The 72089-nt window shown below is 33.8% G+C and overlaps 1 protein-coding gene across 5 annotated transcripts; it reads right to left on the bottom strand.

Moving 5' to 3' along the window:
• Positions 1-18145: 18145 nt before the first annotated feature.
• LOC142972434 (G-protein coupled receptor dmsr-1-like) lies at positions 18146-71311 on the bottom strand. 5 transcript variants are annotated; one of them, XR_012959454.1, is made up of 7 exons: positions 71124-71309; positions 53555-53580; positions 50608-51430; positions 40995-41175; positions 31123-31289; positions 28718-28792; positions 18146-18768 (listed from the first exon to the last, which is right to left on the bottom strand). XR_012959454.1 is itself a non-coding variant. In XM_076113544.1 (7 exons), exons 3-7 carry the CDS (start codon positions 51367-51369, stop codon positions 18719-18721), a joined length of 1245 nt encoding a protein of 414 aa, XP_075969659.1. In that variant the 5' UTR covers positions 51370-51454; positions 53555-53580; positions 71124-71311; the 3' UTR covers positions 18146-18718. The 5 variants fall into 5 exon arrangements, 4 of the variants coding, with proteins under 4 accessions (XP_075969659.1, XP_075969658.1, XP_075969660.1 ...); XM_076113544.1 differs by having other exon boundaries at positions 31113-31289; positions 50608-51454; positions 71124-71311; XM_076113543.1 differs by having other exon boundaries at positions 31113-31289; positions 71124-71311.
• Positions 71312-72089: the final 778 nt, after the last annotated feature.

The following is a 72089-nucleotide window of genomic DNA, read 5'->3' as shown; positions in this document are numbered from 1 at the left end:
TTCATATTTCGTTGAAAGCGTTAAAAAGATTTTAATTCTAAGATTTAAATGCGGGAATGGTTCCCCAGAATTATTTCATTTTTCAATGGCTTGCAGCTGCATCTCCGTCCAGACGGTTTTATTAGAAGAGACTAATGGCATTTTTATTTACAGGTTTTCTATTTATCAAGACTTTAAAGAGTCTTAGAAAGCATAGAAATATTTCGCGGAAATCTTACGAGATTGAAATAGGTTTTAGAATGTGATTGGCTGGGAGACAAGCAGTAAATAAATGCATCTCGAATTACTTATTTAGAAAGGAAATTATATCAAATAGCAAGTAGACTGCAGAGTATGGGTTTAATGTAAACTTGACTAATGTCGTAAATAGTATCTTGAGGAACATCTGAAGCTTTTAAGCAGCAATATTAAAAAGTTATTTCACACAGGTCCCGAGTTCTTGAGTGCTAAGTTGTAAGTTTCGTACATGCAGAATTAGGCAGTAACTACAACATGTTCTAGTGCATAATATAGATTAGAGACACAACATACTCATTTGACTTTTATCTATTGTTTATACTAATTGCTGGAGACGATTACACTGGGAATGTCCGAATTATAATACATGGCCTAAACATGGTCATAGTAGTAAAATTATTATTTTATTAATACACAGCTTTAACAAGCGTGGGTCAAGTTTTCTTCTATGTGTTCCGCTTAAAACATAAGTAGGTACCGCAATATTACTTGAAGTAAAAGGCTAAGTTTTCATATTATTTCAGTCGTAATGTAGACAAACCATTATTTCAGGCGGCTACGAATTATGAAGCCCTTACAAACTTAGATCATATTTTAGAAACGTATAATACAACGAACGGGAAATAAGTATTTTCTTTTTTACTTAATGTTTCTTTGAATACAAAGGAAAGTTATTGCCTGTGTCCTACACACGCTTATTGTTTGATTTTTCTATAAAAGCGTGCATGACAAAAGAAAATGAATAAATTATTTTTCTGTAAACTCATCCAAGTTGAATAAAAAACCGATTCTTTGTAATTCTGCTGCGTAGTAGTTAAGCTTATTGGTTACATTTAAAATGTCGAATAAAATTAAATCAACCTTTAATTTGGTAATGGCAGCCTGTCACTTCATTTATGTTCGTAATTAAAATCTTGTCTTAGTCTTAACTAAATTAGGATTAAGTACTTGCTTGAACGAATATTTTCTATTTCTAAAGACTTGTTTTATTGATTGTCAATTATCGCACAAGCTTCGTTTTCATTGCACTTTTGTGGGAGATTTCGACAGTCTACTAAATAATTGGATTTTAGTTCTATCGATTGAATTCTAAGAAGGTATTTAAAAACGAATAACTTATTGCATGTCAAATTAACTTCGGACTAGAGGTTGCCATTCGCGATATTCTCAACATAATTATATAATTACAGTTGAATTTATTTTCGCAGAATGTTTTGTCTATTCATTATGGTTTTTATTTTTTAAAGATCAATGCAGTCCATATTTTGTATTTAGCTAGTATTAAGGACTTAAATAGAGTTAACAAGATAGCTACTCTTGGGCTTTATTTTTAATAATTTAGATGAAAAAGTTATCTTTTAATACAGTTTTTTAGAACATTCAATTTCAGACCCTTTTTAAAATACTTAAGTAAAGTAGTATCATATCTCAGCCTTCTCCAGAATAAGTTGCTTTAATAAAGTATATAGTAGTAGTATATTCATGCTGCATACAATTTTAGCGTGTCATGAGACTGTTTTGTATTATTACCTAATATCTATGATAAATAAAATATAATGATCCACTAACTACTGGCTAAATAATAATTACAACCACGTCGTTTTAAGTAGCAAAATTGGAAGTAAAAGTGTAAAAAAATCAACATTTAAAGATTACTAACGGAATGTGCCTAAATGTTCTAATTTTCTCCTCTTTAGTCAAGATGTTTGTAATTCTGTATCGCTAGACGTATTATTACGCGATTTCTCGTTTAATTAATGCCTGAGTCTGCTATAATAAATATTCCATTAATATACGCTCAGCAGTGTTTAAGTGAGAATACGTAGAATATGTGAATATAATAGGATTTACTTAGTCATTTGTAATATACGATAAATCTCTTAGACTTTGAGGTTTTTAGAACTAACAGCGACTAATTGAATAAGCTCTAACTTATTATTCTAACAGTTGGACATGGTTTATATTTCTCTGAAGTTTTCCAAAGTACTTAGTTTTAAAATGTATTTACAAGGAGCACTCCTTGGGTACGATGTTGTCGTCCTTACGGTGCCATAGGTTTCTCCATTTGAAAGCCTAGATTGTATTGTATTTATCTGAAAGAAAAAACCCCAAAGCGAACAGATTTCTCTAAATAGAGATTTAAGAAATTAATTCGCACATAAGCCTTAAAGATAGCATGTGCTCTCACGATGTATTTGTTAGTGAACGTGAAAGTACTTACATAAACTTCGCCGGTGTGTGTCGTGTATTACAAGTATCGTTCAAACATGTTTGTTGACACAGGAATGGGTAGATGTTTGGTCTCCAGCACGTTGATCTCTAAGCACCGCCGTACGTCACGTGCCCGCCTCTAAAGCTCACCCAAACTTATTTGTACCGAGTCTGCGAAATGGCAAGGGTTCATCCTAGTACAAGTTATTTTTGTTTGTAAGTGGCAAAGTATACCTTTTGAAGGTTAAGGTTTCTTTTACTCACTCAGCGACTTGAAGTGATTCTTGGTCTCATTACACAAAAATATTTCTCGATGTCGTAGTTCAATATTTCATATGAGTGTATCAAACACATCAAACGTCAAATTGACTATTCCAACACATTTATAAACCAATTAAATAAAGCTGACAAATTCCGGAAACTCCGCGCGCCCCTTAATTCTTTCCACGCCAAAGAGTTTGGGTTCAAGTACCACTCCACAATAATTGTTTTCTTTTGTCTAGAACATATTGCTGATTTAAATTCTGAGTCAGCGACACGAGTGCGTGCGTGCCATGCCAACCTTTTCCCACTCCAGGGATTTTGTTCAGTCCCAAATGCCTACATTGTGTATTTTATAAGCCGCGACTCCGATTTATGGCCCTAGCTAAAGCATATTCCAACCATTTAAATTAAAGCGTAATTCCACTTAAAACAATTAGGCTACGTAAGTATATAATTTCAACTTTAGTTATTGTAGAACATACATTGAACTCGTTGGAATTAGAAAAGATAATTAAAATGTTGTAACACTGAAGAATTATTAACAATATCATATTTATACAGGAACATTTCGCAATTACGTTATGTGGGCGGTTCTTGTGTTATTAGCATACAAAGAATGTGTATTTTTGGAGTTAAAATACGCAACTTTATTACAGGATACGTTCTTGCGCTACGGCGAATTTCGAATTTTCTCGTGAGTAAGTGAATTATAGCAATCAAAATACTGTGTTACGCGCATTCTTCGTGAATTGAATTATACATTTATAAGGAGTTGTGCTTCCCAAGATGGAAGTTGGATATATTTGGAGATTGTTTCTTGGAAATGATAGGCTTGTGCTGTGTGTCATAACAATTCCAAGCCACTTATGTTCCGCACGCCTCCCACTTTATATTTTATTGGCAGAGTCGAATTTATGCCTAATTCTGCAAAAAGGTATTATTTTTATAAACATTTCAAGTTTAACTATTTTCCTCTCTATTCAACCGTAAAAATCTAAGAGAGTTACAGCCAGATTACAGTACCTAACACAGCGTAGGTAAGTGCCAATCACGTGCGACATGAAAGCATTTAAATCACTTTAAAACAGTAAATAAGTTCACCTGTAGTTTCAAGTTAAATGTCGTTTTCTTGAGTAAAAGCTTTTACCGTCGGCGACGTTCGTAATCCGGAGGTGTTAGTGCGAGCCGACAGCCACGACATGCTGCTACCTCTTCTAGATATTATTACTGAAATAACCCCTTAGTTCAGCTTTTAAAGCCGTGTAATTTTAAGATTTAAGTGTAGTTTACATTTTTAAAGTAAAATCGTTTTGATTTTAAAAACCACTAGTCTTTTGGCCAAAGGGGAAAATGAATTAGAGAAAAATGACAAAAGCGACAATGTGGAAACATTATTCGTACCATTTTTAAATAACTTTAACAAGACAATACAAGCATACATCATTTGGAATTTCAGCAAATAAAAAAGAGCGGTGTAATACTTATGTAAGTGTTATATTAACACCAGCAACGGTTCAATCAGTCTGGTAACTTTTTCTGGGTCAACTTCTATTGAGGATGTTTTGCTATTAATTCCAAAATAACGTGAAAGATCCATAAATAAATGTCATATACAAGAACATGCTCACTCAGGGGTACGCGAGATGAATACCTTATGTGACAACATGCTTGCAACCCGTCGTATCATTCGTCACTTCATAGTTACTTACCCTTCACGCACGTGCGACTGTCTTTAAGAGTTTCGCACTCACATACGAAAATAAGACACCCCTATTGGGACTTCCTCAGCAATTCTCGTACATTGTGATTACAGCTATATTACTGTGAAAAATACGACTTAATTCCCTTATGTCTACTGTAATTTATACTTTTGTAAAGAGAACCGAAGGAAGTAATCTTCACATTCTGCATTCATAGCTTTTTATGACCTACTTTTTTAATGACATGAACATCGTACTTTGACGTCGGAACTTTTATCCTAGCTTTGATGTCAGCCATTTTTTAGTCATATAGCAGCATTGTATATTTCCCTAGTACAGTTTGTTAGTATGGCGCTCTCTCGAGCGGCCTCTGTAGTCTGTACTAAAACGAACTAAGCACGGACTTGGTCCGGAAATTGACGTTGCATGATAATGGATGTGGACCACTTAGTCGAGTCCTTTTTAGAGTTTCAGAACTGAATGGGGAGAGCTTCGAGCAATTAGTTTATTGCTTGTTGTTTTGTCCTTCTCAGAAGAGGATATAAAATTAGCTGAAGCGCGGCAGCGTCCCGTGTAAGCTTAAGTAAATTATGACTTTATGAATAAAAACTTTGTAAGGACATTTCTCTTTTTGCCTACACAGAATATTTGTTCTGAAAGATAATTTGAATCCCTAAAATAATTTTCTCTTTATTTTTGTGCTTTATTTCCAATTGCTATTAGTGCAGTCACATGACTGTGTAGGTACTGCAAAAATGTTGACAATTGATACATAATAATATGTTTATAAACTGTCAAAATCAGTGAACTTGCTAATACCATATATATAAATAGAAGACGAGGCACTTCACAAAGCTTATAATCGATAATTAGCAAGAGAATTCCCGCGGTGAGTGTTCACACCTGCGAAATGTTCTGCTAACTCTGAACCACACATTCCAGGAATGATATTGCTCACGTACATATTGACATCGTGCAGGAAATTACAGCTAATTTCCACGCGGTTCGTGCTTATCAGTTGATAGCATTAATAGATTAATATGAACAAGACGTGACGCATTACACTCTACATAATTTGCCGACATACTCTGCCAAGCGGACGAGTACCACGATGTAGTTTGATACGGAATGTGCTTAGGTATTCCGCCATCGAATAGATCGAAATATTGCAGACTTATTGGTCTATGTCAAAAATTTTCAATATTATTTTAAAGATTTTCAATAGTAAGTAGCTTAACAAATCGATGATCGATATTTTTAATATACAGCACGATAAAATGATATATTTTAGACCCTTCATTGTCTCCCTAGCGTTCAACTAGAACTTTAGTGAACTGGAAGAAACTTTATTTATTTGTATAACAAATTACTGTTCAGCTACTGCAAGAAGTTCGTGTTGCGGATGCACCCAATAAACACTGTTAGCAATTTCACTAACTAACTGGGGAAAACTATGTTGTGTACATTGTGTATTGTTTCTCTAACAACTCGTACCGCAGATAACATAACACTATAGAACTATAGCTACTATATTATATACTTGTGGGGGTAGTAGGGTTACCCCTTCTATATTGTACAAGTTATATGAAACGTGAATTAAATTGCTAGCTCTCGAATTAATCCGAACGTTAACACGTGTCACATTAATATTCCTATTATAATAAAAGCATTACAGTTTCACTTCGAGATAAGAGCCTGTACGCATTCTCAAATTCGAAAACTAGGTATTATTGCATGGAGGTACATGTCGATTTGAATTGTGGTTTGTAAATACGATCCGAGCTTTACATATTTATCTCAGATCGGGTAGCGATCGAATAGATTTATAATTTCGTATCAGAATCAGTGTATTTCAATGTTTGGTTCAACGTTGAGTTCTCGAAGAAACGGTTTAGTAATTTCAGCATGTTGTCTAGTTCAAATTCGTAGCTGTTATTCCTTAGTGAATAGGTAAGATGGAAAAAAAATAAGGTAGTATTCAAACGTTACGGTTCCTGGTACAGAGTGTGTACAAATCTTATGATAATTTATATGAATAAGGGATTGGGTACCCTAAACTTACCTCACGTGCGATATCGAAGAGGAGGCATTATTGAAGTAATTAACAACCCGAAACTCATAATAAGAAACAGATAACAAATTCGCGTATAAATGAATTAACATTACAATTACTCAGGCAAGTAGTGTGATCCTCTACTATTATCGACAAGCTTTTATGAAAATCTCATCAGCGCCCCTAGCGGGTGCCGCAGGAACTACTTTTGAAGTAAATTCTAAACGTCAAAACCACGTTACACGTTAATACGGACTGTAGAGAATCGCGCTACTGGTAATATCGAAATATAATAATTATTTATTAGCTTGGGTAAGGTTTCCGTTCCTAAATTGTGTTAATTTACATAGTAAATTGCTGTCAGATTCGAATATTTCCGTTTTGAGTAGGTACAAATAAAATCAAATTAATTAGCCGAAAGGTTAGGTGCCGGGTTAATAATAATATTAATACCACCGTGGCAGCATTACTTAATTTGAAATGATTAATACTAATTTAGCTGATACGGGTGCCGTGGGATACAATTTATTAGTTTTGCAGTGATTACTTTCATTTTTTATGCTTATAGCCTACGTTTTTATTTTAGACCCAAAAGTACAAACGGGGAACACAAAAATCAAAGCAAAAAGTTTCCTAATTATTGAAGGGATTCTATTGGTTCAGTTTTACGCAATTTCGTTATTGTAATAGGTTCGCAACAGCCAGAACTGTTTTGTGGTAGTCGTTACAAAAGCTAAATTCGGAACAAATATCTGCAGGCAATACAATGTTTGTTGGGAATCCTGCCGATATTTGATATTTCACGTTCCCGCTGTGCCGTTACGAAATACCTATAGCAAGAAATATCAAACAAAAGTTCATTTATTTGCGGCCAGGTAAAAGTATAACGAGAAAAGCGGTTATAGTCATAACAACATGAGTTTTTATTTTTTTTGGTTCAATTAAATTTTCTGTGGAGAGAGATGCTTTCTTTGCAGAATTAAAAGACAACATTGTACGTTGTATATTATGTACTTGAAAAAAATCTCATTTCGAGTTAGGTACTTCACAAGTTAAGCAATTACAGGCCTTTATATATCGTACTGAGGTTTAATAATTGGCTATTGTCAACTAGGTTAGATTAGAAGTCTTAATAGTATTAAGAACAATGAAGCTTTGTATTTCGTGGCTGGGATTAAACCGGATTAAACTGGATTAAACCAGTAGTGTAGTTACTATGCGTACTCGCCCGACCTAGTAACATTATACAATCTCAAAAGTTACAAAGTGATCATATTTTCAACGTCATTATAATATTTTAACTCTTAACTGAAGAAAGTTTCCCCTTTGAAACTGTGCTTTGTGTTCATGAAAGCTTGATGGTCATTTAAATTCCTCTTTATTATCAATTTTAAATATTCATTCACTGGGAAATTGATTGCGGTTGTTTTAAAATTAAACACTTTATAATTCAACTCATACCGTAATTATATGTATAAGAAAAGATTTATATTTGTGGAACAAAGTGTAAAGCATACTGTAAGTATTTTTCGAATACATTTCACTCAAAATCGAAGACTTACATTGTGGTTTAATATCATTTGTTTTCGATGAAAATCAAACAGTGGAATTTGATTTCACTTTCTCAATACATTTTTGATCAAGTTTTTAACTTAAAATAAGTATTTACTCAATTACATCAAGAAAAACTCTATTAACACTGGTTTTATACTTGAATGTCTGCATGTATGACTTGAAAACTATTTTATTATGCATTGTTTACTTTCATTAGAACAGACAAGACTCACTTAGAATATTATAATTAGTCATGAATAAGAAAACATTCTTGTGTTGAATCAAAGGCTGCCATATTTGCTGTGCGGAAATTGGACTTTTCAATCGCGTTTCGAAGTGCTTACTTATTCAATCTTTACTTTTTGGAGATTTTAAGTGTCAGTTAAGATCCTTTTTAGTTAAGTTGGTGAATAATGTAATCATGAATTCTATAAACATTTATGATTTCAAACTCTCGCGACTTGTACACATAGTATTATATGAAATAAACGTCGGGTGAACGAATAAGGTATTGTAACAGTTAATTTTCAATCGCGCTTAGGACCCGTTGCATTCATAACATTATGCGTAAAACATATTTGTCAGGCATGTTTATTAAGGATACAGTTATAATCAAATCAGTTTTCAAGATTCAGTATAAGTATTATGAAATACAGTTTCATCTTAGAACTCTTCACTTTAACTTCTCTAGTTAACTACGTAGTGTGTTTTCTCCAAGTTACTTCAACTCATTAGCAGATACAGACCGGTTCTATATAGCCTGTAGTGTACGTGCAAGCTAGATGTACTGATCTAATTTCATATGTACCGCATGCACATACGCTATGTGGAATTAAATCAGTACAAGCGTCTGACGTAACTTTGCGAGAGAGTGGTTGCTAAATGTTTGCATATTTTCTCATAAACTCTTTATGACAGCGCTTTAGCTCTGATATTTTTCATACAAATGACCGAATATTGTGAAATGAATTTAAAGAAGAACACCGATAATAAGGTTCGGTCGCTCGAGTTCTCGTCTGTGCTACGCGGTCAACTTCTTTTTGTTTTCGCTACACAAATATGCTACGCCATTGCATATCTGCTTGCTACGTATTCTTGTGACGCGTTTCCGTGTGTATTCTTACGCCCTCCAAGTCTTTTCGAGTTTCGCTTCTATAAGGCTTCTTGCTGTCTACTATGCAAAGAATTTTTTTTTCAGCTATATCTTATTTCAAACAGTGATGTCTACTTGATCAAGTTGAGTTTGATAAAATGATAACCGATTTATCATAAATCATAGTCTTATATTCGTAAATCTGCCTGAATACTTAGGTATATTAAATTATTAAGTACAGATTTTCTTTGTTCAGAATTTCAAGTTTAATCTGTGATTTACATTGTGTCGATTTCCATGAAAATCTAATTGGATAGCCGATGAATGCGAGTGTCCATTGAACAGTGTTTGCATGAATTATGTCTACGTAATTGTTTACGTGCTCATTAAATTGTTCACGAGTCCACCTGTTGTAAACTAAATTACAATAGAATATGATTATTGTTGAAAAACCGCATTCAATTTTATCCTAAAGACCAGCACATATACTTACTTTAATAAAACGATTTTCTTACTTTTCACGTTTCGACATTATGTAGTTAGAAATATAACTATAACATCATGTTAAAGTCTTTTGGCAAGTGGCATAAAAATAGTGACTTTAACATTTATCTATCTCACGTACCCCCGGTTTCTGAGGTATATTCCGCGGTAGTTTATCTATTCAATAGCGTTAAAATTCGTATAAAAAACGCAATTGAAAAGATAAACTACCGCTAAATGTACCTCAGAAACCGGGCAGTAGAGAGTTCCTTCTTCCCTAATGTTGTCAGCAGCACACCACCAGAGACCAAGTGCAACTACGGCTAAAACGTCGTGCAAATCTAGACAAACAATCCATGTCTATTTTTATCCCAAGTCTCTTAAATTATACATAGTGTGTTTACTCGTTTTAATGTTTCTAGTTGCGGCTCCCGGTGACAGATTCTATCCCAACAAATAGGAAGCTGTGACAGTTTGATCGATTACAAAAAGATGGTGCGACTTGCGAGCAAAGTAGTCTCAGGCGAGCCATAATAGAAAATGGACGAAGACTCACAAAGATTTGGCCAGTCATCGATGTTGATACGGTGCTATTTACGCTATTAGCCTTTTGAAATTATAAGTTATAAATATAATGGTAATTGTATGATATCTTACCAACCAATAAGTAAGGCACAAATTATTTGTGTAGGCAAAGGTGTATGAAATACACCCACGTTTTCCCATTATGAATGTTAGTCCAATGAAATAGAAGGCCAGCCTATTACCGGGCACGTTACAAAATTCCGGACTACTATCGAAAAATATGCTAATATAAAATATTTTCCCGACTCGGGAATCGAACTCAAGACCTCATGATGGCGAACCGCGCCATAGAGCCATTAATTTGCAATGATATTAAGTTTTTTCTTGTATAGTCTACGTCAATAGATCAATACCATTGTCTGTAAGTTGTTCAAGCTGTCTAATATTTGTTGCCATTTAACTCGAATAGGATCAACCTTTACGAAATACGGAGCCTAACTAAAATACCAAAATGAGATTAATTATTATGTTCATCTAGCTTAATAGTTCATTAATAGATAAATAATTACACAGCTGTAGACCACAATCGGAATGTAATCATCACCGAACTAATTACTTCGCACTAATAATATTGACCAATGTTAATAACCACATTGCCGCCAGACTTGGAATTAATTTCCGCCGATAAATCGAACTTCTTTGATAGAAATTAAAGCTGAAAAGTAGCAGATAAGTATCGAACAAAGGGGATGTAATGGCGGTTGATAAAAGCCAGAAACGTGTGTGGGAAATGTACCATGAGAGATAAAAACAGGAAAGTACACTTTTATTATTGTTACAACGATGTTTATATGAAAACTCCTAAATTGACTTTCCTAATGTTTCCGTTGGTGTACGTTAAAACGTGTGTTTTATTGTGGTTTTTGTAAATATGTTTCGTTCAAGGACTCGTTACTTTGCTCCCTGTGTAATGGGAAGGGACTGAGTGCAATATAAAAGTCCAATTTTTCCTCAACCAGTTTATTTTGATGAAGAGGTCCTGCATCGGTCCCTATGGAGTGCTTCACTTTGGCCTTGCGTGTAGCGTGTTTGATGGCTGCTATTTTAGTGCTCCTGCTATATCATTGATAGAACGAACTCAATATTTTTTCTTCATTGTATTTTTTTTTCATTGTAGTTAACAATTTGCGTTCCATCGCTGATAGAATAATGACATATTCTATTAGTCTTCACCTCAGGCTTACACAGTGAGTTATGAGATCAATACAGTTCCTTTATACTCTAACTCTCCCATTCATAAACACACTATAAACCTATTTTAGTTCAAAAACTACTACAATATGTTTTCTCTTTTTCATTTCGCTAAGGAGTGAAATAAACAAAACTCTTTATAAGCCTTTCATAACTTCATATATTTTTATGAATAAGAGGGTTAATATCTACCTTATGCATTTTTTGTAAAACATATTGTATCTGTAAATATTATTTTAAACGCTCATGAAACTGAGCCGAAGATAACTTTATTATTTTATTAAATGAAGTGGTTTATCTGCACGCCATTCCATTTATCATTCTTCTCGAAAACAAGACAATAAAGCATCAGCGTTATTTAAAACAACATAATTACAGTAATTTGTTAAAAGCTCGGCCAAAGTAAGTACTCGTATTTATTATATTTGTGCTTCAAAGCGAACTAAATGTACCGAAACTACATCTATACTAATATTATAAAGCTGAAGAGTTTGTTTGTTTGTTTGTTTGAACGCGCTAATCTCAGAAACTACTGGTCCGATTTGAAAAATTCTTTCAGTGTTAGATAGCCCATTTATCGAGGAAGGCTATAGGCTATATATCATCACGCTACGACCAATAGGAACAGAGTACCAGTGAAAAATGTTACAAAAACGGGGAAAATTATGATTCTCTTACGTGACGCAAGCGAAGTTGCGCGGGTCAGCTAGTCATTGATAAAGCTCTTTATAATAATCGCCGTGGATTATCTTTTAAAGATTTGTTTTAGACATTTTATTTTCTAAACTAAAGAATTAAAATCAGTGTAATTGATGAAAATATAATGCGAGAATATTATAAGCTTAATAAGCTTTAGTTATTAGTTGCTCGTAAATGCAATAGTATAAGTTTAAACGTAAACTTCTAAATGGTGATAAGATTTTATGTTATTGAGAACATACACCTTGCCATGTGTTTCTAAAAATCACCTTACAATTTAATATTGTTACTGCGGGCTGGACTTACAAAACTATCAAAATATGGTTATATTAAAAGCTTTTTTTTTCGATGAATAAGTTGCACGTTATATTATTGGCTTTACTTACTATCAAATTAAATCTATATGCATCACCTACATGAACGCGTAAATAAATTTCGTTAGTCGCGTCATAACCGACATTGAAAACCAATAAAACATTCGAATTGTAAATTATTGGTAAACATGATTCGGGTTATTTTATAGGTAGATAATAATTTATCCATTAGATTAACATAATCGGTGCAAATAAACATAACTGAACGATATAAAATAAATTAAAGTACATAAGTGATCATAAATCAATTAATTAAAAGGTTCTCATAACAGGTGGGTGTGTGAAATCCCTGAGTGTGACAGTAACTCAATATTAACAAAATTTATAACGTATAAAATATTTTAAAATGCCATTATATTTATAGCTTAATTTAATATAAAAAGTAAGAATAGCGTCATAGAATATGAAATTACGGTGGAGGATAAAATAATATTGCAGGAGCTGACTAATAAAATTACTTGCAAACTAAAATGTTTTAAACTTTATAAGTTAACGATTCACCACTTCTAAAGATGTCTATAACATAGCTTTTCAGATGGAATGTTGACAAGAGTTTTCATACATTTAGTGTTATTTAATTTAACTGAGACTTAAATAATAATTGTGAAACCGGTCCTAAGTCTGAATAAATGAATTAATATTATGTTGGATTAAATATTTTTTTAATGATGTACAATTTCTTATACCTAGTTGTGTTGTGTTTATAACATCATGAAAAATGACAAATATATTTTCTCATCATAAATAACTGAAATAAGGCATATTACATTTTGACAAAAAGTGTTCAAAATGTTTTCATACGATTTATCATAGTCTTTATTTGAACGTGGTACAAGATGTCTTATAATGATAAACGTCTGGCCTTCTACGTAATCCTTTATTTCGACTAAGTTATCGGACAAAATCAAGCTTTTGTAGAAGACTGCCATATATGCGTGTATGTACATTAATTTAAGTTGTAATAAATAGACAAGTAAATAAATAAAATAGAACAGAAATTATGTAGCCGTATTTAGTGTTTTAGTAGAAACGGACTAGTACAACTGAAGATTGAACTGAATTCAATTCAGCACTTCGGACATAGGATTTTTTGTTACAGAATTGTCTTTTCTAAATAAGAAATGCTCTAAGAGACTAAGGCGATAATACGTACCAATCTTACAGCGTAGGCAAGAAGGGTTTACGCACTCAGCAGCTGTGGCATTACATGAAAAAAACCTACATACTTTGCATGTAAATCTGTTTTCTGTCTAGCCAGATAGCAAAAAGCGACGAGGATACTTCCAGTGAAGTTGAGGTTTTCCCGAAGCTTAACTGAATAATGAGTAAGGTCACGGAAACTAAAAGGGAATATAAAAGGAGCTGCCTTTTTCCAGCGAGCTGAAAACCTAGAGTACCGGTGGCGAGCACGACTGAGAGATAAATGACTTCACTTTTTAAAGCCACATTTTTACCGTGAAATGAAAATGAATAGGTGCGGTTTGAAAAGTTTTTAAGCCGATATGTATATTGTGGGTAAGAGGGAAATTAGCTGGATACTATGGAGTGGATGTGGTCACGTCCAACGCACAATTAACCCCTTTTATACCCTTACTTACAACCCGTATATTTTTACGTATGGTACATATAACTACGAACCCAAAGCTCTTAAACATGGATATGAAAGTTTAGCTTTTTAGCTGTGTTTTTTCTTATCTAAATTAAACACCTGAGCTCCAAGAAAATGTGTACAAAACACTTCGATTTTATAGAATACAATCTATATTTTTAATCAATGGATGAGTCTAGTCGAGGGTAAATCCACAATGGACTTTAAATTAACTCTTACAAGTTGCTAAAAATAGCTTGATATGAGATTATTAGATGCTTTGTATGATAAGCACTCAGACTTAAGATTACACTAAGCTTAAAACAAATGAAGCTTAAGTAAATAATACTTTCACACCAAAATAAGTATTGTTTAGTACTTAATGCCTTTTATATTTTCCTCTCTTTTATATTTTCTTCTCTTTTATTTTAAGAATGTAGTTAGATACTCGTATTGTTGGTGTAGCGTGTCTGGTTGCTATATTATACTTTTTGAGAGTCTAAACAAGTTTATATAGCCTTCTTGAATGTTACGAATGACGAGTAAAATTTTTTTTTGAGCAACGCAAGAGGGATAGTTTAGGTCTTGAGTACACCACGCTAGCCAAGTGCGGGTAGAGGACGGCTATGTTCTAAAAAAATGTATTAAACAAATTTTACTTCATACTTCATTTTACCTCACGATGTTTTCCTTCACCTTTAGTTATATTTACATGTGACTACATAAATAGAGTGGTATTTATATTAATCCACAATTGTGGCAAAATTCAAAAAGCAAAGCCGGCTTTACCCAATCCGTAGGTGTGTGATTTGTCAATCCATGTTTTATCAATCCTAATTCCGCCTACACGGGATTAAAAGCCGGGATATTTGTCTGTTTTATTGGTATTTCGTGTTAGAGTTGTGAATACATTGGTTTTTGGTTATTTTGTTTACTCAATTCAACAGGAAAACCATCGTATTTTTTGTCTAACCAACCAAAATATAAAACTTTTCTGTACCCCATGCCCAGCGAAAATTATGTATCTAATCATTTCGAGCTACCTACATCAAAACATTTTTTTAACATTATTATTAACGATATTGCGGTAATATTCTTGTGTAGATCCAGGTGGTACACTGTATTCAATTGATCATTTTTCGTTTCATCTGTAAGCCGCCAAAAATACCGAATATAATATTTTTATTTTTAGCACAACTTCACGTTGAGGACCTTTCGTTGGAAAAGTGCTACTTATACACAACCTTCATATTATTTTAGGATGTAACGACGTATGTTCGATTGACATCGTTTCTAAATTAAACCGTTTCTAACCACTGTCTGGAGCTGCCAGCATAACGAATAAAAAAGTCAACAGAGGCCGACCGTTGTTGATTTTTGAGTCACCCCTAGAGAGTAGGTAATCCACTCGTCACGACAAACATTTACTCTTCGGTACCTGATAAAACATTTCGTGTATAGCTTTATATTATTAACTTTATAAGATAAAGAGTTATTAGGCCCGTAGGCTCTTACGAAACACAATTTAATATAATAACCTAAGCTTTTTAGATGATTACCTAGAGGCTTTTGTTACTTCATTAAGGAATCGTTTCTAATGGCTCGGTAGATAACTCGTGAATGTTCATCTTTTTGTTGCTTGGTAACTGGAATAATATATGAATGAGAATGTTTTAGGCGTAATATTTTATGTAAATCAACTCTGGCTTAACACTAATACACTTTCACGGCTATACTGCTTTACCGATTTATATTGAAGACAGTCTGACATCTATCCCGGAAAAAATGTTTGAGATACTCTTCCCAAAACCTTCCAGACGAGCATTATTGTGAAAAAAAGTTACTAAAAATATTATTTTTATACTTTGCAAAAATAATATTAGGTTGATATTTGATATCCGAAACAAACAATGTTTAAATGTCCATAAATTTATGTACAGCGTCATCAATTTCTTCCTCGCCCACATAAAAATACCGAAATTGTTTGGGATTATAAATAAATCTATAGAAAAAATTTATCCCAATATTTACTAGGCACGTGTAAAATTATCTAGAGCAATTTCTTATCATCTAACGTAATCGGTTACCCTATTATGTGCCTAACTTGGTCGAAAAATATGGCGCCCTAGTACTCCCTGTGAAAAAAGATTACACATCATTGAATTTCGTGTATTGGGATTGACAGAACAATTATGTTCGATGGTGAAGCGAGACTGATCAAAGTGAATTGAATCACTCAATCGCCTTTAGCGCGTTTATTGGCGAATGACAGACAAGTTGTCCGTATCCCCGACTTGTACATTCTCTTTGTCTTCTGAGTACCTCATACATAAGTAAGCTAATGGATTAGATACATTAGAGTACTCGAACACTTAGTTCGCTCGTGTTACTTATAGTGCTCTAAATAAATACGCGACAATTAAACGGATTACTTAACATTGCGGGAGTCATATAATTGATTACATACATTAAAACTTTGTCACGCGAGCTGTACATTTATGTTGTAGGTTTAATTTCAAATCTGTTGTCGAGCGAAATGTTTTTGATGATGGTAACACGTAATACCTGTGAATACTTTCACTGATTCTCCCGCAGAGATTACTATATTTTACTTTACATTCATTGAAATGTCCCTGTGTTAAGTTTATTAGCAAAGCATGATTGAGCTTCAAAATCACTATTTTCCGTCAATGAATGTTAATATATTTTTATAACATTATTGGTTTATTTGCAAACGTAGAGAATGCAATAACAAATTCTCGTTAGTCGTGTTTATTAATAAAGTATGAATTGTTATGCATTGTGGAACATTGGTTGTTATTGAAGTACAAACTTAAAATAGCAACCAAAACGATCGTTTCCAGAATTCTATTCTTGGCCAGTTAAGGAAAACCTCGAGTATTTGATATGAATAACAGCAATAGTATTTGTTTAACAGTTATTCAGAAACAGATAACAAGTGGTTTAAAAAGAGCCACTAACGCCGTAACCACACATCGTCTGTACTCAGGTACACTTTGATACTGAAGTGTTGGCAAATGGCTTTCTAGGATTTGAGAAAAAACTTGACGATTTCTGTTACGAACTAATAATAGGTACTCCACCACGGTTCTCATTATGGAACTATTTGATTTGAACTGTAAATGATTGCATGAAATCAGTCAGCTGAAAAGCCACACGCCTACATCAAAGTAACGAATAGACAATTGCATGTTAACATTTCCATCTGTTTCAAAGGTTTCCAAACATCGTTACGGGAACCTCCTCTTTCAATACGCAAACAAAAGTCTAGGATTACTAGTCAAGGGAGCTCGGATCCCAGTCAGTTTAGATACAAAGTCGTCTCAAATACAAACCGCTTCGGGCTCGATCTGGTAGCTGGATTCAATGAAGCCTTTTAAGCTTTCAATATTCTTTGACTGTATCGAATCACATGTTTGTTAGCTATTCGTGAATGCGAGGTTTTGTGTTTCACTTGTTGAGAATCATTTCTTTAAGTAGTTCGATATATTTGTAAAAATAAGTACAATCACAATGCCCCTACAGAAATTATAGCATTCAAAAGAAATGTTTGCACAGGGTCCGAAGCTCTACACTTAACAACTTATGTATGTAAATATTATACGGATAATCTAAACGATAGTACCGTAAACATTCTCACACATTACCACAATTTCATGTACTCAAAGGCTCCTTCTCCACAACAGTGTAATACCTTAACAGCTGTAAGCCGAAACTAAGGTACGGCTTCGCACTTTGACGAGTACAACTTAAATAGAAACTTCTAGATTGCCAGGCTCTTTGTGGAGTTTGTTCCAGGAATCTGAGCTGGGTCTGAGGGACCGCATGTCAACAGTTCAGGGTTTAATAACGTACATGTGTACGATCCCTTAATAGCTGCCAATTGCAAACGTTTACTGCTAATTGTCCTACGCTCGTAATTTGAGAGCTCCACTGAAACCTTGTTTGACGTAAGGGGGTAATAGCTGCTAGTTTACTTCGCTTACGATGTGACTCTTCCAGACATATCATATGCATACTTACCACTTATTGCTATTTGGTATTATGGTTCGGTATTGACTTTAAGGGTAATAAATAAGACAGCTGTTTCCAAATTAATACGTTTATAAACGAATATTCTTTATTGTGACAATAATGGTGCAAATAATTAATACTTAGGTGTTACATGAAACTTTGGTATCGCTTTGGTGTCTAACTTACGAACAATAGATTTACTCTTACTTGAGTAGATCAGTAACAGCAAGAAAAATGATAGATTACAAAATGATATAAAAATGCATTCTGATATCGATATAAATTCGTACAATATGCACAAGAACATATTTAGAGAAATACGATATAAATGCAAATGTTCACAATTTAATTAAATATTTACATTTATTAGAGTTATTCATCTCATTGGACCCTAAGTAAATCTATATTACACATACTAATTTACATTAATTATGCTCAAGTATATAAAGTACCTATGTACAGTTTTAGAAACGTATTACTTTATGATTTAGTTTTTGCGTCACGGCTCATAAGACGCAAAGACTACCATAAAATATAATAATAGTACTTATACTAATAGACTTAAAGTTAACTTTGGCTTACAATAGTTACATAACTAATAACGTTTGACTACAACGTATGAACATAATGTCTATATGATAACATTAAATGCTATGGATGTTTGTGAATTAGATTTTCCAAATGATAGAGAGCGATTGTACCTGCAACAAAAATGGATTTATTAGTACACGAATACATTTTAAGACTTGTTTATGAGTCAGTTAAAAATATAATACATTGAATCGATTGACACAATGAAGCTTTCGCGCTACGTAAAACAAAGTAAAACTGTGAAAATGCTAGACAGTGTGGTAAAATTCCTGGTTTCTTTTCATTTTTACAAGACGGACTGGCGACGATTAAAAAGTTTATGTCAAAAAAAAGGCAAAGGAAGAAATATTATTGCGTTAACATCATGCGGTAACCGCAGCGTTATTAGCAATGTTCAAACAACTAATCTCAAAAGTCTCTCTCATTCTATTTATTGCAAACTGTGAATGTTTTCATAAAAATAAGGCCACAGAAATAAATGGAATATTGGAATCGAATGTTGGTAAACCAAACTATATCCAGATGTTCAAAAATAACTAGGCAGTTCGGTTTAATCCGGCAACGACATTTTTATTGTCAACGATACGACGCGCCGGCCATATTTTGTTATCGGCTTAGTACGGCTCTACAACTCATTGTTTTGATACCCAATTTGACGACAGGCGGTATTTTAATGGAGTTAGGAGTTTTAACTGAGTTTTCAACCATTAAATTAAATCGCTCTTAGGGCAACAGACTTGGTTAAAGTTAAGCTAAAAGACTATTCGTACATAAGTTCTTCTTTAAAAAAAGGTGCTTGTAATTTTCGTTGCGTCTGGAACCTCGTTGCATAGTTTTTTAAACTTCACATATTATTGTTTTAATAGATTAAGGTTTTTCTTATTTCTCATATTAATATGTATATTCAGAAACCTTTATAATAATTAAATTCACGAATCAGTAAATCGATCGGGCGATTACCACTGAATTTTAATGAATGAATATCACATATATAGATTCCATTTTCTGTGAAATTCGCATTGAAATCCATCTGAGCTCAAACATGACGTAATTTGCTCCATTGCATCATATACAGAGTAAATCTCAAGTAATAGTTTGATGAAGCCAGCTTACTCGTAATATTGCTGTGCACCATTCAAATAGTAGCTAATCCTAATATGTACGTTATGTGAGGTTTGACAAGCATAATTCTCATTCATTAGGCAGTGAAATCTAATAATAAGACTGGGTTCTAAATTCAGTATGATCATACTGAATTTAGAACCCAGTCTATGAGCAAATAATATTATTATTTTAGGTCTCATTACCACATTAAAAACTAAAAATTAAAGAGGAAATGGTGTCACTGTTTTTTCCTTTGTTCCATACATCACAGCTTTTAGACATAAACACGCCTCAATTTGAGTTTTTAGCCACCAAATGTCATCCGTCTTTGTCATCTAAAATACAGATTTTGCTTTAGATATAAATAGGATGAATTTCTCATCATAACAGCGTTGATCGAGTGTCTGTGGATTGAAACTGATCTTTTAAGAGTGGTTTCACATTGTGAATTTTTAAAAGAAAACACAACGAAGTGACTACTTTTTCTGTCATTTAAGCGACTCACCATAATGGTGAGTGATCCATACAATTGTTGACGAGAAGTGACTTATAAGGAATTTACTCTTTGATTTAAACTTATATAGAGTTTATGTTATTCCGGTAACGTGTATCAAGCTTACGTTTGATACAATATGCACGTAAGCCCTTGTATCGCTTGTTTCATGTGACATAACCTAGTGCTTACGAAGTGCACGTATTATGCACGTATAAACGAGTGCACGCTAGTGCGTATACGCTTGTGTCGTACCTATACATGCGTCAAAGTATCATAGTACGTATAAACGAACACTCACCCAGAGTACATTTCCTCATTTTCGAGAATGAACATAAACATGCGGCATTAAAACAGTTAATTAACTAACACGCCCTAACGGAATTAATGACGGGACAAAAGTACATTTGTTACGCATTTGCGTAGTGCGTACACTACAAGGCCCTCTAGTTACGTGGTAGTGGAGTACGTTCCAAGCGGACGTGAACCAAGCCTGTCGTATTTTTTCCATATAGAATATTATGAATAGTATGCGGCATATTAATTGCGGGTCTATATGCAAATTAATTGAATCGACTACTTTGTAAATATCTTTGTAAAATAAGCACATTTTAAACAAGAATATAGGAAGAAAAATAGATAACTCTGTGCAATAGCATGCGAGACTTCTTGTATAAAGCTAGCCTCAAGCTGTTTTGATCTAGCGATTATCCAATACGTGCGCCAAAGGTAGAGCTCTACTCTTTGTTTACATAATAGGCTAGATCAAGCTTCTCATGCTCTCTTCTCATCAGTGTTTGTGATTACAGCCTTTCTATCTGTACTTTCTGTACAAATAGATTTATCTAAGATCACGAAAACAAGAGACATGTGTATTATTTTCAAAAGGTGCGACATATTTAAAGATTGACTGGCTGGTAGGTGATTGTTGATCACGAGGTCCATGTTTAATTCCTGGATTGGTCAAAGATGAAACAGTCACTTCAACTGTATTTTGTACCGTTGTAGTTCCGGGTACCGTGTATTTAGCAGTAATATAGTCCCAAGTAATTGGGAACAATTATGTATTATACCCCGAAAAGCAGATGAATTTAGGAATTCATGTAAACTGTAAACCTCTATGTAGGTATTACAGGTATAGAAACCATGAAGGTATAGAAAGGACATGTCTGTCCAATGAATTCAAAACTAACCCAATTTTGTTTACTGAATCCAAACTTATATCGTAAATTCAGGTCCTCAGTGAGGCTCGTACGTTAGCCAAGGCTACAACTAAAAGGTAATTACTCCCTCCTGTAACATTAGCTACATTTTCACAAAATTATTCCAACAAACAAATGTACTAACGGGTTACAGAAGAACAAAAAACTCTATTAGGAAGCTCTTTGTGTTGTTATTTTTCTGTAAGCACTCGGTCGAGTTAAATCGTAATTTGTGAAGCATTGTTACTTTTATAAAACCGAACGTACAATTTTCGTAGCTAAATTCATTAAAAAATAATGTAGATTCCAACAATTTGCTGAACAGTATATTATTAAGTTATTTACATTTAACGTGAAGGCATGCTTGCAGCAACTATGGATGCAGGACAGGGAAATGTTGAATTATTTCCAATAATTAGCCTGCTCTCGTCCATTTCAGCATTGTCAAAACAAATTGGCGTTTCAATATTGATGACGTAAGTTCCCTTTGTTCTATTCCACTCATAATCCTATATTTATCTGGCATGTGTACTAAGTACTTGGAGAAAATTATACCGATAGAGAAAGATATCTTTCTTATTGTATCTTGAGAGTCGAAGATTGGCGTTTTCTTTTCTGTGTATGTACTTATCTATTAGATTGTTCCATCATTTCGTAAGTAATATTAGGTAAGTATTGTATTATGTATTACCTACATGTAATGTTATTGTGCGTTTATAGCCATAATAATGCTTTAAATATGATAAAATATATGAAAGGTATTTAAGCACTCAGTACGTACTCCACATAAACATTCTGATAAACTTTTAATTCATTTTATGGGTGTAATGTGTGTTAGATGGGTATAAGTATCTACTATACACATTTTAGTTGAACATTATCAACAAGGGCAAATAATTCTCAAAGCTCTTATTTTGTTAAAAGGCTATGCTATTAGGCGCTTTTTTAAATATTCGATGCTTGCTATTAAAGGATACCCGAAGGGGTACTTTTCTACCAATTTTGATCTAATAACGTTTTATGGCTCTTAAAACACTTGTCTTGGTTGTGCATAGAAACTTAATTTATCATTAATTCTAGACAAATCTAATCAACGTAACTGAAAAATGTATTTTTCTAGTCAAACCAATACGTGTGCTTAATATACAAATACTAGGTACAACATATCGGTAAAAATATTAGATTACCCACTTTATTGAGCGGCACGTAGTCTCGAGTCCCGGCATAAATTCCTACTGCGCTCCTATAGCCTATTATATTCTGTACATAAAATGTTGTTTATCCTCTCACGCACGTCTTTGCATGCTTAGATGGCTCGGCCACGTGGAGAGGATGAATATAAAGATATGACAAAGGCGATTTACCGCGCGGATGTAAAACGGGAAAGCGAAGGAAACGCTCTAGAAAGGCCCTGACATTATTGGTGTGGTCCTTCAAAAAGGTTAGTAGTGCGTAGTCTGCGTAGTACTCATAACAGGCACAAAAGTATGACGAGATTTATGAATGCTTAAGAAATCAGAGCTGCGAGAGCATTGTTATTTGCATCCATTGAAATTGAAAATGTCTGTTGTATGTAGCGTGTTTGTTTATGCTCATCTTCTTGTTTTGTTTTATTTGCAGAAGGATGCAATATCCGTTTAACTTGTCACGAACTGAGATATTACAATGGAAATGTTCTATTTTTAGTTGATGGATCGTTTCCTCGTCTTCAAGTAATAGTGTGTGAGAATAATAATTTTCTTTTCATAAAAGTCACACTTATTTGAGAAGTAGTGAGAATGAATTTTTCCGCGATTTCTTGTGCGTTTTTCTACAAAATTAGCTGCATACCTTTTGTACTCTCCTATGTGTTGGGATTCTCACATCCCTAATATGAGTTCCATTCGGTGGTACAAGTTTAATTACTCGATAAATCTCACGAATACTGGTTGCGAGATAAAGCGTTAACATAAGAAGCTTACAGAATTTTATATAACCTTTCAACGTGTGAATGATGACTCGAATTTATCTTACCTGAGGTGAGGTATTGGTTTTTATCTACAAAATACTCTCGTGACCTCAGGTGTCTATATCCTGGGATAGCGGGACCTCCATAAATGCCTTTTGACGTTTCCCAATAGAGTAACAGAATTTGCTTTGTTATCATTTTGCCAAAGATATGATACAAGACAGCTAGAGATTTTATACTTTATGCAGAAACCCTTCTTATTTTATTACAAGATGTATGTAAATAAACAGCGAAGTAGAGCTAAATGTATTTAGTTTTAATATTTCGTAGCGATGTGCATACTTTGTGTGCATTTGTGAAACGGGCACGTGACAAAATATATGAAAATGTGTCACGTACGCTACAAAATCCACTACCTAGTGGGTATGCATAAGTGGAGGCCACGGATGAAAATAATTGAATTATGATGTAACATTATTGGCAAAATATTTAGTTACTGTATTTGTTCAAGATAACTTATTTAAGACGAGGCTTTTTAAATTAGCGTTATTTTTATGATTCTATTTCTGAAGTAGAAAACGAGAAAACGCAAAGGTTTTATACAAAGAAAACTCATTTTGTTAACAACTAAGTACCTCATTTTCCAGCATGATAATTTCAGAGTTCCACGAAAGACATTCCTTGTATTTTATTAATATTGTTTCTATAAATTTGAACGTAATCAAAATTCGAAAAAGAGGTATCGAATTCATTTCTTTTGTTTTTGCTAAAACCTTTTCCTTGTTCTTCGGAGTCCTTACAATGGAGTGTTATTTTGGTTAAAATAAAAGTTTAAATTTAGTCACGTTTCTTGGAGCAAAAGACGAAAATACATTAGCCCTGATTAACTGTTGCTATATTTTATTCTGAGACATAGTAAAAAGGGAAAATCTTTTAGCACGAGTGAAATCACGCGAAAAACTTAATAGGGTGAATATTGTAGGATCCGTTTATGTTCTACCGTATTAAATAGCTCGCGGCAACAAATGCGACATAACAATGCAATGAACAGCAATGAAATGCAATCTTCTCTGCAAAACTATTGTTTTAAATGTTCTGCATTTTGTTTTAACGGATTTTCCGAGTAATTAACATAATTATTTAAAATGTATTTCTTTGGTTTCATTTTATTGCGTCCGATTTAAACAGGTCACGTATACTCAAAGCGCTTTACTTTTTATGTATTAAAACATTACATGTGAATATTTGTTACCTGTGTAGTACTAAAAGCCGTTTTCTTAAAGATTTTGAGAGCGAATCACCTAAACTTTTAAAATACCAATGCCTAAGCAATTAGATTAGGCATAAAACTTTTAATTTAAATAGTTTCCAGTTTAAAATCGATTCAACTTTTAATCAGATAATGCTGAAATGAGCGATAACCCATTAGATAGTGGGAAATTGCTGAGGATTAACCTGTCTGTACCTGACACTACTCAATCAATGCTGTTATCATTTTACGTTACAAATATTGATCACCAACATACCTATTACTAGTATTGAAATACTGTGCGGAAAAGCGGTATTTTATTTTAAACTACTTTATTGACAACTTATGATTTTTTTCAGTGTCTTCAACATAATTCTAAACATTTTGATTTGCTGGCGATAATAATAGGTGAGGTATAATCATAATGGGTAGTAAAACCGCGTTTTAAAACATAATTTAGCCTGAGTTTCAAAACTCTGAGTCTGATCGATAGTGCGGTATTTTAAAGGTTATTTTCATATTTTTGTAAAAGTGAATTCAAAGTGTATAAGTAACAAACTTCTAGGCTAACAACTAGAATTTCAACAGATTGTTTCGATTTCTCTTAACACCTAAAAGTGGTTAAATCGGCACTTAATCTTAAGTGCTCGAGAGGGTTTTTAAATTTTACCTTTTAGTTGACCGGAGAGAAATTATATTGTTCGTAGTCAAAGTTCTGCGAGTTATTTTTTGCTTCAGGAAGGGGCGGCCAGGTGCTTACGAAAACTTTTAGGATTTTTTTTACTAAGTATAAAAGCATTTCGTTCTCCCACCTTATTTAAGATTCAATTATAAATTAAAAGAATACCATTGTGATACAATTGTTCATTTTAGTTAAATGACAAATGATATTTTTTTAATATTTACTTATTATTTACATTTGAAATTATACTTGAATCACTTTGTAAGTAAAATGTATAGAACTCACTTTACGTCTGAAAAAAAGCTTAGCTACCACACCTATCTTGTATGAAAGGATATATAAGGCTTCCGAGCGAGTTAACAAAGCAAAACAGGAACAATAATAACTTATTAATTATAACATTAATGGTATTAAATCTCACAAGTCCTTGTAATTTCACAACCAATTAATAATAGGCTGTGGGAAACCTTGACCTATTTGGATTTCCCGAAGCTAATAAGTCTTCAAACCAGGGTCGGATTACATTGAAACAAATTACATCGAACAAGATTGGCAAATATCGTGTTCCTGAGGCAGTACTAAATAATTTACAAGCGTTTGCTAAGCTTATTAGGTTTAAAACCGAACAAATGTGTGTCCATTTAGTGAGTAATAAATCTTGGTCACGAATCGGATTAACTTTACATGTGTTATTTCAAAGGCTTAAGTTGAAAACGACCTTTGTACTGCATTTATAAACGCTGTAGACTTTGTTGTTAGACTTGCTTCTGTGCTAAATTAATGATCTTACTAATGGAGATGTGACCATTGTCTACATTCGTTTCGTTTGACCCAAGAGAATGACAAAGAACATTTTGTGAAAATTGAAATGAAAGATCAGAGATAAACGTTTTCATGTATTTATTTCCAATCTTTTAGAAAACAAAACGCTTATTGCGAGCTCCCAAGTCTAACGTTTAGTTTTTAATCAAAATGTCTAGATTAATGATTAAACTAATTGTAATTTTGTAAATATATTGACATTTGGATTATTAATAACAATTAAGCATGAACTACTCCAAGGGAAGACCTAAATGACGAGCTATTAGTGTAGCGAATAATATATATCTTCGTACCGTTAATACCTAACGCGACGTCTAACTTTATAAGCGTAAAGTTGCCTAACCAAATCGAGCGGCAAGTATGCGCGTCTCTCATTCATAATCTAATAGATAAATCACTGTATCGTCTTAGGAACAGATGGTGTTTGAAACATAAGATACAAATACACCACACAATTAGCAATGTTATGTAAATCTTAAGGTTTATCTATACTAATATTATAAAGCTGAAGAGTTTGTTTGTTTGTTTGAACGCGCTAATCTCAGGAACTACTGATCCGATTTGAAAAAAAAATGCAGTGTTAGATAGCCCATTTATCGAGGAAGGCTATAGGCTATATATAATCACGGTACGACCAATAGGAGCTGAGTAGCAATAAAAAATGTTACAAAAACAGGGAAAATTTTGACCCATTCTCTTATGTGACGCAAGCGAAGTTGCGCGGGTCAGCTAGTCTAATAGATAAATCACTGTATCATCTAAGAAACAGATGGTGTTTGAAACATAAGATACAAATACACCACACAATTAGCAATGTTATGTAAATCTCAAGGTTCATCAATCATATTTGAACAACACACACGTGGCGAATTCAGCGAACAATTTTCAAACATAAATAGAACATTATATTTATATTTCATTATTGTCATAGAACCACGTTTCAGAATGTCCAATTATAACTTTGTTTGTACAGAAAATATCAACTTTTAGATATGTTTTTTGAAATAATACTGTAAAATAATATGGTATCTATAAATACACTGTCTACAAAAACTTATTTGACATTTGAAACCAGCTCCTTTAATAATACTAGCTTCTACTCGCGACTTTTCCCGCGTGAAATACATTTCCTTAGGTAAATAGTATGTGTTAATCTAGTCAATGTTATAAACTATGTGTTTCAAATTTCATGAAAATGTAGTAGTAGAGTACTTTTTGCGTGAAAGAGTAAGAAATATCTATACTTATATACAAATCTTTCCTCTTTGTAATATTATCAGTATGGAAGGATAATTGATTTATTTACTTTAAATTTATGTTAAAAGCCGATATCTTGAATCCACTACAGCAAAACTTAAACCTTCTTTACACAACTGCACACGTGAACCGGTTAATTATCTCCTGTTTGTAATTACTTCGCAAATATTTATATTAATATTTAACAGAAGATTTCCAAAAAATATGACCATTTTATTGTTTCAAGTGGCAGCTGTGAGTTATACTTTTATTATTGTGACAAATATTACAAGGTTATGTCAAATAAATATCTAAGAATGTCACATGTTTCTTTCACAGAAAATTTTCTTTTCCAGGAACCTTCACCTTTTATAGCAAGAAAAATGTCACCATATATAAAGATGACCACGATCTTTTTTCATTTTTGTTTAGCCTTGTTATAATATAACTGTGCACAATAATATGTAACCAAAATAAATAATTGACTCACAGAGGACCAAAAGTAGAATTCTAGGAAAACTAACTATGCCTTTTAAAGTATCAGACTAACAAAACTAATTTGATATTGAGTGTTATTCAAAGCACATACACGTAATGATATTGATAATTACTGCACATAAGTCAGGGTAAGGTTTCATTACTACTACTAAGTTGTTATGTTCATAAGGTTGAACAGTAATGAGCGATTTACGTAACCTCAGTCGTTTAGAACAAAAAGCAAAACTTAGAACCTCCAAGTTTAAGTTTACAATCCCTCAATTCCCTATTATTACAATTTGATTGTTCTTGTAAGTAACCTCGGCTTAGAATTGACAAAGGTAGGAATCCTTAACAATTTTGGTAGCCTTAGGGTTAATTATAGTTTACAGATGAAACTATCGACTTACGTCTAGTCGCTATAACGTATCTTCTGATATGTTTAAAGCTATGTAAATAAATAATTGATGTCGTCTATTAATTACAGACTTCCTAGCCGTTATTTGGCTACGGCGGACAGTTTTATTGAAACAAGTCAACTGTGCAGGACTTTGCTTATAGTGTCCTGTCCAGGTGTGTGCACAATACACAGGTACACTCAATATTCTCTCACTCATAACCATAACATAACCACCATAACCCGATGGAACGAATAATAACATAGTCGGTGAGAGTTCAGGACTGTCAGCTTTTTTTAGTCAGGTGGCAAAAAAGCCCGAATTAGTCACCACACGCACTGCCGACCATTTTGAAACTGATTTACTCCCTTTTTGACGAACCTCATAAATAATTAATCTATCTCTAAGTAAAGATAAGTGATCGGTCCCAATGTTGTTGATAACTCACCTGTATCATTCATATAATACTCTCTTCTACCACCCTGATGAGGGCGGGAATTTGGCGCTATAGCGGCCCGGTGACCTGCAACAAACAAACATTCATTAATCATCATTAACCGAACGTTTTTGCGATAAGTCTTTGGAACATTTTCAAACGTTTATACATATAAATCTATTATTATATTATTTCCAGACTTGTTTTGTTACCTTCGCATGTTAATACGGTAACGATTATAAGCATTCGACTACGTATCATGCGAAATATTTCTGAAAGGCATTTAGAACAACGTTAACATTGAGATATTCTATGCAAGGATTCTTACCCCTGATAAATGTGACCATTTATTTTCATACCCTTAACGCCTTATTTAATTCATCAAAACACGGCCATTGAATAAGTACATAAGTAATTAACTGTTGCATATTTCAGTAGTTAGCACAGAAGGGGTTAATGCAGCCTCTTAGCAGTATTCAGATTAATGTCAAGTTTGTTCAGGGCTTAAATAATCTCATCAGTACATCACTATCGATACATCGATTAAATACCTATCAATTGTGGGGTGTCTGTGTATACTGCGTAATTAATTGTTATTCCATAATCCTTTGAATAATACGGATTAGATATCTCGGAGAGGTCTTGAAACAGCCGAGAGAGAATCCTTAATTGATCTTTGTACTATTGATGATAGTTTGATGACTAGTTGAGTAACAGAGAATAACTTTAAGCGATCAAATGATAGTTACTTTTGATGTAAGCCGGAGAAGTATTATATATGTATACGCGATAAAGTATACATAAAGAAAAACCATTGCAATTTAATAAGCACCTCAACACGAGATAATGAGCAAAATCTATTAAAGTAATACGTTCATTTCAGAAACCTTCAATATCATATTAAAATTTAATGAGGTGATTAATAAACTATCGATAACTATAATAAAAATAAAGATAGATAAAAGATATTCTGTCTAATGCACACTTGCAAAATAAAGTTATCAACTATCAAAGCGTAAAATATGGAAGATTAACAAGCTGAACATGAGTTAAAAGTAACATTGAACACAACGATAAACTTTATGCAAATCTACGTCGTTTACAGATATGTTTTCTTTGAAGAAATATCTTGCATTTTATTAACAGCTGAGTTCAAAAGATGTTCCTTTACCGTGATTTTCTAAAGTACGCGTATAATATCTAATCTTGCGGATTTCAGTGATAATCAGCTGCTCGTATTAAAACCTATTTAGCTGTTTAAGGTTGCGCACGTCGAAGATTTATTTCCATTGCTTGCGAAATACACACTCGTAAAACATCTTTATTTTCTCTCGTTCGAGGTTGTACAAAGATTATTATTCTACACAAAAATGTTTACGAAAAAATACTGGCCTAGGAGAGTTCACGATAAAAAGGTACATTTTAACTTTTTAATATTTTTTGTAAACGTCCGCCGGGCATGCTTTCATGTTTTTCGTTTGTACAAAAACGCTCGTAGTAATTAATTATATTTAGAGCAAAAGCTTAGGTACGTTATTATGCTCATTATGCTTTTTACTTTCTACCTTTCTTTATAAGGTTCGCTAAAGAAATATCTTATATCTTCATATTAAATATATTTTATGATGTTCATTAACAACAATGCAATTATTAGAGATCATTAAAAACGTTTTCTAATGATGTCACAATATAGTTTGATTTTAAGTATTATAGAGTATGTTTTATAATTACTGTCATGAAGTCGTACATCGATTATTTTTAGCGATTGTTTTGATACGTCGTTCTGTGATCTATTTTTATTTGACCGGACTGAAATAGGCAATACATACCATTCTCTGAATCACTGACTTTTTTACTAGAATCTCTTTGACTTAGATAGCATTCCGAACGTCGAATAGATTCTTTCCTTCGAATAATAAGATTTGGTCCTATATTTAGGTGTATTTATAAACATATCGATTGCTTTTGCAAAAAATATATAATAATTTTGTAGTATCTTCAGAGTTTATTAGTACCGTAACCGAAATTCATAATTGGGTAAGACCGACCCAAACACAACAAGACCAAATTAATGTGGTCTAGTAAAATATTCAACATTTTTATTTAACACACCCACCACCGCGTATCTATAAACAAAAATATTTACGCAAACATTTACTCTGATGAGGTGAGATTTCGCAGCCGTCGTCAGACCGCAGACGGCATGTGCCATTTATAAACAGTATCAGACTGAGGTATTACTGAGGTATTACAACTACAATTATCGTCTGTGCAAAATTTCTGGGCGAAATGTTGTTGCCATCTACGGTCTACCTTTGCAGAATCTCAACTCAAAGAGCGTTGTATACAACACCGACAGAAGCAGATTTACTCACGAACATGTAAAAGAGAAGAAGTTTATCCTAACATTGTGATACCTGCGTTGTAGGTTCTAATTTATTGGCGAACTTGGCGGGCTCCTCGGCGGCTGACAGCATGCGTCGCGCCAGCCGCGCGAATGTACACCGGAACTGTCGACTCATACTGCAGTACAGCACGAAGTTCACTGACGATGTGAATAAGGCTAGCACGTCCATCAGGTCACCTGTGAGACAATACAAAAGTATCCGTTATAAGAAATCAAATAGACCTTAGGTAGTCTATGGTGAAGTCGCCTTTGTTGATGTGTTGTCTCCACGTTTGCAAACTTAGCCGAAGCTCTAATACAAAGACGAGGGACAGTGGAACTTGCGACTAAGTTATCACGTGGTTACCTATTTATAATAAAAATCTCAAATTAACTCTATTCTATCGCAAATTCATTCTATCTTGTGGTAATTAAATTGTTTGAACGATACGAGTTTGAAGAGGCGAGAGGTTTCTAGTGCAATATGTACAGATTTTCTGCAGTAATCATTTCGCAAGCAAAGCGAGCACGCTCAATATTTCTCTTTTCATAAGTATAGGTACCTAACTAGTTTCTGATAGTAGTCCATTGAATATCTGATAGGTAATTCATAATACATTTGATGAGCACAAACAAGCAGTGACGGGTTAGTTGAGTTATTGCGGTTGCGCTCGGTGAAGCGCGGGATACACCCTTGATTTAATAGAGACAGGACCCGAAATTGTTCGTAATGTGCCTAAATAGACAAATGCAATTTAGGCGGGACGAGTTGTTTTCTGTTATACGTGTAGGACTAATATATGTATTTAAGTTGACAAAATCCGAGTAAGCCTAATAATTTAGAGAGCCAATTAACCTACAGATAAACGTTGTATTTTCCCATATATGATTTTTTTTTCTGTTACATCCAACGACCCCTTTATATTTAATTTGGTATAAACCAATTTGTTGTCGGATTTTTATCCAGTTTAGCTTCGCAGAAATCAAGTTGACGTAAATATCGACTTATAATAAGAGTCCGGAACGTAACGATCAGAAGTAATAATAAAAGAAAGTTATGACTAAAGTTATTGGGTTAGGGCCCTCTTAATCGGTTTTCGACGATAAAATACCAATACAAATAGGAAATAAATAGGTGCGAGAACGACCATCAAAGACATTTCAGATACGATTATTGCCAGAAACGCCGAATTTGCGAATTACATATTTAGAAGTATCTTCACAAATAGGCACCTATGTACTAAACCAAAAATTATTTTGATATCTTGTTAATATTTATGATTTCTCAAGAAATATATTTTTACTCAGATAAAATAAACTTATCACTAGATTTATATTCTCAGCAGATTTTTTTCTCCAAGGTTGATATACGAATTTTTCCAAGCTAAACAGCAGGTGTGTTATGGTTGGCGGCAGTCTTGAATTATTATAACACAGTGACGATAACCCGTGACAATTGGAATTTTAGATTGCTTTTTCTGAATACTTATTCTAAATAACAATATCAATCGTGATTGTGCTGGCAAAAAAATAAAATTAGAGATAGAGTGTGCCGCCATCATTAATTTGGGCACGTAGTAAATCCAGAATGAGATTATGCCGACTAGATTACAGCGAACCTTTCTATTGTGTTTTATATTTACGAGGTTCTTCTGTCAAGAAAATGACACGTATATTTGATTTCCTACGCAATATCGTAAAAGCCACTCTAATGAAGACTTTTCTGGGGACTTACGTAGGAACTTAATTAAATCACGAAATTTCTTTATTGGCCTTTACGTAATTTGGAATCCGTTCTTCAATTTGCTAATCATATTTTTTTGGTAATCTGTCGAAGTCGTTGTAGCATTCGTTGTATCTCGTTATTTAGGTTTTCAAAGCAAATGTTTATTTTGCTACGGTTGCAATGCTAGACTTGGCACAGCTCTATCACTCACTGTCGTTCAGGACAGAGTGATTTACTAAAATAACAGATTCTGGAGTCATATTGACGTGTGAATCAAAGGCCATCTGTGCTGCTTCAACAGGCGGACACGTATTATTATCAGAGCAAATAGGAATCTGAGTATGCCACAAAGTTCAATGAATACTTCATGCATACAAAGATGCTGAATCTTGGAAAGAACGTGATAGGAATAGATAAACAGATATATATTTATTTGGTAGTGTAATATGTGCGAGGCGTATAACGTCTACGATGTAAGGCATCTGCACAATTTATGTAATATACGGTCTCTTGATCACTATCTGATAAGGAAAATATCCCCTTAGATTTATTGCATGATATACGCTGTTTCTCATTCCGCAGAGATAAATAATAAGGTACTTAATTATACTATAATGTTCAAATGAATATGTAGAGTGAAATTCGGACAATATTACTAAGACTGGTTTCATTTTAATAATTTGAGAAGTTTTAAAGTAAAAATAGTTTAGGTACTTACTAATTAAATGTTATACAAAAACTAAGCTTGATTCATTTACTAATTAATGATAATGTTACAGCGTTCTCGAGTTTTGTTTGATATTTTCTTTTGTAAGTATTTATTTAAGAATTCTATAGAATCATTTTGATATTATTACGATTGAAAGATACGTAGGCCGATGTCTGTTTTTGAATACATTTCAATATACAATAAACAAGAAAAGTTTCAAACATCTAAATACTTATTTGCGTATTTTTATTCAAAGGATTAAGCGTGGGTACTTTTTCCAACAGACTGATTTAGTTTTGTGATGGTATTCAAAGCTATTTTCTTATTTAATACTGTATTGTAAATCCTCTTAAGATCGTCCGTATTTTTCGGATCTCTCGAGGCTGTGCAGACACTGAGATTTTTACGGATTACGTCGCTCAAGATCCGTCAGATGTATGAAGACATATTTAAAGTTATTGAAGATCCACTTCTTCATATTTTTGTATTGAAAATGTTTAAAAAGTGGGTATCATTTTTCAATAAAGTTGAGTGCCGTAATTGCATCGTTAAAATGACACGCTTAAGCTGCAGTGACCGACTTTTGACACGATCTCCTTAAAGCTTCTGAGAACACGTTGATGCGGAACACGGCTCACTACATAACGTTCATTTTATAAGTCATTTAAGTGCTTAAAAGTGAAATTCTATAGTAATAAAAGGTTTTTGCAGAGTATTCGATAGACGTTTTATAAAAAAGTAAAAAATACCACGTTCTGTGATATGAAAAAATATGTTTGCGTCAAAGTGCTTAATGGAATTCGCGTCCATTTTGTTCACTAATTGAAACATCGAACTTGTTTTTGTAGTTGTTGAAAATAATTTTAATATTCTCGAAAATATATAAACTAATAATATGTAATCAAAGTTATTCTAATATGTTTTGGATACACGGTTGAAAATGGGTCATGAAATAGTCCCGGGGCGGTGTTTCTGAATGCTTTGATCGTGAAATGTATATGTATAACATGTATATGGAAATTGGAGTGTCGGTGTAACTGTATTAGTTCAGGCTGAACCGCGTTACTTGTTAAATTGCTTTACAGTAACGTTATTAACGTGTTGCGGCGCTGCTCATGCAAATATTTTCTTTCAATCCAAAGTCGTGACGCGGGTGATTAATACGTGTGATATATACAGCCATAGTTAACAAGATTCAATTCTATTTAGTAGACAAACGAATTATTATTTTCTTAAATACAAATTAGTTTTCATATAATCGACTCAAATACAGTATTGTACACAAAATGTAGTTATATCGATATCACATGTATTAGTTAATAGATTTCACCGCTAATATTTTAACGGGAATCGATGTTAAACATTAACAAATGCTCGTACTAAAAGCAATAACAGTTATGCACACAAAATCGTGCTCTAGATAATATTTTCAATAGAACCTATCTGTAAATTACGTATCAGTAATAAGAGATAAGTTCGTTTAATATTGCAAAATTTAATATCAGCCAATCGTTGTGCCAATTAAGTGTTTTATTACAGAATCGAGAGGCGGATTACGTTAGCCCTCTGGGATATTACTGTAGTCATTTAATACTAGAGTGCATTGTTTCGTGATTATGTCGTAGTTTTTAAGGTGATTTTACTCGAATGTTCGCCAGAATGTAGTTTAGATACACATAATTCTATCGATTCTGCAAGAGGTGATTTTTTTGTTTTTAATAAAACTCCCACACTAAGAACTGCTCCTGTGTCGCGGAGACTTTTACAAACATGCAAACAACCGACACAAACCAACCAGACTCGAAACAATTACTTGAAGATCTCACAAATAATTGTCTCGTGTGGGAATCGAACCCACGACCTCCCGACGCAATGGTAGCGGCCTGGCGACCTAAACCACTGCGCCACGGAGGCAGGAAGAGATACCTCATGTTTAGTTTAAGAAATAGTTTTCAGTATTATTTCTTCGACTACCAAAAGCACGGAAATAATTTGGAAGGCAATCCGTAAGTATATAGTCAACAAAATCCCAAACATGACTCTTTCCAAATGCAAAAGACTACCAAACAAACGATAATTGTTCAATAAATAAACACATAAACAGTTAGATAAAATCCAACAGTCGCATTTTACTGCCTTTATTTTTATTTCGGGTAGCCCGTAAACGAGTTTGTTTACACATTTAGTTTTTAAAACGGCGATAAACCGCGACGTTACAGTATTAAATAGATAAACTTAAGTTAAACTAAAAATACCTATCTGTTGAAAGCCGTCAGCCAACAGCATTTTTTTAATTAATTGAAAAGTTAAAATACAATACCTAATGCCTAAGAATAATAATATTAAAATATTCCGCTACTGTTACTTCAGTCACCAAGGAATTATAAATTCTCTTTCTAATCCAGTTGAATTATTCTGTCTGCTTATTAAAAAGTCAATGTGCTTCGAAAAATAAAATTCAGCCAAAGTAACATCTTGAACACTGGCATAATAGAAAATACCTTACTAATTTGTAATGTTCTTCAATAGGATCTATCAGAATTTTGGAAAAGATGTATTAGATGTTCCGTGATATTCATAAAACTTCAGAGAGTTCATTGTGTATGTAGTACTACCAAAGCAATCGCCTTGCCATCAATAACGTAGGTACGTTGGAACATTGGTGAGTATTTTAGGCCAAAATATTTCGAAAGAACATATTTTTTCTATGAAACAGAACCAACGACGCTGAAGCATCGAGCGCTCGTATGTCAAACGAAGCGTATAGAGGTTGTAGGACGGCTGGCACAGGTGGAGTAGTTAGTTTTAGAAATCTGCACGTAGCATGTGTCGGCCATTGTATCTAGTATATCTTTGCTGAAACGTCCTATACAACCTCCCTTATATTTTAGTGTTAGTTATTATATAATAAAAATAATGTGGGAATTAATGCGACACGAATTTATATTATCGGAATGCCTGAGGTATCAGCGCATTCTAAGTTCTGTATTCTATTACATAAACATGCAACTTAAAAGTTTAAAAGTTACGACTGTAGTTTTTTATCTCGCTTATTATGAAAAAGTATTTATTATGTATTAATAAAATACGAGCATTACGTGTTTGATATATTTATTGACAGAGAATGCCAAATCGTTATATGATTAATATATGGCATCTATCATAGAGTAGAAGGAGTTTAGGTGGAGTTTAGGTTCACCACATTTCTCCCCTCCTAACCTCTTAGCTGTTCTGCTGAATATAAGATGCAGCCAACACCTGGTTGAGGTGTCGGCGCCAGACATCGCCGTTGTCGGTGCGGATCTCATAATGAAGTCGGCCTAGACGTCTTGTGATAGTACCAAACTGCCAATGGTGCTTAGCACTCGTGTAGTCACGGGCCTGTACTCGTTCGCCGACTTCCAACTGTCTGACCTTGATCTCTTGATGTTTTGATGTAGTTTTTTTATGGGTGTTTCTAAACATGCAGTGTAATGCTGTTCGAACTTCTCTTCCAAACATTAACTGATAAGGTGTCTGACCATTCAAGTTTGGTGTCCGTCTGAGGCGAGTTTTTACCATGACAAGTTTCTCTTGAAGATTACCCCTTTCTCCCTCTAAGCTTCGTAAGATTCTCTTGACTGTTTGTACGTATCGTTCAGCTTGTCCATTGGTTGCAGGGTGGTATGGAGCAGAGGTTTTGTGCGAAATCATACAGTCTTTTAGAAATTTTTCGAACTCTCCCGATACGAATTGTCGGCCATTGTCTGAGACAAGGAGTAGAGGTGTTCCATAGGTGCAAAATAGTTCTTTCAATTTTTGGATGCACCAAGAGCTTGTCGTTGATTTAGTAGGTATAATCTCTGTCCATTTCGAAAATGCGTCTACAACTATTAAAAGATAGTATCCGTAAACAGGTCCGGCAAAATCAATATGAAGCCTTTGCCAGGGGCCCTTTGGGTGTTCCCAGTGGTGTAGTGGTGCTTTCTCTGGTTCATTTTGTTGTAATCTACATGTTCTACAGGACTTAACTTTTGTTTCGATATCATTGTCAATTCCTTTCCAGTATACAAAACTGCGGGCCAGTAGCTTCATTTTCACAATGCCCGGGTGACCGAGGTGTAGTTCGTCCAGCACTCGTTCGCGTAATGTTTTTGGGATTAAGACTCGCGTTCCTCTTAGTATACATCCATCTTGTAAAGTAAATTCATTATCATTGTAACCGAGCGTTTTAAGTGATCGGCCAGTTTGTAATGCGAGTACTAATGGTGTATAATCGGAATCAATACTTGTCTCTTTCGCTATGATATTTGGGTTGACATCAATGGTATGTATTTGTTGAAGTTGAAAGCTGTAATTCTGGTCCATTTTGTTTGCCTTTGTGTTTTCTACTGGGAACCTGGATAGGTAATCTGCATTTGAGTTGTTAGGCGAAGTTCTGTATTCAATGTTGTAGTCAAATCCAGATAAGAAATGAGCGTAGTGGAATAATCGCATTGTACTCATTGCTGGTAACGTTTGATGTGGGTGGAAAATTATTGTCAGTGGTTTATGGTCTGTCACTAGGATAAATTTTCTACCGTAACAATAATAAAAGAACTTCTTCAATCCCCAGTATATGGCAGTAGCTTCTTTGTCAATTTGGCTGTACTTCTTCTCGCTATCCGATAGTGTTCTGGAAGCGAATGCTATCGGTCTTTCTGATCCATCTGGGAGTCTATGTGATAGTACTGCTCCGATTCCCAGTGGAGATGCGTCTGTTGCAAGAACCAAGGGCCTCTTGGGATCAAAATGTATAAGTACTCTTTCGCTTAGAATTTCTTTTTTAATGTGTATAAAGCTCTGTTCGCATTCTGTAGACCATCGAAAACTAGATTCTTTCTTGAGTAAGTTGTTCAGTGGATTCGTGATCGATGATAGGTTGGGTATAAATTTGTTGTAAAAATTTGCCATTCCAAGAAATGTCCTCAATTCTGCGGTGTTGACTGGGCGTTCTGTTTTAATTATTGCGTTAATCTTTTCTCTGTTTTTGTGTAGACCTTCTTTGTCGATAGTGTGTCCCAAATAGTCGATGCTTGTTTTGAAAAAGTGGCACTTATTTTTGTTTACTCGTAGGTTACTTTCTTTTAGTTTGTCTAACACGAGCTTAAGTCTCTGTAGTAATTGTTCTTTGTTGATGCCTTGAATGATGATGTCATCAAAGAAACATTTTACACCTTCGAGATCTTGAAGGAGTTTATCCATAAATTTCTGCCAAAGGCTCGGCGCGACCTTAACGCCGAACATTAGGCGGTTCACCTTAAAAGTGCCTCGATGCGTACTTAGTGTTTGTAGCATTGCGCTTTCTTCATCCATTGTCATGTTGAGATATGCCTGGGTGATGTCGAGTGTACAGAATAGTTTACCTCCGTTCATCTCTGCAAATATATCTTCTATCATAGGTATTGGATATTGTTCATCTTGTATGACTTTATTTAGTGTAACTTTATAATCAGCGCACAATCGGATACTCCCATTCGGTTTGACAACTGGTACCACTGGAGTACCCCAATCAGAGTGGTCGACTTTCGTGATGACACCCTGTTTGCATAGTCGCTCGATCTCTTCATCCACTTTGGTTTTTAAAGCGTACGGTATTCTACGTGGTTTGATAAAAATTGGTCTTGTGTTTTCTTGTAGATTTAGGTGTCCTCTGTAATTGGGTATTTCGCCTAAGTCGGATCGAAATACTGATGTCTTGTAAAGTTCCAAAAGCTGGTCTAATTCTAGATTTTCTGATTGCTGTAAAGTTTTTATATCTGCTAAATTTAGAGTTTCGAGTTCTTTCATCCAACTCCGGCCAAAAACGGGGTCAACGTTGTTGTTGATGAGGTATAATTTACCGTGGAATTATTTTCCTTGGCATCTGCATTGAACGTATGCAACACCTGCAGGTTCGATTACTTCGCCGGTATATGTTTTGAGTTTTATATTAGTTTTAAAGATTCTTTTGCCGATTTTCAATTTTCTGTAGTCTCGTAATGACATAGAAGTAAGTGTGGCTCCAGTGTCAAATTCCATTTTCATCTTAGCATGTTCAATGTGTACCGTTATCATGTATTTTTCGGATGTTTCACCAGATATAACATTAATATCATTCCATTCATCATCATCGCTTATCGCTGAGTCGTTTAATTGATTTATATCCGGTGTAGTCTTACTGGGCTTCGCATCTGAGCGCCGTTGTAGACACACACTAGCTAAGTGTCCGACCTTCTTGCATTTATAGCATGTTATGTTTATAGCGCTACATTTCTTGGTTTCGTGATTTAAACCACAGCGGAAACATTTCCCTTTTAAATCTCTTGGTGTGATTCCTCTAAAAGGAGATTTTTTTGAATTATTGTAGGAATCAGTGGAAATTTTATTGATATTGTCACTACTTGGTTGTTCATTCGGAAGCATTGATGTATTTTCTGCTTTACTCATTTCAATAGATGTTGCAATCTGTGTCAGGTGTTTAAATGTACATACTGTTCGGTCTTGTAAAATTTTTGTACGTGCGTCGCTATCTTTCAATCCTCTTATGAGTTGAAGAGATAAAAAGCTTTCTGAAATGTTTTTCTGGCAGTGTTGACATTTAAATTCGCAGTTGGTAGTGAGCTTTTTTAAATCTGCGGCGTATTGCGCTACTGTTTCATCCGATTTTTGAGTTCTCGATATAAATTTATGTTGTAGAACCCATTTGCTAGGTTTTGGATCTAAGTAGTCGTCAAGTGTTTCAGTAATTTCGTTAAATGTCTTATTCAATGGTTCGTCTGGTGCTATTAAATCACATAATTTTTCATGGAGTTCTGGTGATAATGTAGACAGAAGAATATTTGTCTTCATGTGGGGCTCAGTAATTTCATTAAGTCTAAAGTACACTTCCAGACGTTTTTTAAAGTTATTGAACGTTTCTGATTCATGTAAAGGATTAAATTGTATTTTTGGTATAATCTTATGGTATTGGTATATTCTATGTTGGTCTTCCTGTCGCTGACCTTGAATAATGGTTTTTTTTGTTAAAAGTTTTGATACTAAAATAGTGTGAAGTTCTTCGAATTCGTAGCCGTAATTTTGTTCGTGTAAATACGCTGTTTCATCGTTATCATCTATGGTTTTGTTTTCTATCTTCTCTTGTAACTCTCGCAGTGCTGTTATGGTGTCCTTCAAGGCTGCGGAGCGAGCGGTGATGTCCTCGTCAGACATCGTCGCCCTCTGCTCGATGTAGGTATCGAGTCTGGTGAGCATCCCACGTAGGGTGCTCCGTTTTTTACGTAGCTTTTCCATTTAGGTTCAGTTTTTCCTCGTCGCCAATATTATGTATTAATAAAATACGAGCATTACGTGTTTGATATATTTATTGACAGAGAATGCCAAATCGTTATATGATTAATATATGGCATCTATCATAGAGTAGAAGGAGTTTAGGTGGAGTTTAGGTTCACCACAGTATTCAAATACTTACCGAACATGCTGTAACAGCTCTTAAAGAAATCTGGTGCGAGGGCACTGGCCAGCCCCAGCAGACCCTGAGGGACCTCAGTGGAGAGGAAGAGGCCGAGCACGGCGAGCAACATGCGCGTCGTGCGGTCTGTGCGACTCGACCGCCGCGCGCTCGACTCCTCCGCTAGGCACTGCTTCTCCGGCTGAAAAGAATTAGTTTATGAGAATACTTACTAGATTAAGGCTTTGGACGTAGGTAGCAAGAGACTGGTTTTTATTTGCCTTTCGGCATTAATTTTTCAGTACCACCAATTTATATTAACCCACTCATAACACCAATTTATATTAATTAGCTTTTATTTTCCTACTCCAAGCTATTACAAATGGAGAAGTTGAGATGCTGAAACCATAAGTCCTGAGAAGCGAAAAAAGAAGTGAAGCTTTTTTCAGACGATATTTCTGATAGACAATATTTTTTGTGAACCAGAAACAATTGTTTTTAGTAAATTTATGACCGTGATTCCCGCGGCGCAATATTGATTCTAGGGCGCTTTTTATGTTATTCAATAAAGGAAACTATTTAGGTTGAAACAATGTTTTCTACTCAGTGTCAAAAGGTGATATAATAATAATATGAATCGGAAGGCAAGTTGTTGAAGATGCAAAATGTGGGTCAAGAATACCGAGGTGTCAACGGTTTCCCCCGAGGGAGCAGTTGGGAAAAAGACACTTATAATGTCCTTAACATTTACATACCTACATTCTCAAAGTGGGTATATTTGTAAATCCTATTGTTACTAAGTATTTTAAGATTTGTCTCAAATTTTAAGATTGTTGCAACAATGCATTAAAATGTGCTGTGTTGTTATTAAACTTAAATAATCATTTAAGTACAGGCGAGTGTAATCATACATTTTTTTTATTTTTAACAAAAAATTGGCAACTGCTCAGCAATTTAAAATGTAACAAAGGGTCATTTAAACATGTTAAGAAAAAAATAACGAGGAATTTTTTTTGTGTCTATTAGAATTTCTAAAACTTTATACAAATATTTGCACTTCCAAGGTCTATTTGCAATAAAACTACCACAACGCAGAACGTGAAGTGGACACTGCAAACATTGCCTACGCAAAATCGTGCCCACCCAATGTTAGTGGAGGTTTAGCTTAGTGTTCAGTGCTCATTCTAGTGAAATACACACAAGTGAGCAACTGGAAAACTGCTTATAATGTTCGGAATCAGGCTTTAACTAGAACTAGTCGTGTTCATTTTGAAACAATTCTAATATATTCTCGGATGAGGAGTGACAATTTTTGGAATAAAGTATTGTTTTGGTATGGGTAGGACAATTCCTATTGAAGTCAGGGAATTGTAAATACGCAAAACTTTTAGAAGCCCTTATTACTAATACATTATTAAACAGCTTAATTTACATAACTCAAATTACATAATATTGCTTGAGGTTATTAATACATATTATATAGGTATTTAACCAAGCTCTTCAAATTTTCTTGTGACTACAACGTTCCTTGTGCCTACGTATTACATCAACATAAAAGCGGTCTCCAATGTGACATCATATTACTGACTTACGTCACGCGTTTGAAGTAATCAAATAACCGTGGCCTAACTCACATAATCATGGCGCTAAAATGATGCTCACTGAATTACGGTACTAAAATACTAATCAAGAAAATGTTAACAGACCTATTTCTAGGATAATTATTCGTAATGATTCCGTTAATTAGTACTCGTTAAGAGTAACTACATGCTTAGTTCACCATCGCTTTGTATGTTAATATTGAGAGATGTTTAGTTTACATCCTCGGGGAACCGAAAACCATTAATTGGTTCGAAGACTGATTAAAAACCGGCGGCGATTTCACTAATGAGAATCGGGTCGTGGCCGGAACTGTGCGGCACTAGAGCGGAAAGTTATCGGGATTAAAGTTATTTAGTCTGACAACCGCATGGATAATGGGGAATTTGTGGACCCTGACTGCGTTTACATTGTTTTAGTCTTCGATATTGCATGATTTTATCAGATAATGAAAGTTGGCAACCAACGTAACTTATATGTATAGACCACAGAATGTTTACAACTCTACATTTCGACACTGTTTTATGATATACGCTACAATATCCCTATTGACGGTTTACACGTGAACAAAGAAAACTCATATTTTTGTATAATCTTAAATTAAAATCAATAAATTACAATTTCAGGCATCGAACTTGACTATCAAAAAGGTCATCCACACAACTAAACTCAGTATAAATAAATGAGACGCAATTATGTTAATGTCAGTATTGTAATTATAACAATCTAAACTCTATTATTCATAACGAACTATTCATAACAAGGATAGCTCAAATATTTTGACAATGCTCAACTTTGGATAAACAAGTTTGCATAACAGATCCGTCATGTAACCCATCGTGTGATTGACCGGAAGGCCAGGCTTCCCACGTGTAAGTCACCTTAGCACTATTTCCCGGCCGTTGTTCCAAAACTTTCTATAATTTTTTCCTGTAAATATTTTTTTGTAAATCTTCTAGCTTTCTCCACAAATCCCCGTATAATTTGAATGTTACCTTTTTCGGTTAGTATAGGTCGGTTTATGATAAAACGTGGACAAAATATGACGATTTATTCTATCACCTGTTCTAGCGTACGAAGACAACATTGTTTATTTAACTATTTTGTATGAAAAAAACAAATATGACGCTTTTTTACCACCGTCTCTTTATTCTACCAAATATCTCCTTGCTGTTAAGTCTTATGCGTATTAAAAAAAAAATACATGACCTAAACAGTCTTTCTATAATAGAAAAGTACATACTAGTCGAGCGTGTTTTTACCAAAATAGACCCTATTTGAAGTCTGAGCAAGTAAGACAGTTTTTCGAGACAAATTGTATGCGTAGAGAATAGAATAAAAAATTCTGACAAGTTGGCAGGAGTAATATGCGGCCGCGGGCGCCAAAGGCGACTGCTCAAACGGCCGGATTCCGCAGAATTTACAAATCCTAATACATTATGTATTATTTAAGTACCTAGTACTTTGTGTTTGTACTTCGTCGCAGTAGGCACTATTGTTTCAGAGAAACTTAAATTACTTTTAGTATTTTTTTGAGTAACGCTGCTGAAATGAAAAAGAGTAAATAGGTACCTACTTATGATTCAATTTAATATTCATAATCAATTTCAAATGTTTGTTTAGATTTAAATACGAGTAGGTACCTAGCATATTTCATAGAAAATATCTTTTACAACATTTATTATGTACCTAGCTGTAATGTAATCATATTTTTGTGTACATACATAATAAATAACATTAGTGGAGTATGTTAGGTTTACTTAACGTACAGAAGATTATTCCAATTTCTGTTAATCATTTGGGATTACATATGAGATCGGAAATGTTTACTTAATACGTATTTTTCCACTGGGATAAGAATGTCTAAGATGTTATAAGTAATACATCTACTTCGAGAACACGGTTACAGCATAACAGATATACATATATTACAACCAAAGACTGCTTTAGGCAATATTATCATTATCGATAGCCAGCTTAACTTACGAAACTAAAATAAATAAATAATTAAATATTTTTGGACAATTCACACACGGTCATCTGACTCCAAACTAAGCAGAGCTTGTACTATGGTAACCAGACCACTGATAAAAGTTAATAGCGATATTTATTTCTTAAGACAGGTTAGGTACTTACAATACCTACCAACTCGACTATCGACAGTTATTGTACAAAATTTCTCGTTAGCTATACGGTTGTCGATAGTCGATAGTGTCGCAATCTTGCGTATTTTCCCTTTGTTAGTATAATAACATCACGTCTGTTACCCTCCAAATATCTAGGCAAACGCATGCGTAGTATTAGACACATATTGCCTACGTAATAGGGCCATCAGTTGCCAGAACAAAGGTCGGCTTTGAACTAAAAAAGTCTGGTAAGAAAAGATACAAGTAACGGGCAGACGAGAGAAAAATAAAGCAGTCTTAAAGGATGTCGGTTTAGATCTTACTTCCTACTAATATTATAAAAGTGAAAATCTGAATGTTTGTTATATTTTTTCGCAAAAACTTTTATACAATTTTGGTTGTTAAATATAGGTCATGCAGCAGAGCAACATATAGGGGATATTAAAATACAAACTGGGAGCGAAACTCCGAAGCGAAGTCACGGGAGTCAGTCAGAGATATTTTAATAACTGGGTGAAAACGTGTGATATTCGTTATTGTAGCTCAATGTGGATATACGACACTTCGCATAGCCTTCACCTGAATATTAATAATCCAAATATTATATCAACAAACATTGTATCAATAACAGAGTCATGTGCCAAGGATTTCGAATGTATTACGACGGCCGGCGGCAAATTACGGTGATGGAAAAATATACCAATTGAACGAATCGATTTAATGAAATAATCTATTCATTCGCTCACGGGACTTTTATTGAAGCGTCAATGAACTCTTTTATATTCAAATGTTAGCAGATTGGTTCCGTTTATTATAAAATTCGACGTACATTGAACCAACATTATTCCTTTGTGCTTGTATTAGACAGGCTCGGCATATACAAAGTGGATTGTCTGCTAACATTTTGCCAAACACGAAGAATGGAAAGTTACATTCTGGCATTTTGGTACAGAAGGTAAAATTTTATGTTCCTTTAAATACGCATACAGCATTCGGTGAAACTTGTTATGGAAATTAATATACCCATCTTTAAATTGAAAAGCAATTCATAATTATCTGACTTCTATCTAGGTCCTTCCTACAAATTCTAATGAAGTAAGTTCAACGCAAGTTCTATTAACAAAGGGGTGAAGTTTCTCATTTCGCGTGTACTAAGCGATTCAAAATACGCGGAACACGATCCGTGTTGCGTGATATTTCTTATCAAGTATTTTAAAATGCATCGCTTTTAAGTTTTATTTGCGATTCGATCCTACATGGGTTCTAAACTATCAATGTGCCACGTTTCATTAAAAATGCCATCAAGTGGTTTTTGTGTGTGGAACAGTTGACTTTCGCATTATTCTAAGTAACTTAAAAAATATTTAGATATCAGCAAATATATATGATAAATATTTAAGACATTTTAATTGGACAACTGAATTAATATGAGTGTTACCTAGTGTTCACAAAACTGGAATAGTAAACCCTTGTGTTGGCTGTATTGAAATACCTATGTAGGTATATAAAGAGGCCTAACTGAACTAGTTATTCAACTCCCCAAGACAAGAATAGTGATTGAAACTTTGTGAATTTACATCGGACCCTACAGAGCTATTGTCTCAGATCCCCTCCCTTAAACGAAGTACTGCTTAGTTCTTGATCTATTATACTTTGAAGTCGCGCCTTTAAAAGTTGACCTAACAAATAGTAGGTATTTAGGTAAAGATCGATGCTTACCAACCTCTAAAATTTCTTTAAGAAGCCGATACAAAGCGTCTCCTATTTAAAATGTCCGCTGTCCCTTTTCATCGAACGCAGACTGACTTTAAAATTGTTTAATATTCAGATGGTTATGAATTCGAAAAAGTATCATTTTACAAGTTAAGGGACAAAACTCAATCCATCTAATGAAATATTCTCTTTAGCACTCGTTAAAATGAATAAAAAAATAATGGAGCAAGCCGAAAAGCTTTTCAAGGTCCAATGTTCGAAACTATGCAGGAATAAATCCAGTATAAAATATGCAGGTCATTCAACTCGAAGATGCAAAGGTCTTGCAGTGGGAAGTAACAATAATACATCTTATTTTCTTTGATTCGAATGTTAACAGAAATGCATTGTTGAAACATTAAATTAATTGAGAGAGCAGGTATTACACCTACACAGCGCTCGACCAGTGTCTAGAAAGGTATGCACATAAAGGGCTTTTTGTCGGATCACGGGACACTATATTCTGTTTCTAAACTTAGAGGTAGGTAACACACAGGCTTCCTACGTAATTTTCTCCTGTCTGACGCCTACAGCTACTTAATCGTGTAAGCGGATTTTATAAATCGAGGCTTACACTGCGGCTCCCCTAGAGGTTGTGCCTTGTGTTTTCAAGTATCAAGATCGTCTTCCATCCATTACCGAGGCATTATGATATTTGTTTAACTAAAAGCATATTTTATCTAAGGGAGTGATTAACTGCAAACTGAATATCAGGCCGGTAAATTCAATGCACTCAAAAACATTCTGTAAAAACCTCAAGTCTCGCCGTAAAAAGTTGTGAGATCTATATAATACCAAGTCGATTAATCTATTTAGTCTCTACTTAAAGGACCTTCTGTCTTAAGTTATTACGTATGTTATTATCATGCCAATAAAAAAAAATACCTCTAAAACAAATAGACCGACCTGGCCATCGCATGATTTGATTATTAGTATGTATCACACTACATAGCACGACGAGAAGTTAATGCTCCTGAAATGTTAATGGCGAACTTGTGTTTTCTTGCGATGACCAAGTCGATCTATTTGTTTTAAAGGTATTTTTTTTTATTGGCATGATAATAACATACGTAATAACTTAAGACAGAAGGTCCTTTAAGTAGAGACTAAATAGATTAATCGACTTGGTATTATATAGATCTCACAACTTTTTACGGCGAGACTTGAGGTTTTTACAGAATGTTTTTGAGTGCATCTCACTTCTTTTTGTAGAGCGAACATAAGCCCAATTTGTATGGAAAGACGTATTTTTTTCATAATTCAACATATTTTCCTATGGGAATGTACAGTTTCATGGGCTAAACACCCTTACCCACCCTATACCCCCTCCCGTTATGCCTCATATAGTAGGTACCTATTTACACCTATTTATTTTATTTTCTAAAGTAATAATAATTCATTAACTGCAAATGTAACCTTGTAATCTTATACATTTATATGGGATTACAAAGTTATTGTTGCAGTTGGTGTATTTAGAAAACTGGACCGAAATTAGAAAATATTAAATTTTTCCCATGATTAAGACACTAAACCCTATTGGTATTCTAAATTTTAAGCTTCTAAGTCTGCTAGAAGTACCTTAGACTTTTGATGATCGGTGAGTCAGTGAGTCAGTGAGTCAGTGAATCAGTGAGTGACAAAATTCAAAATTTTAACAAGTTGTCATTCTTAAACTACTGGTTCAAAATGACTGAAATTTAAAATATACCGTGTTTATACAATGACTGATTAGTTGCTGAAAATCCAGGCTTCTTGTTTTATCCACGACGAAATTATAGGGGTGTCAAAAATAGCCCGAATTGCTTCGAGAAAAGGATGTTACGGCCGTGCCGCTTTTTTTTGCTCGACTTGCGGGGGCACTTCCGTGCCCCCAGATTTTCATTATATTTAATAACGCGCCTATAGTTAGTGGTTGATAAACGAACCGTGGGTTAAGCAAACCTTGGCACGGTAATTCAATAGATGGCTGACCGCACAGTGGTATTTGAACTGGATGTATAAAGTCGGTACCCAGTTGTTGTCAATTAAGCCACTACAAAGACTTCGGGCGGCTTGAACAACTTTGACACTAGGTTGACCACTAACCACACAATAATAAGAAGAAGAACAACGCGTTAGTCACGATCCTTACAATGTCACTTATATTCATTAGCCAGCTTGAAAAACTTAAGATATTTGAAGTTCGTCAGAAGTTTAGACCGAGAGAGAAAGTGCTTTGTAATTGAATTAGACAACAAACAAATTTCTTCAACTTGTTTAGTGTTTATAATTGTAAATCTTTGTTCTACTTCGTGAAAGTCAGTTCAATTGATGAGAACAATGCAGACTGGTTGAAGAATGGCGCTTCGGTATAAATTATATGTACGCTGTGTGGTCTTCGAGCACTTAGAGAGACCACAAACACATACAATGATAGGACAGACTTATTTAGAAACTTGAGCCGAGAGTAGGTATGCGTTGAGATTTTACAGTTTAATCTAAGAAATCGTTTTAGGACGCAGTACAAATTTCAATTTGTAAAACGAATACGAAGTAGATACACCGAGTTTAATCAATCTTTTGAGTCATAATCTATCCCTTTGCCATCAACTTCAGAGTAAATCTAATTCTTCTGCCCTTTTGTAGTGTTTTCAGTGAAGGCAATATCATACTCTGGACGTCAGATTATTACATTGTAGGTCTTAATTCAAGTCCATTTAATCATTAACGTTTAGGTTCGTTGAACAAAGGGTTACTTAGTTATTAGCAATTTGATTTTATGACATTTTATACTGGCGTTAAGAGAAAGGTTTCGCTCTGTACCATTATAAATAGGATGATTTAATTGAACCCTTGGTAATTAGTAGCCAACGGTCGGCTGCGAATTGAAGCTATTAATCAGACCACTCACATACTCCAGCGAATTATATTAAATATTTACTTATTTTGATTATAGAGCTAGGAGTGTATGAATATTTTGATTGATAAACAAGTAAACTTATGAATACATTATAATAACAAACAATTTGATACGTTGCTTTTTCTAAATCTAATTCTTCTGCCCTTTTGTAGTGTTTTCAGTGAAGGCAATATCATACTCTGGACGTCAGATTATTACATTGTAGGTCTTAATTCAAGTCCATTTAATCATTAACGTTTAGGTTCGTTGAACAAAGGGTTACTTAGTTATTAGCAATTTGATTTTATGACATTTTATACTGGCGTTAAGAGAAAGGTTTCGCTCTGTACCATTATAAATAGGATGATTTAATTGAACCCTTGGTAATTAGTAGCCAACGGTCGGCTGCGAATTGAAGCTATTAATCAGACCACTCACATACTCCAGCGAATTATATTAAATATTTACTTATTTTGATTATAGAGCTAGGAGTGTATGAATATTTTGATTGATAAACAAGTAAACTTATGAATACATTATAATAACAAACAATTTGATACGTTGCTTTTTCTAGATGTAGAAGTAAAGAAGAATGCATTATTGTTAAGTAAATAATACATATCTTAGAAAAAAAATTAGAAAAGGTCTTGAGTGGATCTAGTCGCTTAAAACTATGAAATTGTTTCGAAGGTTTTCACAGAAGAATCATGATTCTGTATAAAATACCTTCATGGCAATTGACCAAAAACTCCTTAAAGCAACTTAGGAACTTGTTGTAACAAACACTTATTGAATTGTGTCGCGACAAATGAAATAAACAGAACAAGTTACAGATACGACGATATCTCGCGGAGTTTTCTCAAGAGGGTACGTACAAATAACTCGACGTCCAGGAAACAGGCCCCTCGGCGAGGATAAAAAGTAAATCAACGACATCAAGCATCCTCCCTAATTAGTATTCTGAAGTTTTGTCAAGGACGTTGTTCATAAATTACTAGTTACATAAACAACTAACAGTTATTCCTTCATCCAAATTAATAGATTTTCTTTTTAGGTATATTCTGTTTTCTTACCTTTTTATTTAACTTACCATGTTAAGTAAACGGTAGTATTATTAGTATAAAAAACAGAATTCAATAAGCATTAAAAAAAATTATGAGTTTAACTAAATTAGAAGAAACTACAATTGAATGTTTTCAAATACACAACATACAATGAACTTCTGAAAATAGAATAGAAAGTGATATGATTTCTTAGAAGGATTTCATTTTGAACTTACCTCATTCGGGCCGATCGTAGAACGCTTTAGAAGTTTCTGCCTCTTTCTCTCCGTCGTTGTTAACTTCGATATTAAACAAGTACTTAGTATCGACAATGCAATACTCGGAACAAGTTTTAATATAACACTATAAATCCACATTATTGCTGTTACTAACTGCACGTTTCTAGACATCTCTAGTACATAAACGGTCCGGTTGTCCGGCAGAGACAGATCCTCTGCAAATTCTGAATTGTTTTGGGGTGTCACTTCACTGGGCACTATATTCATCGCAAAATAAATCGGAAGACACAAGAAAGGGCACATTACGTACGCGCTCACTATTGCAAGAGTTGTATTTTTTTTGTTACACCAAGTGCTATTCCGCTGGGGAAACGCGATCGCTACATATCTCCACACCGCTAACGTCACCGCCAACCAAATGGAAATAGTGTGAAACGTCTGACTGAATATGGAATGAAAATAAACGAAGACGGCCCAAGCGTAGGTATTCTTGTTAACTTGAGGTCCTATTTTGATGTTCATGTGTAGCGCGTAGGGGATGTACTCGAGCATGACGAGCAGATCGGCGACGGCGAGACCGGTGAGGATGGAGTTGGTGGGGCTGGTCATCTCGCGGCGGCTGAGGACCGCTATGTTGATAGAGTTGGTGGCCGATCCGACGATGCATATCACTAGTGCGATGTAGCCGTGCAGTCGACTGTACGCCTTGTTGAAGTTGGTGGCGCCAGGCACGCAGTACGCGTCTGTCGCGTTCGCCATGGTCGCGGTCCACTCGCGTCCCGCCACGGTTTGTCATCGGCACTGGAGACACGCTACCCAACTAGCACACAAGCGCTATAACAAGCTGTACAATGGCCGGTTAAAGGATTTTTATAACGCCTTAGGCTCCTTAGTAAGAAGTATAGTGGTTCTATAAGCGGCTACAGATCTCTTGTAGCGTCAAATAGGCCCATACTGTCCAGCTTATAGCTCGATATTGGATCTACAGTGGTCGTAAATAGTAATTATAATAGTACGTAGTATAGTAGTAATACAGGAGCGCTAAAATAAGATGAAGGTGGTATAATCGCGCTACAAGAGCTTTTTCGCAGCTTCGTGGCGCTTACCAGCTGTTGTACAGAGGTGGTTAGCGCCACGAGCGTTCGAAAAAGCTCTTGCAGCGCGATTATACCACCTTTACCTTATTTTAGCGCTACTGTGTAACGGTTATAAATGCTAACGCTCTAAATTAGTAATATAGTCGGTTTATTATGGTGTAAACTAAATATATTTTTTTAAAATGAATCATCAGTGACAAATGAGGAGACATTTTATTTTTACGGATTGGATTATTAAAATAACAAGTAGTCTATCGCTTTTATTTCTTTGTGTACGTGATATGAAAGTGCGAGTTCAAGTTTGCTGTCAATATATATGTATATTATCGTCAATATTTTCATGCGCCCTCAAAATATTCAGTTTTAAGTGCAAAAATTATATAGATATGTGGATTTGGAAATTGTATTTTGAACATAAATAAGACTTTGAGGGTTACAGATAATTTAATTAGGGTTATAGGTAATAAAAAATGATTTTAATTATGTTAACGTTACCAGGCTATAGATTTATATGATCTTCAAAAGATCGTAATAACCTCAAAAAATATGTTTACCAAATGCTATAATGGCGTCTCGATCAAGCAGCTCTCAGAGTTGGTTACATCTGCTCTAGCGCCTTAAGCTGTACAAAGGCTCTAGTGTTTGCTGTTGTAGACCTCAAGGTTCTGCAGTTGTGGCATAGGAGTGCTTCAATATAACTGTTTTGGTCGCACACCAGCATTTTACTCGTACTTTTAGGGGTCAGTCGTTGAATATTAAAATAGTTTGAAAATCTTTTTTATTTTATTTTATTTTATTTTATTTTATTTTATTTTATTTTATTTTATTTTATTTTATTTTATTTTATTTTATTTTATTTTATTTTATTTTATTTTATTTTATTTTATTTTATTTTATTTTATTTTATTTTATTTTATTTTATTTTATTTTATTTTATTTTATTTTATTTTATTTTATTTTATTTTATTTTATTTTATTTTATTTTATTTTATTTTATTTTATTTTATTTTATTTTATTTTATTTTATTTTATTTTATTTTATTTTATTTTATTTTATTTTATTTTATTTTATTTTATTTTATTTTATTTTATTTTATTTTATTTTATTTTATTTTATTTTATTTTATTTTATTTTATTTTATTTTATTTTATTTTATTTCATTTTATTTTATTTTATTTTATTTTATTTTATTTTATTTTTAACCACCACTGCACCTATGTAAATATATTATGATAATAATTTTAAGCTTTAGTATAAAGGTATATTACTCGGTTATAGCGCTTTAGGTGCTTAACATAATTCTGTAATCCCCATGGCTGTAAAAATGTTTCGAATGATACCTTATACATCTATTTGCCGTACAGAAGCCATATAAATATCTGATATAACGCTCAAGGCGCTATTAAAGACCTACGCAACTCTTTTATAGATGAGTAATACATTAGCCCTAAAAAAATCTGTTATAGAACCTAAGGCATTACAAAAAGCTTATTTACGCTCTTGAGCGCTATAAGCGCAACGCATAACTCCGTTTAAACTCCTTTACCTCCTAAAGTCCCCTTATACAGTTAACGGTGTTATAGAAGATTCCATTAACTCAGTTATACTTCCCTAGGCTGTCTAGCGATGCAATTACATGCTCATATATCACTATAAGTCATTAGTTTCCTACTAAACGGCTACTGTCCCGCCTAGCTGTTAAAGGGTTTTTTAAATAGCTAGTATACAACTTATAGAGAATTGTACAGCATTTGAACGACTCTTATGCAACTATCAGGCTGTATAACGACTGTATAAGCAGCTTGTGTGCTAGTTGGGTAGCCTCGCCGCGAACAACTTCAACTACCTCGTTACGTGCTGTGTCGTCATAACCTGTAACAAACGATGTACAAATTCAATTTCTACATGTAACCATCAGACGTTTATTACATAACGTAAGTCAATAATGATGTATTATAAATGTGGGCACGTCTGGAAGTCGTGACGCATCTGAGACGATAACCTAAGTTTGCGTTTATGATATTGTGCTGTATTGTACACAAACAAACGTTTTTGTTATATAATAGAGAATAAAACTAAAGAGGCAAGAATGCATTTTGTTACTCTGATACTAAACATGTTTGTGAAATATTTATCGTTGCACGTAAGCAGCTTTACACACCTATAATGTTGTCTTAAAATAATCGTTAAAGCGTTGAAATATTACACGCAGTCAATAGTGCGCAATAATTCAATGAGCCGCTGAAATTCTCACACAGCACTAAAAGTTTTATGATACCTAGTATCAAGTGTAACAAACTGTGGAGTAAAATAAATTCAATTGGCAAAGTACTGTATGTATTTTATTTCAATTCTCACGTGAAAAACAGATACTTGATATAATTTTGTAAAAATATTTCATTTTTCTTTTCACCACAAAATACCTAGGAAAGTATTTTTTTATTTTATTTTGACATTATGCGTTCCGTTTATTTGTAAGTACGACGCTGTAGGCGTTATAACCATACTATTTATATTAAACTGTTTGTGATTTACATAATTTTATTATTATAAATATTGTCTAACGTTCACAAAAATTTAAATAACATTAGAATTTAACAAAACAATGAGAAGAAAGCTTGTCCTGCACGTAACACGAGCAGAATATCGCCCACTAAATAAGATTTTGTGCCAAAAAAAGTAGTGTGTCTATAGATATGAAGACCTATACATAATGCCAGTAAAAGGTAAACGTGTTCCAATATGCGTAGAGGAATATTTCCAGGTGTTATTGATATGAAACCTTATACTTGTCGTGATCAGATACCTATACGTCCTATAATTTCATCTATTCTGTGCTTTGGTTCTGAGAAAAGCAATAAAGTTGGTCACCATTTTCCTATAATCATATTTGTGTGGGTATCCGACGGTAAGGACACATCGCTGCGTGGGCTTTATGTAATCTATGACTAAAACAGCAAATACCTATACCTAGATTAAAAATTTTTAATTGATGGCATGTATAAAATTTCGGCTACAGTTATTACAATTATTTTGTGAATTTTAGGCGGCCAATATAGAGTTTACAGCCTATTTTATCAGTTGATTACGAAATAACCGGCACTTCTTTTGAATATTTTGCCTTATCGATTCGTAAATTGATACAACCTTACCGCTAACCTTGTATCACAGGAAAAAAACATTTGAAAAAGAAGAGCGTATCTCAACATAGTTTAAATTTAGAATATCCCTATTTATCCGTGCAGCTAACCAGTAATAAATTGTCGTTCCGGTGTGCCGCAAATTGCCCGGAGGTCCCAGAGTGCACATATAACCTCTTTACCTCAACTAAACGTAGTGTACGACCCTATAAAATATGCGCTACCTTTTTGGGAACTATCTCATATATTTTAATGTAACCATATTTATTTGCAAATATGGGTAAATTGGATAATGTGAAAGGGTTTTCAGATTAACCAGCGGTCATCTGGGTAATATTGGTACCCGAGACGGGATTCATTGATAAAATGTTTATTAATAGGTTTTTATTTCATCGGCTACGGTAAATATATGTATTATAAAAATATTTTTATCCTTCGGTTTTTTGGGTGAGAAAATATCCGTGGGGGTGCTATTCTTTCTATTATATTCTATTACTTACTAATAAAATAAAATTCTATTACTTATTAATATACCTATTAGCTTTTATGCCTAATACCACTATTAGGCATAAAAGCTGGGAGGTATATTATAGTAGATTAGGTGTAGTAGGTACTACATTATTTACACTTAAAACTGTACTAGGGTAGGAAAGTTAGTTAACTATGTGGACTGTACGCCGCATATTTCTATCCTTATTTTCTAGATTATGAGGATGTTTTGAGCTAAAGTTCAAATTAGATTTTATGATAGTTGTTTGTCCGTATAATGAGCTCAAAGTAGACTAGCGTTTTATATAAAATTATGACTGCATACGTAATTGGCATGTTTATTCACTTAATTGTGGACAAATAACTTTAAAACTCTGTGCAAATTCAAATTTGTTAATGTACTTTTATGTGTCGTAAAAAGATAAAGAACGTCATTACCTATCAGGTTAATAAGATCAGTAAAAAAAAAATATATCGTTAAAGAGAAAATAAGAACGAATTGATTTAAAAAGTTACCCAGTACACAGGTCTCATTATTTTTGTACATACTCTTGTTTAAAAATAAAGTACGTGCATTTTTTCGTTCTTTTACATTTTAATTTTATCTCCGAAAGTTATTCGTAATAAATTTACTTTACTGTTTTCGTTAAAAACTATAATCTGTTTCTTATCTCTTAAGTTTGGACAAAATGTTGGAGACAGATTTGTATATTAAATGTAAATTAGAGTACCATTTTTATGAAGTCTTCTGATTAACATATTAAAGACAATTTTAACATTTGAAAGCTTAAAACTAATTAATCATGAACAATACGCAGTTACGTTTCAAATTCAAATTCATTCAAATACAAAATTTTATAACGATACGCTGACAGAAGCATAGATAGATAGACTGGTTGAAATCATGTGGGTATTTCTTTTACAACTGAACCCAAAAAAAGTTATCGTTCCGCGTCGTCGAATTCGTTACTTCACGCATGTGTTACCGGAACAAAGCGTGAAACAATAGACAGTACCTACTCTCGTCTCGTAAACTCCGATTACGTATCGAAACACGCCAATTGTCGTGACAAAGACATGACACTATGACAACCTCGCATTTCAAACATTTTCTATCTATTGTATTTTTAAAAGACTTCAGTACGTTTTCAAATGAGGGTAGACAAACATAATTCATTATATACAAATGACTGACATTTTCTTATATTTATTCTTGTTTTTCATAGATTAAAGCTGTCATGTCTCTGTCTAGTAAGTTGATCAGCTTTGTGATACTTACGACTGAATACTGAAGCGTCACTCATTTTGAAGTGGCGCCGAAACTTATTTCTGTCGCTTCTATACTTATTAATTTGGACGAGTCAGTAAAAAATATTTGATGATTGTAAACGTTCCTAGAACGTGAGTAAAGTTTTTGAATTCGGTCGTTGATATTCGTTTCAAAAATGTTATATTAATTAATTACAATTTTACTAACTCTATAAAACGTGGTGTCAGTGTCTTCACGCCTACATTAGTAGGAATAGATTTTTATAGTGTACTGAAAACTGCAAACGGCACGAAAGGAAAAGTTTGCAGAAATTAAATAGTTGTTCGCCTTGCTCGCCACTATGGCGGCTAACAAGGTGATTATTATAGTATTATGGGGTGCTGGATATCCATCACATTTCCTTCCTCGTTTGTGTAAACTCATTCTGTAAATAGTCAGGATGACTCGCGCTTATATCATGACCCAATATTTTCACTACAGGCTCGCTTTTATGAACGCACTTGTTGTCGGCATATTCTCATTAACTACGTAGGTGGAGCGCTGGTGCGAATAACTCACGAAGGTAATTAACGAATAATATAAAATAACAATTGCCCACAATTTACCAAAGGGCACCGAACTGCATGACACTAGTGACTTTTGTAATTTAGCTAACTACTAACTGTAGTGTATTAAAACATACTCGAATAGACAACTACTAAACGAGACTAGACTTGCACAATGTATGACTAAAGTGTGATGTGGTGATTATAGTCGTTGGACCTTTGGAGATACATATACATTATAGGAGTTTATATTGAAGTTTAAACCGAACTAGAGTTTAATGGATATGAATAAAATGAAATATTTATTTTATGCTAACATCGAACGCTAAAAATATGCTCGCGATAGAGCATTGCTTTCATCTCTATGCCAAAGTATTTGCATAGAAGCTTTGAAAGCAAATTCATTATAATATTGGTGAAGCATCAAACGAATCTTAGATCAGCCTTTAATTAACAACATTCTTAATAATTGAAAATTCAATTACGAACTTAGTTGGGCGAGTATTCAGCGGCGAAGTTTCAACGTTTCATCTCTATTGAGTGTAAAGGGCCGTCTCCTAGATACAATAATTTTACCTTTGATTGGGTAAATGATACCATATAACCGCGGCCTTGACAATAGTAAACAATGAAACAATCCAATTATATAAGCGAGTGTTTTCGCAAAATGCTCTATTGGGTATCGAGGTAAATATAGAACCAACCCATCCTTTCAATGAAAGTACGATGGCTGACATTGAAAATAGTGTCGTGAAGGAACCCTCCCTTCACTCACACAAGTACATGTACGTAACTGTGCATAGAAACTTCGACTATTCGTATTGAATAGTTTTTTCCATGGTGTACAATTCTAAGAAAGGATATTTGTTCGAGTACGTTTGCAATAAACCATGAAATTTTATCGTCGAAACTCGCCAAAAACTGTGCTTCTATTGTACAGGCGCAAACAGTATAAAAAAAAAATATTGACTAGTTTTACGAATGCGAAACATGTAGTTAATAACAGCTGGATACTATCGTGTACGTTGTAAAAGTCGTACAAGAAAAACCGACCTCACTAGCCATTACCTACGTGTATATACATTATAATGTTAGTCTTTGTTTAAGCTCAACACGCGCTGTTCATTCGAAATGTAGTAAAATCATTTCAGCATTGTTGATACTGTTTCATCGTTGTAATAACACTACGACGATAGACTATTTGTGCATATCACTCAGCCAGTTCCATCAACACCAATCGTTTTCAAATAAACAATTTACATGACTAATGCTTGAAAACAATTCTAAAAGCATATTACTTTAGTGTTTGCTAACGTTTTGCTTCAAAACTCGTGTGAAAATTTCAATGAAAGTAACATTATAAAAGTAAATATGACGATGCTCTTGATTGAATGCGAAATGGTTGGGTTTTCATTTATTTATATTGCTCTTAAGTAGTGTATATCGAAATGTAACATTCAATATAAGAATCTACATTAGAATCATTCAAATAGTAAAGAAAGCAGTTACTAAGCAGAAATAAAACTTTATCACGGGTTATCTGAACTTAATGGTCCTGAAACTTGCAGACAATGTTAACCCACAAACAAGGCTAGTTTCTTTTTCTAAAACTTCTCCGTATAATTGTACCAAGTTGGTTTACTTTTCGATGATTGATTACAACATTAATAAGAAAGAAATCAACGGAATTTTATAGCACTTACTGGCAAAGCTTACACGAGTGTTTGTACAAATAACATGCGAATTCAATTGAATTCAGCTCCACGTTGAGCACATAAATGTCTGCTTGTGACTCTTCCCTTTGATTTACGACGACCATTGTCTTGTTTTCTCATTACTCTAGCTGTGACGTCACAGTACAGGTGTATTCTCCCATTACTGCTGTAATATCGCTATTAACGTATTAGCTTAACTACGTATCACGCATAGAACTTCACAGAAAACAATGATACGAGCACTAATTGTGTGTGAAAATATAACATTTACATCAATTTGCCTGATATATTATCTTACATTATTATCCTATTACATTAATTAGGGGCAGTAAACATGTTTATTACTGTTCGGAATTATTATGAAATGAATTTATTGTATGAGGGAAAAACGAACATTCCGCTTCGAGCAAAACGTTCCAAGAAAAGAAAGACCTAGAGATAATTTTGTGAGTGTAATAGTATCTTTTATTACGTGATCAAGGTTCTAAACAGGATACGATCAAAAGATAAGGAAGAGGAAATCAAGTGGATCGATCTCGCCAAAATATCGTTTGCGATAAATTGGTTCGACAGATTTTCCGGACCAATAATCTTTAACCTACCACGGATCGTTTTTCATTCACGTAATTTTGATAATAGGATTACAATGGCTCATTTTAGAATACGTTATACTTGTTACAGGGAAAGTATACATATTGCTGATTAATTAATATAAACAACATTATAAGTAATGATTACCTACCAATCTTGAAATAGTAATAATAAAACATCCAATACAAGATCCATACTAATAAATGCGACAGACATTATCTTTACTAATATTATAAAGCTGAAGAGTTTGTTTGTTTGTTTGTTTGTTTGAACGCGCTAATCTCAGGAACTACTGGTCCGATTTGAAAAATTCTTTCAGTATTAGATAGCCCATTTATCGAGGAAGGCTATATAACATCACGCTACGGTCATAAGGAGCGGAGTAGCAACGAAAAGTGTTACAAAAACGGGGAAAATTTTGACCCATTCTCTTATTTTTTTTTTTTTTTTTTTTAAAGACAACTCCCGCACTAAGAATTGCTCTTGTGTCGCGGGGACTTTTACAAACATACAAACAACGGACACAAAGCACAACCAGACCCTAAACAATTATTTGTGGATCGCACAAATAATTGTCCCGTGTGGGAATCGAACCCACGACCTCCCGTTGCAGTGGTATCGGCGTGGCGACCTAAACCACTGCGCCACAGAGGCAGTTATGTGACGCAAGCGAAGTTGCGCGGGTCAGCTAGTGTACAATATAATTCATTCTTTAGGAGAATATCAGTATTAAAACTTTGTTAAAAACTACGCTACCATTATGAAAGATTTCAAATCAGGTTTCAAATGACCTTGACTGAAACTGAAATTTAAATATCCCGTTAGAAAACTTTATAATCCGCCTGTAACAGAAGAAATACGATACTGTTCATAAACTTTTATCCAGAGTATCCGATTAAAAGATATTTCGTGGTTACCGATCAGATTGTACTGCTCATCAGTGTCACTCATTCCCTTCGCTCTCATTGTATGTTGTATATACTAGAGACGAGTATATGTTCCGTCATTTTACCTTATCCATGAAACCCAATCAAACTTTAAGGTCCATGTAATGTGCGGTGACAGGCACGCAACGGGTACCGGTTTAATTTACGTGATAATTAAGTAAATGCACACTTTGTAAGCGCATTAATGGAGCAACGTGAGGTAAGATAGAGTTAATTGTTTCAGGCCTATTTTTAGCAAGTAAAACCGTCTACAACAACAAGGAAAGAGTAAGCACTTTTAGTAATCCAACCTTTAGTATATAAACATTTTATTCTTACAGCATCTCCGAGTTTACAGCCCGCATGGTGATCGTTTTGTTCCAAGATCTTGTTTTACATCCTAATTTCTTTTCGGAGCGGAATTCTACAAGTACATACATACATACATCCGTAACGTAGAGCGAACTGCAAACGAAGTGCAACCTTGTCAGCGTAGCGCTATCAACGGTAAGCGGTAGTCCATATTGTTAAACGGCAATTAGTTCCGTTGTCTAGTTAAAACAATAAATCATCCGTCGCGTCGTCGTGAACATAACTTGCGCTTTGTTTGTCATTCAGGCCTTTAGCGGCAGTACACATCGCTTACAGCAAAATATAGGTAACTGATGGGCATTCATTTATCGACATTGGTGACATTGGACGCCATTGTATTTGCCTAAGTATTGACCGGTCGGCGCCACGTGTCTTTTGGAATATTGCGACCGATAAGTGGATTATATTACGATAGATAAATCAGGTACCTTTTATAAGTCCACGTACTCTCTAACCAATTTTCATTATTAAAGGTTTTTGAATGAAAAAATGTAATTTCATTATCATATTTTTTACAATACATTCAATATCACGGGGACGGTTTTTTAATAAACGCTGCGCAGCGATAAATTAATTGTTAAACACTTTACCGTAACGATGCTTCGATAAAGCTTTGATTAAAATGTGATGATATTCCAAAGCTTCAACGTGCACGTAAACGATCTAAATATAGTTTTGGGCGTCGGCTTAAAATTATGGACAATTTCCTATGGAAACCGCAGGAAGCATCTCTCTCTACGTCCATTTCACACCAACTGTTTTCGTGTCAAATGCTTCATCGCTAAATTGTACTCGAGTATATTATATCGTGACAATACGTACATAAGTTTATACTATATAAACTTATATTTCGAATACTATAATTGTTGAACATTTAGAATAATAATTCATACTCAAAATTAAATGACATTCTTTTAACCTTAACGATCGGGAGTACAGTCAGCTTCTTATATAAAGTGACAGATATCATATCCAGTTATAAAGGGACTCCTAAAGTGATCAATAATAATAATACAACCAAAGTCATCTAATTATGTAAGTCATTCATCTTGCACAATGATATCGGAACATGGACATCGTCAAATATATGAGTTCGTTCAAAGTGCCATAATCATAGTAACAAACACGGCGCCAATGGTTTCTAAGCATCCAAAGTATTCAAAAATATGGAACAAACATTAGGTACATGAAAATGAACTATGTCACTATGCATGTCTGATTGGTGTCTGGGCATTAGAGTGTCCGCCGTACGTAAGGTCACCGGGTCGTATCCCGGGAATCTTACTTGTTTAATAAGTATTTTTTTTAATGTCTATTTGACTTAAAAGCTAAATTATGCTCGCCAATTACCCACGATCCTAAAATAAGAGATGAGACCTAAACAACCTTCTAAAAATGTACCTAAGTGATTTGAACTCTTCCTGCACTCTACGTATCAATCACATAATTCGATTCGATGAGACCTAAACAGCCTTCTTCTAAATGTATGTGATTTAAACTCTTCCTGCATTCTACGTATCATCACATAATTCCAGGTTAAAATAATAACTCATATAAAATAACAAGGTTTTACTTCAATTGAAATGGTTGTTTATTATCTTAAAATATATAACAAAAAAATATCAAAAACGTGTATATCCACCTTCAGCAATAATAACATCGCTAAGTCGCTGACGCATAGATTGCACTGCGTTAAAACAAAATCTGTCTCCCCTTAACGACTCCCATACATTTTCAACGTGTCTCCTCAAGTTTTCCGTACTTCTTATCGTAGTATTATCCCATAGTTGAATCATTTTACCCCACAAGTTTTCTATTGGGTTTAAGTCAGGACTACGTGCAGGAAAAATTATTCGTTCCAAATCTCTTGTTTAATTTAAATAATTTGATACTACCCTGGAATTATGAACAGAACTGTTGTCCTGTATGAAACGGATTCTTTCGTTTGGATAAAATACTCGGGCCGTGGGCAACAAAACATCATTAAGGATATCTTTATATCTTTGGCCATTAAGTCTGCCGCCAACCTCGACTAATTCTCCCGGACCGCTTTGGGACATCCAACCCCAGAATCCGAGTGTGATACGTCCACTCCTGTTACCAGGTAACACATTTCTTTCTTCGTATCTGGTGTTGTTTAACCTCCATAAAGATAGACGACCACGAGCAGTAGAACAAAATACTTTTTCGTCTACAAAAACGACATTTTCAAAATTAAAATCTAAATAACGTCGTGCGAACTCTAATCTTTGTGCTTTGTGCCTCGGCGTAAGTGCAGGTTTCTTGGCGGGTATTCTATTATGTAAACCTTTCTCGTGTAATCGTCTCCTTATTGTGGTCTGTGATACTTAAAACTCAAATGCCAAATTACGCGTGTTTAAAAAACGATCGCTTCGAGCTTTCTGCACTATTCGCGTATCTTGATCAGTGTTTGTCCGGCGTGGACGACCAGTTGTTACATGGTAACGGAGAATACCCTCTGTATTCCATCTATCCGTCCATCGATAAACTGTGTTCCTCTGTAAGAAAGAAACTGAATTATTATAACATGAAAGAATTTATGCAGTACAAAATACAAAAAAATAAAATAACATACAATATAAAGAGAAGTCAACTTACGGATATTCCAAGTTCGTTCGCAATGTCTGTTACAGAAACACCTTCTTGTTGCAAGTGATTTTGTGTTTCATTCCATCATTTATTCGAAATGAGGCCATGTTTTTCCAATTAAATTGTAATAATTACTTTATTATATTAATTTATTTGCATTTATATGAATGACACATGACATTGATATGTAAACAATGATGTACATTATCTATGAAATCTTTCGAGTATTTATGCAAATTAGTATTAATTACTCTTTGATATGTAACGCGAATTATAAATCATGAAAATATGATAAAATTGAGGATAGAATAAACAAAACACATGCCAATGACGTCACGTTCATAATGAAAGGAACAACCAATGCTTTATCTCATTCATTTTGTTTTTAAATTTCAAAAGGTACCTTAAATATTCAGCGATAGAGTTCATTTTCATGTAGTGTTCCATATTTTTGAATACTTTGGATGCTTAGAAACCATTGGCGCCGTGTTTGTTACTATGATTATGGCACTTTGAACGAACTCATATATTTGACGATGTCCATGTTCCGATATCATTGTGCAAGATGAATGACTTACATAATTAGATGACTTTGGTTGTATTATTATTATTGATCACTTTAGGAGTCCCTTTATAACTGGATATGTTATCTGTCACTTTATATAAGAAGCTGACTGTACTAACCACATAACAACCCGTCGATCCGGTCATAAATCAAACGAATCTGCATCACCTATTTTTAAATCTTGGAATAAAAATGATTGGCATTCATCCTCTGATCTAAAATTGTTGTTGCCAGCTAGTTACTACTTATTCTTCAAATACCAGGAGTGTTATCATGACCTAGATGCACTATAATAGCTCTGCGTCGAATCTTAATTCATGTTTGAGATAGTATTTTTCACATTTTTCCAGAAGCTTACTTGCACAACCTGATTTATAGCTACTTCTCAGAAAATAAATGCACATTTTCAGATGTTTTCCACCACGATACGTTTTATCCATTTTCTAGGTAAATGAAATTGAATTGCGTGATCAATTAAGTAGACTTTAAGTGTTTTACAGAGCTCCTCAATATAATAAATCACTTGCGTTAATGGTGTTTAGTTAAAACGACGACGATACAATCTTACATTCTTAATTAATCTGTTATTAAATCTTATGAGGAAATCATGAGGGATAGTTTGGTACAAACCATTCAGTGTTAAATCAACGGCCCGATCTGGAATTGATAGATCCCACGATGTTATTCTTAGCCAATAACTTGGTAGCCGATAATAACCTATATGATATTGGAAGGTCTGTCTTTAGGATAAACTAGATAACTTAATCAAATTAATTTCAATTGCGTAGGTTTGAGGGCAATTATATATGTATGTACATATATGCGCAGTAAGGACTTCATTAGAATGTTATGAAGTTAGGGAAGGATTCTTCCAGATCTAGTTATTATCAAAATATCCTTTTTGTAATACTATTGTATTCAGCACATTCGAGATAAAAGCTCTATCGAATTTATTAGAGTCGTAGACAGGTTACAATTGCGTTAGTTTATGTAAATAGCATAAAATACAAGCCTTGATGAAAATAGTAGATACTTATTTATATACTTTGTCGTACAATATTATCAAAAAAGACAAGTTTTTTCGTCGTATTACTTACTATTATTATAAGTAATAATCTATTTTACAAAAATAATCGAAACGGGTTGTTATCGTAGGTTCATCGATATTAAAATAAAATAAAATACTTATATTCATATTTTACAATATATCCACGAAAAACAATTGTGTTGAAAATGTTGTTAATTTTTCGTATTAAGCTGTAAATAAAACCTCGCTTCACATTTATATTGATAAATATATTTAGATTGATTTTTTAAGAACGATATTGTATGGATACTCTTAAAACTGACGGAGATAAGACGTATCTCGTTTGTTAAGATGAAAATTGGTTCTACGTAAACTTATAAATATAAAGCAAAGGGATTGTCGCCGAGGCGTAAGAACGTTTTGTTTATTCACGTACAATCCCCTCGTTAGCCGAGACACACACACACACACACATATGTACGCTACTTTGAAAACACCCATATTTACACGCTTTTGTATCATAATTTCTCCAGCAAATGCATTTTGCGATAAACAAAGGCTTGATATGTTTTATCCATTCATGAAATTTACATGTTGTTTTTGTATTTTTAGGCAATAATCGTTATGTCTCATATTGTTTGTATCGCTGTGCGTCATTTTCTTATCAATATTTATAAAACCGTGTTTGTGATTCGGTTTGAAAGTCAGGGTTGCCTTGTTTTCTCTTAGCCTTGGAAAATAGAGTGCAAATGATGACATGATTGTTTATAAACGTCAACGAACAACATAAAGCTGAATTGCGCGCTTGTCAGGAATAAATTTTGAAATGAAATGCTCTTAGTTTCTTTGTAGTTTCATTTTATTTTCCATTTGTTTGGAACTAACTTTATTTTCGTCTGAAATATAGATACATTTTTGTTGAATATTTCATTGACATCTGTCAATTCACAGTGAGTTAGTAAATAAATATTGTATTTGTACATATTTTCGTTAGCTTTGCTGACAAAGTTTTGTTGATTGTGAGTAAATTCTATTGTGCTTTATTAAATTAACGGTCATAATGTGGTAGGTGCAGTGGTATAGTGCTACTAAATCAGACATAACAGTCGGTAGTGCCCGCAAAAGCCCTTGTAGAGATGAAATACTGCACCGTTATGAAATATGAACATTCATTATATCATAGCAATTAATTTAATTTAATTTAGAATTTAAGCTAGCTCATTCATTGTTATAAAATAGACTTTTTGGAGAATCCCTACAATGCAGTAGAATTTGTTTTTGTAAAACTCGCAAATACATTGTAATAAAAATGTAAATGGGTCGTTGTTTCTAACTGAGCTGAGATTTTATGGCTCTTAAGCATTACTAAAAGGCGAAAGGGGAGATTTTTGTAAGTATTTTTTCGTATATGTTGGGAGTTTGGCGTTATCCCCGGTTTACCGCTACTTCTTTGGTAGCAGTGGGCGGGATTTGACGATCAAATTTTCTTTTACATCCTATTGTAATATTTATTTTATCAATACCTTTGAAAAATGGAGCGTAGGAAAGAATATCTTCTATCTTTTTATATAAAATGCTTTTATACATATATTTATATATTGAAAAATATTTCGTTTTCATACTCATTGAACTCTAGATTCGTTAAACTAGTTATAGTTTTTGCAAATTTCACTTAGCCACAGTAACGTTTGCAAATGCTTAGACTTTTGGCAAAGAGCTTTTCAAACTTAATCAATCATTGTTTAAGATAAACGTCCTAATAAGTGTTTCAGTAAATAATTTTAAAAGTCAACGAGTTATAGTAATACAAAGACAATAGTTTAAGTGAAAGAACATTAATTACAGGACATTCCCTGTATTTTATAGAAGGCAAATTGGATGGCAAAGTACGTCGGCGACGGTAAGTGTCACCGGCTTATCTAGCTTGCCATTCTACCTAACTTTTCCGTAATAAATTATGAAACTGCTAAACGTCTGACTTCTTGTACAATAAAAACTATCAGTCTTTAAGATTATCTATTCCATTTATGTTTACAAATTATGTTTGTAATTATAATTATTAAAAATTGCGTCAATTTATTTATAATGGCGATTTTTTTTATTTAAATAATAAAATAAAGCTATATGTAAAGCTAAAGCAAATTCCTAGAATATAAATATATTTCAAATAGCATGCAAGCATGCTAAGTATATTATATGTATACTCATTGATGTTTTGTAAGTAGATATACTTTTTAACTCGGACGGCAATCTGAATTATTTGCCCTTTAAATATTTAATTACAAACAAAATTAGCAGCTACGATTATAAAGCAACATTTTAATTGAACTAAACTGTTTGAATGTAATTGGAAATCCTCTGTAATTCACTAGTTTTACGGTTATTAACACTGAACTACGAAGGTAGGGTCCGAGTGAACAACACATTCCGGATTGAAGTTTAATTTGAACGCTTGGGACATGTCGTAATTTGTAAAAGTTCAATGTTCATTTACAGCTAGACAATAAACGAGACGGAAAGAAGCACTGTTCGTACTAATTAATTAATATGGCCTTTAACTTTAGAATTTTGGTTTACTAGTAAATACTAATGATAATATGTTGGTACACAGTGTATAGTTTATTAATACATTAGCAGTTAATATTGCCGATACGCAACGATGACCGGATGTGGCGATACATACGGGATATTAAATGTGCCAAAATCAAAATGTTACATGTTTGCTTTATACTCAATTCTAAAACAATATTTTTCAATACGGCTAGCTGTAGCTATTATCAATTTAACGGCTATTTAAAAATAGCAGCAACACACGTGCGTGAGAATTAGGAAATTGTTTACAAACTCTGTTCCAACATTTTTGTTTGGTGTATTTTTACGAAGGTTCAATTTTTATTCATGCAAAACCAGAATCAAACTCTGTCGCAATTTAATTTATAGATGGTATTAGTTCAATATTTTTGAACGCGGATTTTATAAAATTCAACGTGCATTTTTAAAAGTGGATCGAAAGCTGGGCTTTACAAAATCCAGTAGAATATAGAGCAATCAATCCGAGGCTTTGACCATTTGAAATGAAGCTGCTAGCATTCCCACAGTATGTAGTGCGAACTGTGTTCGTATTTACTATGAGTTTCGAGTTACTATGGCAGTTGCATGCGCCTCTTGGATTTGCATGTGATTATGCTGATTATTCCTGTCAAAGCGACAATGTATGCGAATGGTATCATGATATTCCTGTAACCATCCCCAGATAGTAGTATATTTTAGTACTAAAAATCTGTCGTCAGTTCAATATGTAAGAGATCAAAAAGGTTACTGGTTTTTGTGTGCATTAAAGCCCTTAACTCTTTGAGAAAAACAAGTTTAATAAATGTAATTAAATACCCAACGATTATCAACTAAATAAAAAACAAGAAAAAATTAAATAATATACCTACCTCATAATCATTAAATTATTCGTCGGACCTGTTGACAAACAGTCCAAATGCTCACCAAAACGACGCAATTAATTTAATCCATTGACCACGTTAGATAAATATAATTAACTAAGTCATTAAATACATTGATTTCAGGTGAGAACTGAACGGATATAAAATATTTGTTATAATGTGCATGACAAGTTACGTAAGCAGAATGATGGACATTAATGTTCCGCCATTACGAGGCTAATGAAACAATTTCAGAACGCAATTATATTATTATCGTGTGTTTGACATGTTGGGGTAAACTGAAACAATGATTTCTCCGATGTCCTATAAATGTTAATTATAGACTTTTATTGAATATTCCACAACAGCAATTTTGATTGAATATTGATAAATATTGCCCGTAATCTGTGGTTTTCAGTGAAGCACTACCGAGGAGCTTGATTTAAAATTACACCAAGTTAAAAGCATCTACTTCTTTGTATCACTGCATCACGGTTGGCTGGGAGAAAATACCGCTGGCATTAAGGTCGTCTTATTCATTATGTATGTTTATGGAGTTTAAATATAAAAATAAAACTCATATAATACGAGTAAATACGAGCAAATTTGGACTACAATACGTATCGATTTTAAAAAGGAATATCATACCTAAAATTAAAAAAGAAGAATTAAATAAGGTATTCAATTAATTATTTTTTAAAACGTTAAAAAACTTAATTGAATATCATCAATGAGTGTAATTAATTTTTTTTTTCTGTATTACGACAAAATCAATCCGGTTTCTATTTAAAAAAACATAACATTTGGTTCATGTAGTGCCACAACAAAAACTTGTTTCAAAGTTTTTGGTATTTGCATAAAGTATTGTTGTTATAAAATATATATGAAAGCTATGATCTAGAACTGTAGAATAATATTGGCTTAAAAACTTTATTGGAAATTCATCCGCAAAACTGTTGTTTACAGCAAAAGTTTGTAGGAAAAGTCGTATATTTTGATGTTCGAATATTTGAGGATGAAATAGGAACTATTTATAATTCAAGTCGAGTACTGTTTTATGGTTTGCCAAATGGCTTACACTATCGGAAGTTTTGATGAAAGGGTTGAGAGAGGTCATAAGCGGTTTAAACTAAATGAAAACTACACTTCTGTTATCCTTTGGCTGTTATGGTTATCTAATAATTTTAATTTGACAGACTGCACTGGGTTTCTTTTCAAAAAAAATCTTAACCGATTGTATTTATGAATTAAGATACAAGATTTAATAATAAAATTATATTATCAAAGGAAAAAGGGTTTTTAATCCTTTAATATTTTCGTAGGTAGTTCTCAACGTAACCCAAAAAATGGTTACCATAACAGTAATCTTTGGTCCAATCATCTTTTTCAAGTACAATGTAGCTACTAGTTACCTTTTTTGGATAAAATTAAAAACAAAAAGATGTAGCCGAGCCGCGTTATCTAAAGTCTTATTAAACAAATGTTTAGATACGCCCGACCGAATCGCTACTCTTTCCTTTCATGATACTACACCGAATTTATTTAATAACACGATAAAGTAACACAATGCTCACAAAAAAGATAAAAGAACATTAGAGCTCCTCACGTTAGTAACATTAGACCGCCTTAGTGTACCTCTATATAACTATATCTATCTCAATATTTTATATGTAGCGGCTTCATTGGCAGCTCTTTGCAAATCTAATCCAATATCGGATCTGTAGATATTTCACCGTGAAAAAGACGTATATTTTCAGTCGCCAATAAAAGGAAAATTTGGCACAATCTACGTGATCTTTTTCTTCTTCTTATTCAGTCGTATTCTGCGAAACAAGTCATGTCTAAAGAGAAAACTCAGTTTATTTTTAAAGTAAATAGTGAATTAATGAGGCGCATAAACCTTGTTTACTTTGAATTTAATGTAAGCAGATATCGATCGGACATTGCCAAACGAACAATTACTTAAGCTGCTTCGATCAATCGTTGTAATTTGCTCGTACTCCCTTTTAAAAAGACTTATTAGCGTAGTAGGCGCGGGCACCTAAACTGGTGTAATTAAAAGGCGGAATAAATTCTGTTGCTATCGTATTCGTTTACGCATTTTCATATAATGGCTTTATGTACTTTGTGAGAAGTTTGCTCAACCGATATTCTTGGTATATTAGCGTTTATAATCTCATGATGGATTATTAACAATTGCTTTCGCAGTTGCTACAGGACTTAGCCGAAAATGTGTTTAACAAAAACGATATAACTCATTCTGTATCATTTATCATTACAAATTTAATTATTCCTAGTTATCATAAGAACTAATGCTGAATGAATGCTATTTCTGATTGTAATATTTAGTTAATATTCTTTTGTAAGTAGACATGACGATAAAACTGTATCTATAATTAGCTACATAAATATAGTAAGTCGTCCAAGTACCTGATATTATCTTATTTATGATCGTGAGAAAAACTACAATGTATCTAATGAACTAAGTAATTATCAGCAATTACTTGCGCTACTTGTTCATATTTAGCCAATATTTATGTTCTCGCACTTTTATAATAGGTAGTTATAAATAATACCTCATACTTACTAAAGTGCAAAGTATCAACACTATAAAAAAAATATTAATCTGTAGAATTGTCAAAGAGTTGCCGCCGACTTCCAAACAACAATAAATATTCAGAACAGAGATTATTCAACAAGTTGTCGATGAAAAACATAAAACATTCCGACTTACCGAATGTTAGGGATGACAGTGCACGGTATCATGGTTGACAGTTCATACACAAAATACAAGCGCGTGTTCGCGGCGCGTCGGAAAATGTCCGTGGAGTCGTAAAGTGCGGAGCGAAGCGTGTATCGACACCGGGCACAGAGATCGCACTGCTGTGCGATGGCCGCCATGCCGCGACAGACGCTACCAAATCGCGTATCTTAAACAACCTCCGTTATTGCATCGTATCCGACGTACACAACTACACACATCATTTCCTCTATATCCTACTGCACGAGACATTCATGTCTGTTTGTGTTTATTTATAACAAACCCGGATAAACAGATAATAAGTTCTGAATATTTACGAATGCAAAAGGTCGTTTTGTTTCTTTCCTTTTTTGCCCGTACAAAACAAAACGTCAGCAGAATTTAATAATCATTTCATTCTTAATTAAGGTTTATATTTTCCTTAGGATTTTATGAACGTTCTTTACGAATTAAACACTCCAAGTTCTTTTATTTTTTATGAGTCACGATTGGTAGAGTCAACCTCCTTTAAAGAATTAAAATGTTAAAATGCAGCGTAGATATTTTTCAATTGCGTTTAAATAATTAATAATATTATTTGTATAGTTTTTATTGAACAAAAGTCAATCTATTGCGTTAGACAGGTATGTGCGTAAATAGTTATACGACGGCCTTGTACCGTTGATTAATTTGATAACAATTCACACATTTATATTGATTGTTTACTTCATATTAATGAGCACAAATACCTCGTTCGAAAATATTTATTTGAGAAATCATTTGAAAAATGTGACTGAATTGTGTTATGTTAATAATTTCGTTAAATGTAGTTAAATATTCGACAGCAATCAGTTCTATTTTGTGATCGTTGTTTGTTAAATTCCCGCGATACAACACTGGCTTTTGGAACAGAAAAAGTATACTTTTATTCAAAATCAATACATGAATCAAAGTCAAGTA

The sequence above is a fragment of the Anticarsia gemmatalis genome, chromosome 4, assembly GCF_050436995.1.
Source record: "Anticarsia gemmatalis isolate Benzon Research Colony breed Stoneville strain chromosome 4, ilAntGemm2 primary, whole genome shotgun sequence".
Taxonomy (NCBI): Eukaryota; Metazoa; Arthropoda; class Insecta; order Lepidoptera; family Erebidae; genus Anticarsia; species Anticarsia gemmatalis.
This window is presented reverse-complemented; position numbering and strand designations above follow the sequence as displayed.

Bases quoted from the DNA above. Each gene is read 5' to 3' on its own strand.
- LOC142972434 (XM_076113544.1), bottom strand. From the start codon at position 51,369: ATGGCGAACGCGACAGACGCGTACTGCGTGCCTGGCGCCACCAACTTC. The intron at 41,176-50,607 runs GTAAGTTCAAAA...AATTCTTTTCAG, and splicing joins CTACGATCGGCCCGAATGAG to CCGGAGAAGCAGTGCCTAGC. The intron at 31,290-40,994 runs GTAAGTATTTGA...ATTGTCTCACAG, and splicing joins GAGCTGTTACAGCATGTTCG to GTGACCTGATGGACGTGCTA.